The sequence below is a fragment of the Sturnira hondurensis genome, unplaced genomic scaffold (assembly GCF_014824575.4).
Source record: "Sturnira hondurensis isolate 20B ecotype Veracruz unplaced genomic scaffold, ASM1482457v3 Scaffold0002840, whole genome shotgun sequence".
NCBI lineage: Eukaryota > Metazoa > Chordata > Mammalia > Chiroptera > Phyllostomidae > Sturnira > Sturnira hondurensis.
In genome coordinates this window covers 27,898,645-27,970,733 of record NW_028075471.1, presented here as the reverse complement: position 1 = coordinate 27,970,733, position 72,089 = coordinate 27,898,645, and the positions used below count along the sequence as shown (strand labels likewise).

General features: G+C 45.1%; 3 long non-coding RNA genes across 3 annotated transcripts; 1 reads left to right on the top strand and 2 right to left on the bottom strand.

The window, feature by feature from the left end:
- Window positions 1-19,201: 19,201 nt before the first annotated feature.
- On the top strand, window positions 19,202-25,906 carry LOC118983537 (uncharacterized). The gene is made up of 3 exons (XR_005065738.1): window positions 19,202-19,355; window positions 20,274-20,373; window positions 25,844-25,906. It is a non-coding gene; the product is annotated as an uncharacterized LOC118983537 (long non-coding RNA).
- Window positions 22,626-25,922, bottom strand: LOC118983538 (uncharacterized). The gene is made up of 3 exons (XR_005065739.1): window positions 25,850-25,922; window positions 25,061-25,140; window positions 22,626-22,836 (listed from the first exon to the last, which is right to left on the bottom strand). It is a non-coding gene; the product is annotated as an uncharacterized LOC118983538 (long non-coding RNA).
- A 4,479-nt stretch (window positions 25,923-30,401) lies between these two features.
- LOC118983539 (uncharacterized) lies at window positions 30,402-36,890 on the bottom strand. Its single transcript, XR_005065740.1, has 4 exons — window positions 36,747-36,890; window positions 34,650-34,715; window positions 32,850-32,924; window positions 30,402-30,415 (listed from the first exon to the last, which is right to left on the bottom strand). It is a non-coding gene; the product is annotated as an uncharacterized LOC118983539 (long non-coding RNA).
- Window positions 36,891-72,089: the final 35,199 nt, after the last annotated feature.

Here is a 72,089-nt window from a genome sequence, read left to right as displayed (position 1 = left end):
TACAGGATATTTCAGTAAGCTTTCAGGAAACCATTCCCCCCCCTCCCCCCCGATTTCCCTGTTTTTCAATGTGTCCACATGTGTGGTGGCACTAGCGTTTTCTCCAGACCCACTGAGCAGCTGTGTTTGGGATACAAGAGGGATGCTCTGGCCTGGCCATCCAGCCCCCCATCCATCCATGGACCCAGACTCACATCACCTCTCTTACCTTTCCTTGTTCCTGTCAGGAATGCCTGGGTTTCAGTGTAGCTACTTCAAAACACCCCACCAGAGCAGAGCACAGGGAGAACATCCCACCATTCTGCATGATTTTTTTTTTTTGGCACACTTGTTTCAGTTCACCCACATACATCCTGATGCGATTTATACATCCTCACTAAGGTTTAGTGAAGTCTCGGCCCCATTCAGTGCTGGCCACTTTACAAATAGAACCATCTAAAAGTTCACACAGCCAGCAGACATGAAATACAACATATGGGTTAGGCGTCTGAGAGATTGTTACCGGGGGAGCCATCTATTTGAATTTTCTGACTTGACTTAAAAAACCTAACCACCCCAATGTCTGCTTAAACTTGAATTCAGCTCCATTAAGATGTGAGGTTCCTGTTGTCTCACTTATAGGCTAACAGAGTTTTGTACATTTGAGACTATATTTTCATAACAGTCGGAGGCTCTTGGACCTCTGCTTTATTTCACAGCTGTCTACACTATGCTTTTGGACATCAACTTTTGATTTTTCTGCCTTCTGCCTCTTTGGAGCCAATTCAAGTTTTCCTCCAAAGCTGTATGAGGGCCCACTTGGCGGACACAGTCCATATTTCCAAGGAAGAATAAGGACTTTTGAAAAACTAGTGAAATTACATTATGGAAATCTCATGTTCCGATTCTGTTCTCACTCGTTAATCCTCTGTGTGACGCCTCGGTGCTGCTGATCATCGACGTGCCTTCGAACAGGCTTCGCTTTCTCGAGTTGAATTTGGTTCCTCGGTACGTTTCCTCTGCTGTCTGGAGGGGTTTCCTCAGTCCTTGGACTTGGACACAAAGTAAGTTCATGTTCAACTTCTGCTGTTGTTTCCCCCCCTCACTCGGGGGGAAGCTGCATGGATCCTGCACAATTTATCTTATGCCTGTTGCAGCTGTCAGCCACTTGGCTCCAAAAATCTTTTCCTCGTATCCGGTTACTCCTTCACTCAGATTCTTGTTAGGCTGATACATCATTCACTCCCGTGTCTCGTTAACATTCCCACGCACTCACAAAACAGCACACGCGCTCCGTGTCGGTGTGGTAGTCCTGTGGGGGGGAAACAAGGGTTATTTGCCAATCTGTCACTTTAATTGAACACTTTGCAAATCGAGCGTACCATCACTTCATTTCTGTTCATTCCGTTTCCAAAGCAAAGAATGCTATCTTTCTGGGGACTGGTACAATTCTTTTATGTAGTGATAGATATTCCTGAAAGAAAAAAGTTCATGTGTCTCTGTTTTCTTTCTTTTACCTCCCTGGCTTGTTTTGGAAGGCTTTTTGGGCTGCTGACAGCCATGCGCCATGAAATTTGTCAGGACTTATTTTTAAATGTATTTAACCAGAAGGCTTTAATCTCTGCCCTCTGAGAAAAATTCCGTATTCCATTGAGCTCTTAGTAAGGGAAACTGTGTCTCCCAACCACCCTTAACTTACACTCTCCTACTTCCGTTCTGTCATTTCAGGTTAGAAACTGGAGGAACTTCACTTTGTTCTGAGAGCAACTGTTACAAAGCTGGTCTTAGCAGAACTGGAATGAGAGCTCAGGTTTTCAGGCTCCCAGCCGAGGTCTTTTAACTCCCATGATGTCTGAGAACACTGAGTATTTCCACTTTTTTTTCTAGGTTCTATGAATTTTCCCCTTAGAATATGTCCCTTGGCTGTACCTCAGGCTCCAGCAGCCCTGGGTGGTATAACTCCCCTTTTAGTGATAGGACATTTAGATAAATGAAGACGGAGAGGGGTGTTCATTCATTCATTCACATCTTGAAACCAGAAACAGCATTATCTTCATCTCGGTTAGTTCTAAACTGAGTACCATTCCTGGTGCATAGAAGGTTCTTCATAAATTCACTGAAGAAATGAATGAATGAAAGTCATCCACTGTCGTGTAACTCCGTGTGAACTATGAGGCGTATAAAAAAGGGGGAAAGATTTCCTGCCATCAGAGAAAATGTCATATCCAAGCCCTGGGGGGAAGTAACAATGTGAAGAACCATATTTAATCACCAGGATGAGAGGGCTATAAAAGTTCAGAGATGACAAATGACCAGCGCTGGTCTATAAAAATATGAGGCGTGTTGACAGAGTATACAACGGTATATGTTGTGAAAAACAGAGCTATGCCTTCCGTTTGAAGGGCATCTCTTCCTGACAAACACAGGAAGGTAAGAGAAAGGAAACAGTTCCTTTCCGGAGAGGACATAGAGAAACATGCCTGTAACGTAGGGACGAGAGAGAGAAAGGGAGGGCAGAAACCACTCGATTCATATAACTGAATTTCTAAATAATAGATTCATAGTTTTTATTTCTTCTCCTTTTAATTTTGTATTGAATTTATTGGGTGACTGGTTAATAAAACGACATAGGTTCTGGGTGTACAATTCTATATCATAGTTTTAAATTCAGTTTTAAAATGTAAGTCCTTTTATTACGCGGGTCTTCAGAAATCTCCTGAATGCACCCCGGAGCCTTCGTCTTGCTGCTCAGCCTCCTACTAAGTGGGACAAAATTAACGTCCCCAATGAGTGCATTAGTCCTAAGCCAGGTTCTCACGAGTTCTTAGGATTGAATTGGGAGGAGCCAGTGTATTTCTTTGCTATTGAGTCAAAACAAGGTAACCACTTCACTCAGTGCAAGGTTTAGGGTTCTTGGTCACCGATGGAGTGCCTCCCTAGAGAAGACCTCGGTGTTGAGGTTTGCCCACCCTTGGGGTCTGGGACTTTAGGTTATTCCTGGAGATGGTTACCTGCCCTCCTCTGTGGACTTTGACTGCATTAACTGCATCTGAAAAATAAATATTCTACCCGAAGGCCTACTTCTCGTTTGGAATAAGGAAAGGCACTGGACTGAAAGCCAGGAAGCCTGGGCTTTCATTCTGGCTATGTACCCGGACCAATGAACTTATACTTCCTGAGGCCTCAGTTTCCCCATGTGCTAAATTAGAACTATATTCTGAGGCTACTTTCTCTCAATATTTTTGTATGAGTTAGGGCTCTATGGGTGGCAAGCACCAAAGGAATTCATTGAAAGGAAAAATTGGAATCTATAAAGAAGTCACATAACCAGATTTTGGAAAGAAGAGCAAGGAGGGGTGAGGTTTGGAGAGGCAGGAGGCAGCAGCCCGCCCCTTCAGGAGGTTTCCATGAGGATACATGTGGCTCCATGTCACATCGTTTACAGTTCAGCTTCCCAGGACCAAGCATTTGATTGTACAGTACTCATTCCTGAGCCAGAATGGGCATCCAGCCCTGGCTAGGCTTAGCCCATGCTCTCTTCCTAGAAGTTGAATTTCAGGAAAAGTAACTGAGATATGCTCCTGGGGAAGTCAGTGCTGCAGATTTTGAGGGCCAAGTTCAAGTCTCATCTCCCGATGACTCTGACATATTTTTTCTTCCCCCAGATACACATACTTTTCCTAGAAAGAGCAATCAGATTTTGCTTTTAGAAAATGTTCTTCCCTGATATGATACAAGATTTTGGAGATGTTTGGTGATCTATTACTGCCACAAAGCCACCTCAAATCTTCATGGCTGGCTGCAGACAAAAACCATGGCATGGCCCATGAGTCTTTGGGTCAGGACTTTGGGCAGGGCTCAGCAGGGATGGCTTTCTCGGCTCCACATGGTGTTAGCTGGGGAGGCTCAACCTTCACTGAGGCATCCACCATAGCTTCACTCCCATGCTTGGCAGCTGGTGCTGGCTGGGAGCTGGGGAGCCCCAAAATACATTAGGCTTAGCTCCTCTTCCTCCCAGGCCTGTGTACTTCCTCACACAAATTCCCATCTGAGTGCCTGCTTCTTGGGAACTCGGTCTAAGTCCCCGGGCCTCCATGTCCTCACCTGCACATGAGAGGCATGCGTCTAAATTGTATGTCAAGGCCACTCAGGCTGGGATGGGGCATATGACTCCCTCCTGCTGTCCTCTCTCTTCCTCCCTGAGTTGAGGGGGGAGTCTCCCCAAGACCCTGAAATCCATGACACTGATGGGCAATAGGATGTTTATAGTCTCTCATACCACAGGCATCAAAATTTACCTCTGGCCATGGACCTGCTTCTTAATTTCCCTGAGCCTCAGTCTCTTCCTCAGGAAAATGAGGACATCCCTATCTGTCTCAGAGGATTATTAGAAGAATGAATTTCAATAAACACGTGAAGCACTAAGAAAAAGGCCTAGTGCATGAAAAGTGCTTGGCAAATACTGTTTCCTTTTTCTTCTTTTGCTCAAAGGCTCCATCCTTCTGGGACCTGTTACATTCCCTTGGGGCTATACCAGGTCAAAAATCCAAGCAGTGTCTTTTCTCATAAGGTGGCTTGATGAGTAATAGCACTTAAAGGTGTCCTTGGGGAGGACAGTGACTTGGAGTGAGGTGTCAGCAGTTGTGATTTGATCCTGCCTCCTGCCTCCTGACTCAGGGGTCTGGGCCCTGAGACCCATAATGTCCACATGTTGAAAAGCACACAAATTACATTCTCTCAGGTATTTTATTTTAAGGTCACAGAATTCAATATAGAAAAACAGATGAGAATGGGATTTTTTTTTGCCTTTTTCACAACCCTTAAAAGAAACGCACCCCCACCCCCACTCCTGCTCCCATTGAGGCTGTGTGGGATTAAAATCAGACTCCAAGACTGCATACTACCCAGACGCCAAGTTAGAACCTCATTGAATGATTTACCTTTTTGCTCCAGAGTCAATAAAAGCTGAAGACTAAACTTTGAAAATGAAAACCGCAAATTCACTTATTTTACAACCAGCCTCTCGGGTTTTATGTCCGCTTACTGATAAGCCCTGTCTGAATTCCTACGTCCTTAATGTTTCGCCAATAAAAGCGCTCTTCCTTCAGGCAGCAAGCCACAGTCATGTGTCAGTGATGGTTTAGGCTGCACTGCTCCGCAGCAGAATGCACCAGGTCCTGGGAGCCCTGAAGGACTCAGCCCTGGCCTTCGAGGGCTGCATTCCAGAGTCTGACCCTTGGAGACGTTGCTGCCTCGATTACCTGGCTTGGCTTGCCTGACAATTGAGTTCCCTCCCTTTATTAGAGAGCCACAAAACCTGATTGTTCAATTAATTTTTAACACTTTTTTTATGATAGGAAAAGAGACGAAAGGGAAGAGTGAGAAAGAGGAGATGTTGATTTGTTGTTCCACTTATGGATGCATTCATTGCTCAATTCATATATAGACAAGGGTTCAATGCATTGAACAATGCATTCATATGTTCAATCCCTGACTGAGGATTGAACCTGCAACCTTGGTGTATTGAGATGACACTCTAACCAATTGAACTACCCAGCCAGGGATTTTCAATTAATTTTACAGTGAGATCAGCATGGGATTTGCAAAAGGGTTCCAGAATCATTTGTGAAGCACCGCATTTCACACACCCAATAGCAACAAGAACCAACTTGCAAAGTGTTTACTTTTCTTCACCTGCATTGCTGACTTGCTCAGCGAGGTAGACAGTGTGCAGTGATGGAGATTTTATAGAGACCTAAGAAATCATGAACCACAGAGAATTTACTGATGTGGGAAGGTTTTTCTATATGATTTACATTCTTCTATCCATAATGTAAGGAGCCTTCATGCTCTTAACTCTCTGTTTTAATCTAAAGACAATGCCTAGAAAATAAATAAAAGGGACACGATGCATATTTAGTCTTGCTAATAATCAAAAATACTGATTAAAATAACTGCAATATTTGTCTATTAACTTGGCCAATTAAAATGTTCAGGGAGGACTTTGTGGCACTGGGCACCCTGCTGTGTTTCTGGCGCAGGTATCAATGAGGACGAGCAGGGCCACTGCTGGGCTGTAGCGCAGCCTTTAAAAAGGAGACCCTTGACCCAGTTCTACATCAGATAATTAACCTTAAAGAAAAATCAGGTATATGTTCAACAAGCTCTTGGCAAAGATGTTATCTTAAGTGTCATTTTTAACAATAAAGACTGGAAAGAAGAGACCAACACCAAAGAAATAGTCCGGTAAGCTGTGACTCATCTGTTCAGTGAGATTGTGTCTGAAAAAAGTAGTTTTTCAGAAGTACAGATGAGAAAAATTGTGGTTACAAGAAAAATCACCTAAGGGCGCAGTATGGCGGCCATTTTATTTAAACAGAAACACACTTATACATAAATGTTTCTGTGTGGTTATGTATATATAGGTACATATATATAATACACACACACACACACACACACACACNAGAGAATTTACTGATGTGGGAAGGTTTTTCTATATGATTTACATTCTTCTATCCATAATGTAAGGAGCCTTCATGCTCTTAACTCTCTGTTTTAATCTAAAGACAATGCCTAGAAAATAAATAAAAGGGACACGATGCATATTTAGTCTTGCTAATAATCAAAAATACTGATTAAAATAACTGCAATATTTGTCTATTAACTTGGCCAATTAAAATGTTCAGGGAGGACTTTGTGGCACTGGGCACCCTGCTGTGCTTCTGGCGCAGGTATCAATGAGGACGAGCAGGGCCACTGCTGGGCTGTAGCGCAGCCTTTAAAAAGGAGACCCTTGACCCAGTTCTACATCAAATAATTAGCCTTAAAGAAAAATTAGGTATATGTTCGACAAGCTCTTGGCAAAGATGTTATCTTAAGTGTCATTTTTAACAATAAAGACTGGAAAGAAGAGACCAACACCGAAGAAATAGTCCGGTAAGCTGTGACGCATCCATTCAGTGAGATTGTGTCTGAAAAAAGCAGTTTTTCAGAAGTACAGATGAGAAAAATTGTGGTTACAAGAAAAATCACCTAAGGGCGCAGTATGGCGGCCATTTTATTTAAACAGAAACACAGTTATACATAAATGTTTCTGTGTGGTTATGTATATATAGGTACATATATATAATACACACACACACACACACACACACACACATATATATATATATGTATGTATGAGGTCTCTCCAGAAAAATTCTAGCCATTGTTAATATAACAAGAATGGTTTGCGTGGCATCAGTGTAACCTGGCAGCCAAAGGAGCGTGGACTGGAATGTGCATGTGTGAACAGTGATGGCTTCACTGTGCTCGTCAGTGGGGGTAGGAGACACTGTTGAGTGAGTGTGTGTACTGTGTGGCGGTCGCATTCAAAATGACTGAGCGAGTAGAGCAATGAATCTGCATCAAATTTTGCATTATGCTTAAACATTCCTCCATGGAAACTATTCGGATGATTCAGAAGGCTGCAGCTAAGGGCTACTGGTGATTGGCAGCTTCATCATTACAACACGCCCATCCATGTGTCACGTCTCATGCAGAGTTTTCTGGTGAAATATCAAAACCCACGTGACTCAGCACCCCTACGGCCCAGATTTGGCTCCTTGCAACTCCTGGCTTTTCCCAAAACTAAAATCATCTTTGAAAGGGAGGAGATTTCAGACCATCAATGAGATTCAGGAAAATATGACAGGAAAATATGATGGGGACCGGGAGAACTGTGTGAGGTCCCAAGCTGCCTCCTTTGAAGGGAACTGAGGTGTCATTGTCCTATGTGCACTGTTTCTTATACCTTCTTCAATAAATGTCTCTACTTTTATACTACATGGCTGGACACTTTGTGGACACACTTCATAGTATATACAGATCTGTGCATGCATGTATGTGAGTATAACGCATTGTCTCTCTCCTAGGCTACTGTCGCCAAACTGGTTCTCCTGCTTCCACTCTGCGTCACCCCAGTTGAAGCAGTAAGAGCGGCCTTCTTAACCAGATCATGGCCCTGCTTTGCTCTAAACCTCTGTCTTCTGTCTATATTTAGAAGAGGGCTAACCTCTTTGCTAATTCCTTCAAGGCCACGGTGAGACTTCTTCCTCTATGTCTGGCCGCATCTCTTCATCTCACTAGTTCTCTCCATTCCTACCATACAGGAGAAACAGATAAATTCCCTGCGAAACGTGAAGCTTCAAGCTGAGAGTCCAGGGCTCTCGGGTGTGTGGAGTCAGAGATGAGTAAGAATGTTAGACAACTAGGCTGAGGACTCACTCAGGTCCTCCCCTCTGCCGCCACCTGCAGGGGGACTGAGCTGCAGGTGGAGGAAGAATGGTAGAGACTCAACAGCTCACAATCTCGCTTCTCAACTTACGTCTCCGGTGCAGCAGGAGATCTCAGTGGGTTCTGAAAGTCGGGTTTGTAAAACATATATTAATTAGTTATTTTAGAGAGAGGGAAGGGCAAGGGAGAGAGAGAGAGAAACATCAAGTGGCTGCCCCTTGCTCCTTGTGCACACCCCGACCTGGCCCACAACCCCGGCATGTGCCCCGACTGGGAATTGAACCGGCCACCCTTGGCCTTACAGGCCAATATCCAGCCAATTGAACCACGCTGGCCAGGGCTTACAACCTGGTTTTAAAGATTTCATGGGCCTGCTCTGAAAATGCGGCCTGGAGAGAACTCGTGACTGTGAGTGACCTTTCTGCCATGGGTAGAATCCTAGTTGGCTGAGGTTACTTCCATTTCCACAGTTTCCTGACATTTTCAAGCCAACCATTCAAATGAGCAAGTTGCCATTTTGGTTTTGTTTCCTAATGCTCGTTTGTTTCCTATGAGACCTTCTTGTCCAAACAAGACCACTGTGCTGAATATTTGCTAAGTAAGGAAAGTGAAAAGAAGAAAAAATTAGGAGATATAGATCTTTAATTTTCTTTTTTATTGAAAATTTTAGTTGTTATTTTCTTTATCATAAAAGCAATGCTTGTTTGGTGCAGAAGTCACAGAAAATAGAAAAAAATTGATTTCCTATCAACTTACCAACTAGAGATAAATACATAAGCATACATAATTCCAGTCACATATTTGTATCTATATATATAGACACATATAGGTACAAATAAGCATACATATTCATGCAAATGCATACATCATACATGTGCACATAAATAGAAAAATAGATGAAGAGATAGGATTGTGTATACACACCAAAATAAAACCCTGTGGACACATTATAGTAATAGCTCATTTACCAGGATACAACAGTCTCCATAGAGAAAACCCAGCCTGTCCCCATGGTTCTACATCACGGGACTGATTTTTCAGCCTCTCTTCACCTTCCTGACATTTTCCCGCTGGTCTCCAGCTATGATGGCTGAGACACGTGAAGGACAAGGGCCAACAGACATGAATAACCAAAGCCGACGTTTCCTTTGATCCTTAGAAATTTAGCTCTTGTTGAACCTAACTGACTACGCCGCACGATTTCCCCCATCTGACAGTTAGCTCTTGCTTCACTTTCTGCCTTCCTGGCCCATTTTTTACATGCTAAAATCCTACCTATCTTTCTAAGTCCAGCTCCAGTGACCCCTCCCTGGCTCCCTTTTCAGGTCTGAATCCCATGCCTTTCCTTGGCCTTCAAGGACTCACTGTCATCTGACTGGTGTAGATGGTTTTCTCCCTTCACCTGGCCTTCCCCTCCACGGCAAGGTGAGACCACCTCCACTCTGCTCACCTCGCTGGAGGGAGCTGAGCCACCATACTGCAGAGTTTAACTCTGTTTTTTTTTTTTAAGATTTTATTTCTTTATCTTTAGAGGGGAAGGGAAAGAGAGAGGGAGAGAAATATCAATGTATGGTTGCCTCTCCTGGGTCCCCTGCCCGGAACTGGCCTGCAACCCAGGCATGTGCCCTGACTGGGAATCGAACCATGATCGTCTGATTCGCAGGCCCGCGCTCAATCCACTGAGCTACACCAGCCAGGTTAACTTTTTTTTAAGCGTATAAGCATTACACGTTGTGTTGTGCCCTAAGATGGAAGGAACCTTAAGATTTACCCTGCTGGAGCAAGTTGGGGGAAGACCAGCCCCCACCGAAGAAAGAACTAGAGAGCACCAAACTTTTAAATTCCTGGCCTGAGGATATGTGTGTTGATTTTAGAAGGAGAGGAAGAGAGAGAAACATCCATCGGTTGCCCCTTGCACTTGCCTGACCAGTGATTGAACCTGCAACCTTTTGTGGAATGAGATGACGCTCCAACCAGTGGAGCCACCTGGCCAGGGCAACAAGTTTTTAAATATATACATTGGTAGAAAACACAAGGGAAACATAGCAGAGAGACCACTAATGGAAACAGATAAAGAAAGAACGTCATTGGCTTCCCAACCTCTCAGTAACTGGGAAAGGAAGACATCAGTGCAAGTACCAGTTTGCCAGGCACTTACGGTGTCTCAGCCCTAGTCCTAAGTATAAAACACATGTCACTTTGTATGATCTTTAACAAACCACATAGATAATCATCAATCCCTTTTCAAAGATGAAGTAACTGAGGCTCAGACAGGTTAAGTAACGTTGTCATGGTCACTTAGCTAAAAAAGCAGCAAGTTGGGATTTGAACTCAATTGTATGTGCTCCTAGGCCCGTGATGTTAACCGTTTTTGCTGCACTGGCTCCCAATGGAGACAACAAGGTGGAGGTTTGGCAATACTTGCTCGGCAGAGGCAGGAGCCTGGAGCTCCAGTCAGCCTGGAGCAGGATGCCCCTCCTTGGTGTAGTGTGTGTGTCTGTGTGTGTCTGTGTGTGTCGACAGAGGATGAGCTGGAAGCTCTGCCCTGACACTTCACCAAAGTGCACACTCAGCTGTTCCCAGTCCAGTGACAGCGGCTTTCGGGCATTTGGCCACCTCACCAGGAAGAGGAGCCCTGGCCATGAAGACAGGAAACTGGAGCGTTGCCAGCACAGTGAGGCGCTAGCCCATGCTTGAGCCAGGAACCAAGGATGGTGTGGAGAACTGAGGCAGGAGGGGGGCACAGTCCCGGGAAGCTTCCTGGAGAGGAGACTGGGGGTGACAAGGGTCTCTGGTGTTGTCTGCCAAGTTCATAAGAGGTTGGGCTCAAGTAGCTGGTTTTGTGGTATTCCCCCCATTTAAACTGTGCTTCTCAATCCTTGATACTCAGCCCTCTTTCGTTGATAGGGTCTATGGAAAATCTTCATTAAAGTGGGGGAAACCCCTTCACTTCTCTGGGGTTCACTTTGGAACATAAGAGAATGAGCATCCCAGTGTGGGCCCTCCACCCTTCACCACCCTGTGCATCTAGTCACAGTTGGGAGGACAAATGCCCTTCTTCTTTGACCTTGAGCCCAGCCTCAAATTTTGGTTGGAGGTTTGGGACATTGTTGAAGGAAAGCTAACGTGGAGAACCAGGAGGCAACAGATTCAGTTCAGGAAAACTTATGAGTAATTCTTTCACTGTGAGACAGAGAAGGTAGAAGAAGCCTAAACGCAGGGGCAGAGTTGCTCTACCGAGTAAGTTAGGTTTTGGATGTTTCCTCTGTCAGCTGACATGGCAGGGATTGGTGGCCTCGGGGCATCAGTGAAAAGGAAGATGGAGAAAGATATGAGCAGAGAGAGTGACGGGGGTCCCCCAACTGTGAAGAGGGACAGCTGGGGTTTAGGAAGGAAGAAGCCCCCGCGAGGGTCTCTCTCTAACTGTGGAAGCTGGTTGTCTGGGGTCATACTGAAGTTGTGTCTTCGTAATGTGTTTTTGCTGCAAGTGTGAATTTCAGAAGCTATGAAGTCAAATGAGCAAAAAAAATTCTTTTAGTATTTTTTCTACAATACAAATTTTTTTTTCTTGAGCCTCTATCTCACCGAAGGCCAGAAAAGTAATCTAATTGCATTGTGTGATCAGGAGAGAAAACCGGGGTTGCACCACCCTTCTCCTCTCCGGGGTTGGCATCTAAGTTTCAGGAGCCCAGTGGCAATGTAACCGCTCAGGTGAGCAGGAATACTGCCCCCACGGGGGCTGCGTTTGGTGGCAAGCGTGCGAAAGCACCGTTAGTTAGTGACTAATAATAATAGGGATGTGACTTTTCTTCTACGACAAGAAGACTGGAGTCTGGGAGGAAGGGCTGGGATGGTGGCCCATGAGGCCACCAGGGGTCCAAGCGTGTTCTTTCCTTCTGTTCAGCTTCATTGGCCTGTGACTTCTGTCCTGGTGCACGTCTCCCAGTGGACACCACTTTAGGCACCTGGCCTCCACTCCAGGAAGAAAGAAAGCACAACATGGATGGACGTAGAGTGTATTATGCTAAGTGAAATAAGCCAGTCAGAAAAAGACAAATGCTATGTGATGATCTCACTTATATGTGGAATCTAACACAATAAACTAACAAATAAAATAGAGAGGCATAGAAACATGGAACAGATTGACAGCTGTCAGAGGGGTGGGGGAGGAGGGACAGGGTTAGCCAGAGAACATATATGCATGACCCATGAACACAGATAAGTGTAGTGGTGGCCAGAGGGAAGGCGGAGCTGGGGCTGGGGGGAGGAGGAAAAGGAGGGAAAATGGGGGCATCTGCAATAGTGTCAACAATAAAAATAAAGAAAAAAGGAAAAAAGCAAAGGCCAAAAGGCACATTAGCTGACTTGCACCTTTTGGGAAAATTATCCCAACTTCTGCTTACATCCCAGTGGCCTGAAATGGGTCACATTATCAGTCATTCCTAGCTTGGACAAAGTCAGTGAATGTATTTGTTTCCTTTAAAATTTCCAAACCCAATTGTTTCCAGTAGTAAAGAAGCAGAGATGTGGCGGCTGGCAGGCAACCAGCTGTGTCTCATGGCATCAGCCATCCACGCCAGCATCCTCTGAGACGTGGCTTCTCCTCGGGTGCCCAGGTAACAGCCTCTGTTTTCAATGTTTCCTTCCCTTGAGACCTAGTGGTCCAAGATCATAATGAACTTCATGCTGGAGACTGGATGCATGAAAGGGTGATGCTGCTGGTCTGAGCATCTAAGAAGAGAACATCTTTCTCATCTGGGTAAGACAACCTCAGTTGTGTTTGGACCAGGCGCTCCCACGCTTACTCCTGGGAGCTGGGCACTGCAGTAACATCTGCACCAACATCTGCACCTTACTGTCAACTAGAATAGACCTAGGTCACTCGAAAAATACATCCCTGCTTGCTACACTCAGATAACATTTAGTGTTTAATTAACCCCAGGAGCTGAAACAACACCCCATAAATTCTCTGTGCACCGTTCTTTTGTTCTGGGGTGTGTGTGTCTTTGGTCAAAAAGACAAACATGTTGTTCCTTTTTTTTCAGCGTTTGAAAAGCAGGTCTCCAGATAATTTAAAGGTTGAACCAGGCAAGTTGCCTCTGCCCTCCGTCAAAACCAAAGCCTGTTTTGAAAAGTAATGAACTGCACTCTTTCCTAATGATGATCGGTCAGCACATTACTCCAAACTTCCCTTAAGCTACTGTGTCTCTTGTTTTGTCAAAGGAACACTTCAGAGTCATCAAGTTTGCATTGTGCTTCTTGGGTTTCTCTCAGGTTAGTGAAATATCTCTGCTTCTTTAGGCAAGTCTGGCTTTTCAGAAGTCTAGCATCTTCTTCTGAAATAGCATCTTCTTCTGAAAGCACGGAGTTTTCAGCAACTTCAGGGACTTCCCCCTAAGGGATTGATGTCTGCAGCCTGTGGTCCGTGGCTCAAGGAAGAACTGTCCAGGGAAAGAATTCAAAAGCATCCTCACTCTCAGAACTCAGGGCAGGGATCTGTGCAGACTCGGGAGACTGGGGAGCAGCACCACGTGCCTCTTTTTGGTCACGGATCCCTCAGAGAACTTCACGAGACCTGTGGATCCTTTAGCCAGACAGACGAAGGCTCCAGGCCCCCCTTTTCTCTATATTCTTTCAGAGGAGTCAAATAACGATCTAACCCAGGTGAAAAGGCCTTGCTCCATCTAGATTATTGTTGCTAAGGCAGAAAGTATGACCACATCTCTCCCATCATAAGATGATCTGAGGTGCCTTAAAGAGGAAAGATGACACTGGGGAGTCTGGGACCCCACCTGACTCTAAGGCATCTAATTTTCAAAGCCAGGGATTCCAGCCCTTCCTTCAGGTCCAATGTCAGATGTGCAGACCAAGCCTGGCACTTGTCTGCTCTGTTGTTTCATTTGGGGTTTGGAGGCAGGTCTGTGCTAAAGGTAGGAACCAGGTCTAGGAAGCAAGCATTTGCCATGTTCTTGGGAACTAGTCGCTGACATAGATTCTATTTTCAGGCTTGAATCTCATCTTTTGTCCTTTTGAAGTTTTAGTGTCCTGTCCCCGGCATGTGAGCGGGTCCTGGATTCTTTTTTTACACCCCACCTCTGAGCTTTTCTGTGCAGGCGGCCCTGATTAAAAGCTGAGCATGCTTCTCACAGCTTCCTCACAACTCCAGGAGAGTGTCAGCAATGAGCAATGGACTTTTCTTAGGTCCTCTGGAGGTTTTCAGGTTCAAGTTCATCAGTGAAATAGATGCCCTTCCAACCCCTTCTATCTTTCAATCCTTCCCTTCATGAAACATTATTTTGTCAGGTTCTATTAGAAGAAGGTCGTGTCTCCTGTCTTCAAGAAGTTTATACTGTAATGGGACAAAAAGAGAATTACAATGTAATATGGATTATAAGCCCAAGACGGACAGATAGGTGACTGTGACATGTGAAATTCTTAGAGGGAAAAGAAAAGCCGGCTTTGAGCCGCAGGGCCCAGGAAGCCAGGGACCTGGCAGCCCAATGGACAGAGGTGTTCCCCATGGAACAGCCATTCCCCACCTTCTCTGTTGTCAGTATTTGAGAATAGGATGGACCAGGAGGGAAAGTGGCTCGAGGGTCTCCGTGAGCTGTGGCGAAGTCCGCGCAGACTTGAACAGGGTCATTGTAGCGGCTGCAACATTGGTGTGACCCAGATAAGTCATCGTTCATAACCCACCTTGATTATTTTGTCATCACTGATATTTAAAACATCAGTGAAGAAAATGTGCCTGGATAAAAATTCAGGTCTCTACTTGCTTTAAAATGATATAATTTTGTGATCTCGTGCATCACCCTGCATAGAGCTGTACTTGGGTTATTTTAAAGAAGTTACATATTTTCCTACCAAAAGGAAAAATAAGCTTTCTATCCCGCCCTAAAATTGTAACATTGTTGGAAAATGCAGGAATGCAGAAATGCGGAATGTTGCAGAGCCTGACATTTTGCACACCTGAGGGAGTTTAGCATAATGACAAAGGACGACCTTTACTGAGCAATTAATGTATCCAGTACGTTGCTCAGTGCATGGCACACATACATCATTTAATCTTTGTGTTAATTCAATGAATGAACCACTATTGTTACTATTCCCATTTCACAGATGAAGAAACTAAGGCTTGGAGTAGTAAATTCCTTTCCTAAGGACCCCCAGCTGGGTGTGAATTCAGGCATCTGACTCCGCAGCCCATCACAGCTGCAGCTTGTTTCTGCAGCTGAGTGAGATTCTTCCTCAGTGGTTTATAATGTTTCCTAGGTCACAGGTACTTTGAAAATCCAATGAATTGGTCTATAACAGAGGTGGCAAACACAAGGCCCGTGGACCGAATCCGGCCCTCCACCCTGTTTCATCCCACCCAGCACCTTGTTTCTACCCAGCAGCAATGTCGAGCTCCTTGCCCCTAGTTAAGGAACAGTTACAATTACACAGTCCCAAAATCGCATTCAGCCCTTTGAAGGCAACCCCGAGGCTGATGTGGCCCCTGGTGAAAATGAGTTTGACACCCCTGGTCTATAAGCTTTCATCCAGAAAACCACACACTAACACACTCATGCACATGCACACAGGCACCTACAAGTGAGCAAATACAGATATATTTCTGCTCATTTTAGAATCCTGGAACTTTTCTGAGTTCTATTCCATAGACTTTAGGTCAAGCGTTCTTACTAAAAGCCAAGTACAGCGGGAGAAGGTGGTGGGAGGACTAATTAGGATCGGTCAAGGGCATAGATGACTCTGTCTCTTTTCAGAAGAGTAGGGTGTGGCTGCTGGCTTGAACAAGGTAGGGTTGGCAGGGCACGCTGACACAAGGCTGCCCATGAGATCCTGTCTGCCTGCGAAGCGACTGGCATGCCCCTGTTCAAGGGACAAGGATATCGGGACTCATTTTGTACATGAAAACAGGCTCATCTTTTTCAGTCACTATTTGCCACAGGTACCCTGGCTTGTCCCCAAATACAGTGCCTCCTCAGAAGGGACTTTAGGTCTTTCCAATGAGTCCCCAAAAGGGTGTTTTATCTGCTTATTCTTCCTTCTACTGAGACTTGGAGTCGTGTTCCACTGATAAATAACAAACACTGGAAGGGTATTTTCAAATGCTTTCTCACTACAAACCAACCCCTTAGAGAAAGAATTCGAGAAGAAACTTTGTGACACAGCAACAAACTTACCTTCTCTCCTCCGTTTTGTCCTGTTGGGGCCCTTTGCTATGATTTCTTTTTAATTGTTAAACCCGCAGAAGGCAGTCTTTGTGAGTGCAAGGTGAGGCCATCTGTCCACTAGGGGGAGACTTGCCCACACCTATAGCCCTGCGTCAGGTGGCCTGGCCTCCCTGGAGATCAAGAATCGCTACAGCCGCTCCTCTGCCCCATTTCTTTTGCTAGGCAAGGCATTTTTGATTGATGAACAAAACTCTCTGCTTAAATATTCAAGTTTTATTTTAGGAAGCCAGGGAGTGATGAGGACAGGGAGTGATGACTGCTATGCTAATGAGGAGTGACTTCTCTCCATGTTTCCCAGTGACCTCTGAGATGAGTGGCTAGCAGCCTGTGCCTCATGAGAGAGTAAGCGCAGCTGCAGAATCGGGAGCTGGGACGTGGGTGGCGCAGCGGACCAAAATACGCAGCTGGCCCTGCCCCGCCTGCCTGCTACAGCTAAGGCTGCAAGATGCCCCTGAAGCCATTGCTGATGCTATTCAAACATCCTGCTTTCTGTTTCTATTTTTCTCTCATGTACTCTGCTGGACTTCCATGCCTTCCATCACCTCTGCCAACTGGAGCCTTAGGCCTCTGCATGGACCTTGGCAATGGCCAGTCTGGTGATTTGTTCTCAGTGTAAAAGGAGCTGCTGACTCTGACCTTGTCTGAAGGTTACTCCCCAGTTCCTGAATTTTTTGAGCCATGTATATTCTAGTTGTTTGGGAAATTGCATCGTTTCTATCGAAATTGGCAACACACACACACACACACACACACTTTGTTCAGTTTTATTTTTCTAACTTCAGAAATGGTTTGAATTGGAAGCATTTCCCTTGCCGCCCTGGAAGATGGGGGCTGTGACTGTCACACAGTGTCCCTCCATTTGTGCTCCCTGCGTTCAGGCGTGCAGTGGGCGCATGCACTCAGAGAACAGCAGGGAGCCACGCTATACATTTCCATTTCCTTTTATTACCCTGAAAACACAACATCGGATTCAGAAAAGGGAAGATGATCCTGACAGGTGCCTACCCTCCAGATCCGGAGACACATTCCGAATTTAGTATCTACCCAAAGCACTCAACTGTCATTTTTTTTGCAGTTGCATCAAACTCAAAACAAGTTGTGAGCATTTTTGCCTTCTGAGAGAACAACGGGGCAGGGGTGTCAAGCTCATTTTCACTGGGGGCCACATCAGTCTCTCGGTTGCCTTCAAAGGGCCAAATGTCATGTTAGGACTATGTAAATGTAACTACTCCTTAACCAGGGGCAAGGAGCTGGGCGCTGCTGCTGGGTAGAAATAAGCTGCCAGGCCGGATAAAACCAGGTGGAGGCCGGATTCGGCCCTCGGGCCTCGTATTCCCCACCTGTGCAACAGGGGCAGTAAACCCATAGCAAAGATGTGGGGATGGGGGTCGGGAGGAGGGAGTCTATGGAGGGAGAGCAGAATGTGGGTAAGTGTGCGGAGGCACCGAGGGCAGCCCCGGGCCCAGTGTGGGTGGATGGTCTCAAGAAGAAACTGCTGGTCCCAGGGATGGATTTGGGCAGGTGTGCTTTAAAGGGAAGTGGCATGGGGGCTGAGAGGGGCCAAGGTGAAGACTCTGAAAACCTTCCAGTAGCTATTGAGTCTGAGACGTCAACTTCCCCCACCTCCTCAAACCATCCGCAAATTTGCGCAGCCCAGAGGAATTCTGTTGATACTGTGTCTTCGTGAACACGAAGGAAAAGTGGCTACGTTTCGTTTTCCTGTGCGCTCGCTCAACAGGCATTTATCGCACACCTGTGAAGCAGGGCGCTTTCCAGGTGCCGCCGCTTCGCAGCTGAACGGCGCAGAAGAGGGTTCCCGCTCCCACTGCTGTCTTCGAGCATGTCATTTTAATCCAGATTTTTTCATTTCTAAATAATAAAAGCTTACCAGAATTTTAAGATAGCAGACTAAACCACCATTTTAAAAAATGACAAAGAAACAATGCTTGATTATATGAATAAATTTACATTTTTAGGTTTTTACTCAGTCATTATGTTATCTTTTTTTATGTTTTATTTTTCAACCACAGTTGACATTCAACACCATTTTGTGTTAGTTTCAGACATACAGCGTAGTGGCCAATCGTATACTAGACACAGTGCTCCCCCCGGTATTTCCAGTACCCACTGTAGTTTCTACAGTGCCATTGGGCAGATGTCCCACGCTGTGCTCCACATCCCCTTGCCTTTGGATGGGGAAGAGAGACTGTAGACAAGGAGCAACAGTAAACACGGCGTTATCTGGGGCTAACACAGTGAAGTCACTGGAGCGGGGGAGGAGTGTGTCAATATCCAGTCAGGAAAACAGAAACTCCTGCAGGACATTCAAACAAAGGAACCTGCGTAGGGGACAGGCTGAAGGAATAAAGGGAAGGTTCTGATCCTGGGAGGCAAGCAGGAGGTAGGAAGGTTGGGCGAAGAGCGAAGGCATGTCTTCTGCTGTAAGTGGTGGAGACCAGGCAGCCAACAGCTCCAAAGACGGCAGTCCTGGCTCTGGCTCCGGTTTCGAAGTTCCAAAGGGCAGCAGCAGAGGCCTAGTAGCTTTGCTTCTCCAGTCCGATGGCTGGGAACAGCAGCTCGTGTTTGCGATCTGCATACCTCCACCCAGAGCCCTGGGCCTTGCTTGATTCAGTTCGGAGGGCAGTTGAGCTCAGGGCCCAGGTCTCTTCCCCTCTTCTACAGGGCCATACAGACAGAAAGGTCAGGTGCTAACCTGGATGAGCTTGGGGGAGGCTTGCACAGTGGGCTTCCAGACTCACAGGCCCAGAGTGACCAGGGAGGATGGTCTGAACGTAAAGGCTCCTGACTGACAGCAGTCACGGCGGCCATCACGTCCTGGGCCCCGCAGCGTCCCTGACAAAGGTAAGTCTTTACTGTGAGTGAGCCTGTCGGGTTTTTTGCATCCGAGATAACATGCCTTTGAAAGAGCAGTGATATTCTTTTCCAGACCCCTCAGGGCATAATCTCCCACCAGACACCAGACTTCTCATTGTTATCTTGTCTCCCCTGAAACCACAGACAGGGTATCCGTGCTGTAAAGGCTAACTATCGGGTATCCGCCCCCGTGAAAGTGCCTCTCTCGTTTCACCTTCTCTCCAGCCCTGGTGATTTCCCCACTTGGCTTTCTCCTGCCCCCTTATCTACCACTAATGGATTTCACGTAATACCCTCCCACCCCCCTACATTCTTCCTTTGATCCTAATGTATAGAATAAGCTGCAGAGTCACCACTCTCTGGGGCATTTTCTGAATCTGCTGTGATTTTTCCTCCTGGCAATTGTCATTGTTTGGCTCAAATATTCCTTTAAGACTTCTTCTCAGGCTGCATGTTCTTTCCAACAGCCAGACGACAATTCCAGCGTCCCGAACACACCCACCCTGTGGGAGAGGGAAGGACTTTTGTTTGTAAAGGGGACCGGGACTGAGTGGAAAGCAGCCTGGGCCCAGTTCTGGAGGAGAGGGGGAGGGCTGGCCAGAGGAGTGCACCAGCAGCAAGGGCCGCTGTGGGAAGGAGGACTCGAGGGCAGGGAAGTGGGAGGCAGAGGGAGGAGGCCGAAGCCCCCAGAGGAGGACGTTAGTCATCTAACAGGGTGTGCAGTGATCGCTCCTGTAAATATTCAGGAGCTCTTACAGGGCAGGGTGACGTTTCACATGTGCGTCCATTCATTTCTCAAAGGGAACATTTTAAAGCTGTTTCTAATTACAACTTTGTCTTCCTGGCGTTTTCATCTTTGCCTTTCCTTTTTCAGTTGTGTCTTTTCCTCTCTCACATAAACCTTAGGTTCTGGTCAAGTTGACCCAAAGGAAGAACTCGACACACCTACAAAATAACTTAATGACGCCCCTAGATTGGTGTTTAATTGAATACCTGGGCAATACAGGTAAGCCAAGTCGACATGAAACTTAACCACAGCAGGCCTCCTAGCTGTGTAGCTACTACCACAATGAAGACACACAACAGTCCCATCATTCCAGAGAATTCTCTCCTGCCCCTTCTTGTGGTCAGTCTTCCCTGCCACCACCCACCCTCCCAACACTGTCAACTCCTGATCTGTTTTCTGTCCCTACAGGTGCGGCTGTTCCAGGATATCATTCAAATGCAATCATACAACGTGTGACCTTTAAATCTGGCTTCATTTGCTTGTGCATATGAAGCTTATAAGATTCACCTAAGTTGTTTCTTTTTATGGTTGAGAATATCCCTTTCTTTATCAGTTCATTCAGGGAAGAGGTATGATCTCCTATGGTTCTCTAGCTCCGGCACATTACATTAAGTTTGAAAATTTATAGGCATGTACATTGAATTAAAAAAATCGAGAAAACTCTCCTAGACATAACCCAATGAGAAATTACGTATGAAGCACAGCCCCTCTTCCCCACACAGATACTTGGCCTTGGAAAACATGCATGATTTCATGGGCCACATAGAGTCAAAGCCCAGGTGGGGGTTTTAAAGGCATCAGTCATCACAATCTTCCTTTGGCCATATGGCACAGCAAAGCATTTCAGGACAGACTCAGCTGCCCCTGCTTGTCATGATGGTCAAAGGCTAAACCACATACACACAGATCAGGGAAGGGTTGGATTCCTGAACTAGTCGTGAAGATGCTGAAAAGCATAACACTCTTGATCAGACATGAGCAGATGGGCAGAAATGGCAGACCTTCATGTTTTGGCATTGGTGTCAAGCGCTCTACAGAAAATGGAAGTGCGCCTGTGCTAGTCTGGTGCGGTGCAGTCAGGCCAGCCCCTCTGTACCTGACGGACCCTCAGTCTGCTATGACTAACCCCCCTCCCTGCCTACGGCACTCTTCTTTTCTTTTTTATTTATTTAATTCTTGTTCAAGTACAGTTTTCTGTCTTATATTCCCAGCCCTGCCCCGCCGTGCTCCCCACCTCCCTCCCATTTCCGCCCCCCACCTTAGTTATTGTCCATGTGTCCTTTATACTTGTTCATGTGAGTCCTTCCCCTTTTTCCCTGTGATTCTCTCCCCTCTCCCCTCTGGACTCTGTCAGCATGTTCTGTATTTCAGTGTCTCTGGTCACATTTTGCTTGCTTGTTTTGTTGTTTAGATTCCTGTTAACGGTGATATCATATGGTATTTGTCTTTCACCGCCTGGCTTATTTTGCTCAGCATAAAGCTTTCTAGTTCCATCCATGATGTTGCAAAGGGTAGGAGCTTCTTCTTCCTTTCTGCAGCATAGAATTCCATTGTGTAAATGTACCATAGCTTTTTGATCCAGTCATTTACCGATGGGCATCTAGGTTGCTTCCAACTCTTGGCTATCGTAAATTGTGCTGCTATGAACATCAGGTGCATAGCTTCTTTTGGATTGGTGCTTCAGGGTTCTTAGGATATACTCCTAACAGTGGAATTGCTGGGTCAAAAGGCACGTTCATTTTTAGTTTTCTTAGAAAATTCCATAGTGTTTTCCATAGTGGTTGTACCAGTCTGCAATCCCACCAACAGTGAACTAGAGTCCCCTTTTCCCCACAACCTCTCCCACACTTGTTGTTTGTTGCTTTGTTTATGATAGCCATTCTGACTGGTGTTAAGTGGTATCTCATTGTGGTTTTAATTTGCATCTCTCTGATAGCTAGTGATACTGAGCATCTTTTCATGTGTCTCTGGATCCTCTGTATGTCCTCCTTGGCGAAGTGTCTGTTCAAGTCCTTTGCCCATTTTTTAATTGGGTTGCTCGTCTTCTTTGAGTGGAGTTGTGTGAGTTCTTTGTATATTTTGGAGATTAAACCTTTGTCTGAGGTATCATTGGCAAATATGTTTTCCCAAACAGTTGCTTCTCTTTTTATCTTGATACTGTTTTCCTTGGCCATGCAGAAGCTTTTAATTTTGATGAGATCCCATTTGTTTATTCTTTCCTTTATGTCTCTTGTTCTAGGGGATATATCAGTAAAAATACTGCTGTGTGGAATATCTGAGATTTTCTTGCCAATGCTGTCCTCTAGGGCTTTAATGGTTTCCCGGCTTATGTTTAAGTCTTTTATCCACCTTGAATTTATTTTGGTGTATGGTGTAAGTTGGTGCTCGAGTTTCATTTTTTTGCACGTAGCTGTCCGGTTCTCCCAACACCATTTGTTGAAGAGGCTATCTTTACTCCGTTTTAGGGCACTCTTCTTTAGGGCGGGGACGGAATCCGGAGCCGGATCTGAGTGTCCTGTCAGCACAGCATGGACATGGACCCACTGCTGGTCTCCTGAGTCCTCCTCTCTCAGTCAACACAGATCCATCCCGCAGTTTCCAGGCGTCTCCGTCAATGCTCAGCACCAGGGATACAGGAACCAGCAAGGCTGGCCTGACCCTTGTTGTCACAGAGCAGGTGTTCTGCTGGGAAAATGGGTTCAGTCAAGTAACAGAGCAAAGAACTGAAAAATCATAAACTGTGACATGCCCAAAGAAGAAAACAAATAAGGAGTAGAGGTTCAGAATATTCTAGATAGGTGGCAAGGAAGTCCTCTCTGGGACTTTTGAAATGAGACACCCAGAGGATGGGTTTGGAGAAGTCACCCATGGAAAGAACAACCCGTGTAGAGGCCCCAGTGGGATGCAGAGTGATGGGCGTTACAGGGACGCAGGGGAGAGAGGGACCGGCACAGGTCGGAGGTTGTGAAGGTTCTCTAGCAGTTCGCGGGCCGTGATAAGGAGTTTGGGTGTCCTTCAGTGAAGGAGGAAGCCGTGCAAGGAAGGGTTCAGAACCCAGGGGTCACATGATCTGATGTGTGTTTTAAAAGGATCAGTTTTGCTGCTTTGGGATAGTGTTTGCGGTTGTGAGAGTCCAGATGAGAGACAACAGTGGTAATGGAGATAAGAAGACAGAGCTGCGATGTTAGAGGCACAGACGGGCCCCATTAATGGATTGATTGGAGGGGCGGAGTGGGCTGATTTGCAGATGTCTGGCTTGAACCATGTGGTAAAAGGCAGTGACATTTAATTAAATGGGAAAGGTCGGTTCCACAGCAGTCCCTGGAGCCCGACAAAGCTGAGCCCCTATTTCAGGATTCAAATGTACTCAGTAACCACTAAAATTTAAAGTTATGGGGATTGATAAGATTGACTCTGAAGAATGTGGAGGAAAAGCAGCACTTTCTTCAGGGGAAAAAAGCAGCAGGATCCCAAGCAGCCCAAGGCCAGAGAGGAGCAAGGAGGAGGCGGGGGCAGGAGCCAGGGAGCCCTGCGCAGGAACGAGGGTGGCGTTGTTGGGTTGAATTCTGCAGAAGGAGCGAAGAAAATTGGGAAAAGTAACTGGGCACCAGCTTTGGCAACATGCAAGGAGTTGCTGGCCTTGACAAGCTTTGATGGAAGGGCAGTGGGTGGCATTTCAGAGAGAATGACAGGTAGGAAAGTGGGGATGTTGTGTCTGCAGGCAGCTTGACAGGAGCCACGGATGTTCTCTGAGGGTGGAAGGAGCTGGGAGGAAGAAGACAGGGTTTGTCGAGATGGCAGATACCTAAGGATAATTACATGTGAAAAGAATGATTCCGTGCAGACAGAAATGATGGTGCAGGAGGAGACAGAGGGGACCTGGAACGTGGACCTTCTGTCCACTGGGACGGGAGGAAGGACGGAGAAAATAGAGGCAGGTGCATTTGGTGCGGACCTGGTAAGACGAGCTAAGAGGCCCTTCTCTGAGAAAGGGCCCCAGGGGACCTGGAACACCTCAGGCTCGAGGAGAGTTAAGAAATCATTGTTTTAGGGAATCGAAAGACTGGAGAAGTACAGTGTTTAATCAGCATGTCTGAGGGCTCACGTGAGGTTAAGGGTCAGGGATCCGCAGTGAAACCAGTCAGCTGGGCGGGGAGATTGCACGTAGCTGTGTCTAATTCTGCTCAGCTGTTCTGGTGCAGGCCTGGAAAAGGAGGAGGTGGAGCTCACTCAGGGTTGGTGCTGCGGAGGATAAGCAAGAAGAAAGGGGGATGAAGGAGGGGGTTAAAGTTAAAATGGTGTGCCACGGATTCTAGGTTGGAAATGTAGGAAATAAAGCCAAGGGGCGGTTGATAGATAGTGAGAAACTGATGGCATTCAACATTCTACCTGGATGATATCTTCACCCTGGGAGTGAAATTAAAGCTGAAGGTTTGGGGTTAAGAGGTTCCGTGGCCATTCTAGGAGAGTGGGACCACTTCCTATCACAAGCTCAGGTGAGCTGCCTCTTTCCCGATAGGTGAGTCAAACCCCTGGAAAACAGGGCCCTGTGTTTGCACCTGGGGCAGCAAGGAAGGGGAGGCCTGGGGAGAACACCCCACTGCAGAGCCGTGGTGGGACCCGAAAGGATGGAGCAGAGGGCGGGGGCAGCTTCTCCAGAGAAGGGAAGAATGCCAGGGCCTGAGAAGAAGTTGGGTGGAAAATTCCGAGTGAGGACCTTGAGACTCTGTGATCCAAGGTTTGATTTTTTTAGTCTTACATATGGCCTAAACGAGCAATCTAGTTACACTTTAAAAACTCCAGTCACCTCCTCCATAGTAGCTAATGAATGGTATTCACTTTCTTACTAGAAACCCAGCACGACATACGGAAAACAGTATGAAATTGAGGGGCAGGTGCATCTGACCTTGATTCCTGACGCTGCCACTAGTCGGCTGTATGTTCTTAGGCAAATTGTTCGAATTCTCTGAATCCCAATTCTGTCATCTGTAAAGCAAGGGCAAGAATTATGTTTATCCATATAGTTGTTTTAAGGCCTAAATTAATTGAGGTAAGGAAATAATTCAATTTGAAAACTGCTATTTTCAACGTCAGTGTAGTAGGAGTGAATCCTGGTCCACAAACACAGGTGTGTAAGAAAAACTGTGTTTCATGACTTTCCTTCAGATTATTTTAACTCCGGATCTGAGTCCCACCCACCTCCAAAAGGGCTGACGATTCAGCTTCAGATGCAGTTTGGCTGCCCTCTGCCCCAACTCCAACCGTTGGTAAACAGGCCTGGCATTCTCTTTGGTTTCCTTTTATTTTTTCTTTATTTTTTAATTTTTCAATTAGAGTCAACATTCAATATTATATTAGTTTCAGGTGTACAGCAGAGTAGACAGTTATGTAAGCTGCTAAGTATCCCCCTGATAATTCTAGTCCCCACCCGGCACCACACACAGTCATCACAACATTATGACCGTTCCCTACGCTGTACTTTGCATCCCCGGGACTGTTCCGTAACCACCAATGTGTACTTCTTAATCCCGTCCCTGTTTTCACCCAGCCCACCAATCCCCCTCCCTCTGGCAACCGCCAGTCTGTTTGTTCTCTGTGTCCATCAGTCTCTTTCTGTTTTGTTTGCTTATTTTTTTCTTTAGATTCCACATATCAGTGAAATCATATGATATTTGTCTTTCTCTGTCAGACTTACTGCACTTGGGATTTTCCGTGACGCCGCAGGTTGGCTTTGGGAGCCACAGACCCTGCTAGTTACTATGGAGACACCATACAATCCCTCCAGGCCCAGCATCTTCGGGGGCGCACCTGGGGAGGTGCCCCCTCCCCAGAGGAACTGCGCCGTCACCCCTGCAGAGCGCCTCCTACGAGGGACAAAGCCAGGGCCTACTTGAGGGACTGGAGGACCCCCTTTCCTCCTCAGCACAGGGCACTCCTTCTTTTTCCTTGTCCTCAAAAGCTGTCAGTCACCATGCGATCCTTCTGAAACACTTCGAGTTACCTTCTTCAAGGACTTGGGCGTTTGTAAGCTCAGGAAAAATTGCTCCTTGAGAGTCTTTGTGTTGAGCTCTCCCCAGTTCCTAAGATAAGGAAGCCCCAAAGGACCTGGACACCTCTGTGAGGAGGAGGGAAGTGGGAGACAGGACACTAAAGCTACTGAGAAATTATTTTCTCTGGTGGTTACTCTTTTCATGGATCATTCGGTGGTCATGGATCGAGTGCTTCGTAAAGGGACTGGTATATGTGAGCATTTCAATTCTTTAAAGGAAGGAGCTGTGTAAACCCCGAGCACTGAGAGCCCATATTGGCCCATTTGCTGAGGCAGACACTGCCTGCTCTCCATTGGAAAAATGCCAAGGGGGTGGGCACCAAGCTGGGGATCAATACATTGTAACTGAACACAGAAATGGCTACTTACAAGCCAACTTCTCCCAAGAATGGCTGGGGAGCAGTGAAGCCAGTTTCCGTTGAGGGCCAGGTTGTCATGTTCAGCTGACCGAGGAAATGAGCATCTGTCAGACTAATAGCTGGAGTCGGTCCTCCTTGACTAGACAGGGCTCCGAATGGCTGAGCAGACCGTTTTCCTACCACCCACATTCCCATGTCCCAAACAGCAACAATGAGGACTTCATTTAAAACACCTGCCTTGTGAGTTCAGAGCAGTGACAAATTGAGTGTCACTAGCGGATGTGTGCAATACATCAACATAAAGGTTCTCAGGAGATGCCAGGCACTGGCAGCAAATGCTTCTTCCAGAATCACTGTATGATAATGAAAGTTCTTGCTCATTATTCAAAGATCGAAACAAGAAACCTTGAGAAAATATCTAGTTTTATTTCCCGCCTCCACGCTGCCTGAGCCCACCACACCCTTAACAATGCTTACCCCAAATCTCTGAACAAAAGAAGCCTGCTGAGATGCACCCCAGCTTTGCCTCTGAGCCTTGCCTGTCGCCTCCTATAGTTGTCCAATTCCTGTAATTTGTAATGCAAAGTTTTATGAAATATTTGGGTTATAGTTGTTTCAAAATGGCAGACCAAACCACTGTGGCAGATTAGTATGGAGAAAACCAATTTTGTACCATTTGGAGTTTTGAAAAAAAAATGGCCCATTTTTTACAGCTAGAAGTTCATTGCCTTTTGTTACACTGTGAGGCAGATGGGCAGACAGACAAATGTAAAATATGAAACGGTGGAGGAGTATAGTCTTATGTAATTACAATCCCTGCTTAGTTGTCTGTATTCCTCCTTATGCTCTAAGTTTCTTAAAAATAAAAGTTTTGTTTTTTCACTATTATATTCCTAGCATTTAGCACGGCTCCTGGTATAAATATGCAGGAAATATTTGTTATCCAAATGACTGGTTTATTAAAAATTAAATGTAAGACCCTCTTGGCCAGTGTGGCTCAGATGGTTGGAGCATCGTTCCATGCACCAAAAAAGTCAAGGATTTGATCCCTAGTCAGGGCGCACACCTAGGGTGCAGGTTCAGTCCCGCGCTAAAGGCACAATACAGGAACAAATAACCAATGTTTCTGTTTCTTGCTCTCGCTCTCTCCTTTCTCTAAAATCAATAAACATATCCTCAGCTAAGAATTAAAAAAATAATTATAAGACATTATATTAAAATTTTTCCTTAGAACTCAGTGAAAAATTAGGAGCTCAGAGAAGGAAAGACACCAAAGACAAATGTATTTTGCCTCTATAGGCTTGTGGCAATGTCAGCTGGTTGGTACCCTCTACTTCCCCCATCTTCCTGCCTCCTATCTGCTCTCCTTGCCCCTGGTTGCTTCTCTGGGCACTGTATCAGGCTGTCCCAAGACCATCTGCTGCTCTACCTAAACTATTTCTCGGGGCCCCACCCCAACCCGCCCTAGCTAGAGGTCTCCTGCCCTGGTTGCCATTTCTCTCCGCTATGCCGTCTCCTTAAGGGACACTGGGGAATGTTGATGGCTCATCTCTGGGTGATGTTCCCATTTTCCTGACAGAATGAGTGCCTCTAAAGGTGCTGTGACAGGTAGCTAAGGGTTATTTTGAGACACACAGTCCTTTCTCCCTGTTTTGTAAGCCTCCTCAATTTCATCCCAGGAAGCCACTTAAATATATAAGCTCCATGTTCATGTTCATCTGAAGGAGACATATTAGGCAATCATCAATTCCAATCAAAACATTCCTTCTCAGTAATCCTAGCTGTTCTGTTGTTTTCAGCTAAACACTCAGATAGCTTCTAGAAGTCATTTAAGCCTGTCAAAGGAGAATGTACTAAACTAGATGAAAGAGGATCTCTTGGACATATTAATTTCTAAAGCCTTCTGAATCTGTGCTACTCGATCCCAGTCGTACTTCTCGCAGCCTCAGGTTACAAGGATGGTGACTAATGAGTTACAGAGGAAGGTAATTAGCTTCCCACGCTCCCTAAGAGCTTGCTTGCTTGGTGTTAACCTCGCTGACACTCACGTGGAGCAGACTGTAAATTCTGAGTACATGGTTAGAAAAACTGCCCACATCGTTTCTAATTCCAGACCCTTTTCAGCCTGGGGGTGTGGCTGTAGCAAGCCATGGAAACCTTGAAGTGGATCAGGAAAGGACGTGGGGCACGTCAGAAGGCTTTTTGCTGTTAACCAGCGGCGGTGCTGGGGGCAGATCTTTTTAATGCCCTCTGACGCACGTTCCCTTACGGGTAAAGTGAGGGGGTGAGACACGTGAGTTTCCTTCCACACCCTACGTTCGGCGGTCCAAGCTTTCTCGTCCAAAGGCTCATGAAATGTTGCAGGATGTTCTGCGGTTCCTGAGGGTTTCAATAACACTTAAAATAAAAATCCAACATGAGCAAACTTTCTGACCTGGACAACTTCTTTTTATGCCTGGGTCACTAAGACAGAATGCCCAATTTTCCTTTTGCAGCTGAAAATCTTGAACAAGCTCAATGTGTGGATTAGAGTCTAACGCAATTCGATTTTTATCTTCCACCATCCTTTAAACGTTATCCATGGTGGTTTTGCCCGTGGTAATCTTTTTCTTGCAGACTCATGATTTTACTTTCACTCAGGAAATTGTTCAACATTCACGTTAAGTAGTAAACACTCTCAAATCAGAACATGTGAAGTCCAGTTCCTTCCAATCACCAAAATGCCCAAATCAGTCTGTGTAATTCTACCTTTCCTCTACCAACCTGGACTCGCTTCTCTGAACAGCAGGCGCGGCCCCACTGACTTCTAACACTTTCACTGTTACCCTCAGGTGTGGGCCTTGAGGGGCAGGCAGACCTAGGGGGGTAAGAAGAGAACAATTATCTCCCAGTTCTGTGTCTTTGTGCTTTGTGATGTCCAGTTGGCGAACGCTATTTCCTGTTTCTCCCCCAAAAGTGCTTATGGGGACCCCTTAGAGGTTTTCTGTTGGGACCCTCTCTTGCAGTTCCCTTAATTCAAGCAGAAACATACTTAATCTGAGCTGGAAACCGAGACTCCTTTCTCAGCCCTTAGTCACCTGGTACTATGTCCCCAACCCTGTCTCTTCTGGCTTCTCTCTGCTGAAGCCTCCTTACCCTCCCACTGACCATACTGGACAGGACCTAGACAATCCCTTTCCAGCTAAATGTCCCCCCCTTCCCTCTCTCACTGTGGAGAAGAAACTCATAGATCCCTTGTCCCTGCAAACCCTGGGAGACCAAACTAATCTCCGCAAAGTAATTATTTAGGCCTTCTCTCTTCCTGAAGATTTCTGGACCTGGCTCAGTCTACATTCCAAGGTTAGCTTTGCTTTCTCAGCTGAAAACCAGGGACCAGTCTTCTGTGCCTCCTAATGTCGGGACATACTTTTCTAAACCGATACCTCAGAGACCACCCACTTTCGACACCAAGGGTTGGTTACTCTCTTGCCGGCCTCTAGGCAGGTGGCCTGTTGTTGCCGGCTGACGTTCTACCTGCTCCCTGAAGGAGGGCGGTGAGAAAGCAGAGCAAAGGAACAGATCTCTCCAGAAAAAAACAAAACAAAAAACTAATCTTGTCACTGAACTCCTCCCCAAAGCTTCTCTTGCTGCTTTATATATCTTTGATCTAGTGGCATTTTCTAAAATTTTAGGGATTTCTATTAACTATAAATTCTGCATCTGAAAGCGATGGACAGCTTTGTCTTTTTGTCACTGCAATCTGGTATTTACTCTATTGGGGCTTCAGCTGAAACTAAGCACAGGAACAGCCTCATTCTGACAACCAGGGGAGTTACATTAGGCCCAGCGGGGACGCTGTATGGGGAAAAAGTATCTGAAAAAACAATGAAACAATGAAAAATATTTTAGTTGTCCTAACATAAACATATTTTATCTTTGAGTTTATAAAACCAGACTTCTTTTAAAAATTTGTTTATTTTTATATTTATTTGTTTATTTCTAGAGAGAGGGGAAGTGGGGGAGGTAGAAAGGGAGAGAAACATTGATTGGTTGTGTTTCATATGCGTCCCAATCAGGACTGAACCCACAACCCAGGCACGTGCCCTGATCAGGAAGCAAACGGGTGACCTTTTGCTTTGCCGGGGGATACCCAGCTCACTGAGCCACACTGATCGAGGCTCCTTCCTTCTTCCTTTATAGCTGTAATCTGATTGTTCAGACGCATTTGCAATCTGTTTTTTCTTTAAATTTATTCCTCACTAGTATTTTGTTCATCATACTTGGAATTTTAATGTGCATATATTATTCTGAATATTGATGTCTGTCCCTGCAGCAGACAGAGCCTTGGTGAAAGCCTGTTCTGTGGCCGATAGGGGTTTAGGTGCTGGGCTTGCACGAGTTGAAAGAACCGGGCAAACATTCCGTTCAGGGGAGCGCAGACTATCATGCAGAGCAGGGCGAAAGTAGGTTTATGATTGTTTGTATGGAAAATAATACAGTAATTGATAAATAATACAAAAACAAACCCTGTGTTTTGCATACTCACCACTGTAGAGCTTGCCTTTGCCCCACCCCACATTAGTGCGATACTGTGTCTACCACAGAGAGTCACCCCAAAGAGGTGGGAGTAGAGAACAAGACACGTCTGTGTTTTTCAGAGGAAATTGGGAGGGAGAAACAAGAAAACGCGGATGTGGGTGGGAGCTTGCTCTGCACATGGGTGGGAGAAGGGCCCCCCTCCCAGCTACCCCATGCCCACCCAGCTCAGTGGATAGAACAGCTTCAACCAAACCACAGGGTTTATTTTGGTCTTGTAAAGGTGTGAATGTTTTCTTTTTTCCAAATTGTTATCGAATTGTTCTAAAATTACTCCCTAAATTGTCTCTTCTCCTCAAGTATAGAGTTATATACTGAAAAGCTAGCTTTATCATATAATGTTTGCTGGGTTGTTTGGTCTACAGGCAGTGAATGTATCCTTGCAATACCAAAGATTTATCACCTTCGGGAGGGTCAGGACCACACTTCTTCAATTATTATTGCTTTCTAATTGTTCTAAATACCTAAGAAGCTAATCTACTCTTACAGCTTCTTTGAAAGCAATTCTCTCCCAAATTGTTCTAACATCTTCTTCAAGGAACCAATTCTCTCTTGATATTCTAAAATGTCAGAAGTTTTTTGATATTTAAAATACTTTCAGAAAAAACTGCTTCAAATTTTTAGCTGAATTAATCATCAGTTTCACTACAGTATGCCTTTGTCTTCAGGTAAAAATCTTCCACAAAAGGATGGAAGCTAAATCCTACAGATTGTTTGAAAATGTTTTGTTCTTATTGCCGGTGTTTTGTTTCTTCACGCAAGACTAAGTTAAATGCATGTACTCTGATAATCTCCTAAATGATTTCAAAATATCTGTCTCTTTAATAGCATGGGGTTTAGTCTGAGCCTTCCAGACTGTGTAATTTTATCTATTGAGCAAAATCACTGGATTACTCTACTTTACATACGGAGGCATTCTTACAAGCATTGGAAGACCGGCTCCTCATTTTATTCTCAGTGTTAGGTTTACGTAAATTTAGTTCCCCATAAATTTAGTTCCCCATATTTCTTTCTTTTCTTGCTCCTAAAGCTCATAAGAAAATATACACAAAAGTAACATAGTAGAGAACATCCTCTACTATACATAGTAGAGAACCCACTCGGAACCAAAGTTCAGGTTCAAAGGACCTGATGAACCTGTGGGATGCAAGTCATTGGCTTGCATGAGGACTCTAGGCAAACTGGGTGATGGTGAGTGTCACCTAGGAAGGATGGCCCAGGCAGCCTGGAGCCTTTCCTTGAGTGTGGATGGTAGACAGGATAACAATTTCAACAAGTGTGTAACATATGGGCCCAAGCAACACTGCTACAACAACAGAATGGCTTTGGAACTTCGACCTGGCCGCTCGGCAGTGATTCTAGAAATAGCAGCCGCAGTATAGACAAAGGCATTCCTGTGAGGCGTAAGTGATCTTGGGCACATCTGACGTGGATGTGGAGCAATGGAAAAAAGAGCATGACGTATGCCACGTGGTGGCAGAGAGCACCCCCAAAAAACTCCGTGAGACCAATAGGTACTCCCTAGTTTAACTGGATGATGCCCAAAGGGTGTTCAGTGTCCTGGGAATCCTTGGAAGTTAACATCCAGGATGAAGGAGCTGTGAAAGCTCCTATCCGAGCTACTGTGGAAGAAGGTTGACATGTTTATACGCAGAGGCTGACGTGATCTGACAGAAGATGAGTTCTGTGGAAACACTATGCAAAAAACTCACCGTTGACAAATGTCAGCCGGACTCCACTGGACACTCTTCTCAAGTGCTGCACTTCTAAAAGATTCTGGAATTTTCCTAATACCAAGACAAACAAACAAATCAACCCTGAGCACCTGGCAATACCACCTAGTAGGAAAGACTTGGATTTGGAGTCAGAAGCATTATTTCTGATACAAGTTCTTTCACTAATTTGAGACAAACATCTTCCCTCTCTGACCTCATATTCTTTTCTTTTCCTTTGGCAAAATAAAAGGAGTTATAAAATATACCATAAAACTTTGAAAATTGTATGTCAGTCTCATGTATAACAATGAATGTGAAAATCTTCAGTGACACACTCCCAAATGGAGCCTTGCAGCGTATTGAAGATAATGCAACCGGGCCATGGAGGGTGCTAGGGTCTGAATGTTTGTGTTCCCCCTTATTCACGTGTTGAAGTCTTCACCCCCCAAAATGATAGTTTAGGGAGGTGGAGCCTCTGGGAAGTGCTTTGGTCATAAGCGGGGAGCTCTCATATCTGGGCTTAGTGTCCTCAAAAGAGACTCCACAGACCAACATAGCTTCTTCCATCACACAAGGGCACAGGGAGGAGGCGCCATCTATGAACCGGAAATGAGGCCCCCGCTAGACACCTAATCTGCCAGAACCTGGATCTTGAACTTCCCAGTCTCCAGAAGAGTGAGAAATAAATTTCTGTTGTTTATAAGCTACCCAGTCTCTGGTATTTTGTTATGGCAACCTCAACAGACTAACACAGGGGGTCTATAAAAACGGAAGAAAAGCCCTGGCTGGGGTGGCTCAGTGGACTGAATCATGTCAGCCTGAGAACCAAAGGGTTGCTGGTTTGATTTCCAATCAGGGCACATGCCTGGGTTGCAGGCCAGGTCCCCAGTAGAGGGCGCACAAGAAGCAACCACACATTTATGTTTCCCTCTTTCCTTCCTTTTCCTTCTCTTTAAAAATAAATAAATAAAATCTTAAAAAAAAAAAAACATGGGAGAAAGGTTGAAGGGTAGAAATTCTGTTAATATCATTCATTCCATATATAATTACAAAGAGAAAACCCCAGGATCATCTTTATAAATTTCAAATTATATTTGACACTATTCAACACCCATTCTGATAAACAACACAAACAAAAAAAATAGTCTAGTTCCCCTTACCTGGATAAAAGCTAGCAACCAACACAAACACCAATGAAGGACCTGAGGCATCCCTATTACAGACAGGACCGAGACAAGGGTATCCAATGAGGTAGGTAGCGAATCTGCAAAGGTGCCGCCCACTGGCCACATCTCCCGGTATTCTCACTCTTGTGCCATCACTCCCACACTGAGTCTGACCAGCCTGTGACTTGCTTGACAAATAGCACACAGCAGAAGTGATGTGGGGCTGGTAAGAGAGCTAAAAGACCTAACAGCACACACTTTTGTGTGCTTGGATGCCACCACCAGGACAGACATCCAACTACCCTTCCGGAGACCACCCTTCATGCCCCCAGGAGAGGACCTGGAGGTGAGATGCCACATGGAGAGACAAACGTGGAACAGCACCAGGCTGTGAGCAAAGAAGCTAAAATACCAGGAAAAACCACCATTGTGGGATTTACCTTCCTGTTTCTGCACTGGGGGCTAATCAGCCACAGTGATTAAATCTTCACGACGTAGGTGCAAGACTGGATATATAAATAAGTGAAATGTAACAAGGAACCCAGACACACACACACACACACACACACACACACAGGTATCTCAGAGAATCTAAACATTTACATGCATAGATATGTAAATGTATGCATACCTCTGCAAATAGCAGTCAGTGGGTGCAGAAAACTCATGTCTGCAATACAGCTCATTACTTGGACAACTGGCATTCAGAAGGACAAAATGGAAAAGAAAATATAGTTGATTTTGTCCATCATACATAAAAATGACTTTCAGACAGATAAAATATTTAAATGTTAAAAAATAAAACTCAAAATACTTGAGAAAAACATAGCCAAATTTTTTATACTCTGGAATGGTATAGCTATCATGAGCAAGTAATAAAGCTCAGGAACCCGTATGAAATGATATAATGAAATATACAATTGGCTAAATAAAAATAAAAATGAAAACTCTGGAATGGTAAAATTATACTATAAACAAAATTAAATGACAAAGTGAGGAAAATATTTGTGACCCAATCGACAAATAGATGAAAAATATCTTTACTATAAATATAGGTGGATAATACTTTGACTGTATATCATTCTCATAAGTCATTACAAAAATGAATTGTACCCCATAAAAATAAAAAAAGGTTTTCAATAAGTATTTCACAGGAGAAGAAAAATACTTAGTAAGATCATTACTAACTAAAAACATAAATAATAAGATTTTACTTATTTGTGCCAATGTTAGCTGACAACTTAAAGAATGAGAGCATTTGCTTAGGAGATGGTCACTTTTTCATTGTTTCTCAAATTCAAGATCTCTTTCTTAAAAATATTTTTTATTGAAAAATAACAGTGAAAAGTATTCAACCTAAATGTAACTTTTGGTAAAGTATCATGAAATAACATCTGTATAATTGGCATCGGGTCAAGAACTAAAACCATTCCCGCATCTCAAAAGCCCACTTCACAGGCCCCCAAATGACCACACTTTCCCTCATATGCCCAGGTAACTCCTATTCTGATGTCTAATACTCTAGGTCAGATTTACCCATCTGTGAACTTTATATAAGTAGAACCATTGTCCATGTCTGCCTTGTTTGCTCAATATTTGTCAAATTTATTCTTGGTATTATATGTAGTTACAATTTGAATATGTTACATGTTGAATAAAATGTCATGGTATGAATAGACACAATTTACCAATCTACTCTTGACATTCAGAGTGTTTCTAGTTTGGGGCCATTGTGAATGATGATTCTGTGGACATTCTCGTATGTATCCTTTTGCATGTATGTTCAAACATTTCTGTCCAGTTTATACCTAATATTGGAGATGCTTACTCACCAGGGACGTACATATTCAACTTTAATAGATAATGCTGTAATATTTTTCAAAGTTTGCCAATTTACCTTTGTACCAGCAATGTATAATGGGTTTAAGTTGCTCCAAGTCCTTGTCCACACTTGATAATGTCAGTCTAACTTTAGCCATTCTACTGTGTGTGTAGCTTTAATTTTTATTTTCCTGATGACTATTAAAGTATGTCCTCTTTTCATATGTTTATTAACCATTTGAATAACTTTAATTCACATATAGGCAAGCACCAATAGTTCTAGTACCTTTGTCTGTGTTTTTCTTACTGAGTTACAGGAATTTTTTGTCCATTGTCTTAAAGGTGTTACAAATATCTTCTTCCATTCAGTGGTTTCTTTTCTATTCTTTTTGTCTCATAAAAAATGTCTTTAATTTTAATATAATACAAATTATCCATTTTTTATGCCCCATACTTTTGATGTCCTATTTAAGAACTCTTTTCTTGCCCAAGGTGATAAAGGTAGTCTTCTCTACTACCTTTTACGATTGAGCTGACCTCCCAGTGACAATTTACCACACATGGTCATTTGAAGTTAAATTAACTAAAATTAACACGAAGAGTTTAGTTCCTTGTTCACATGAGCCATGTTTTAAAGGGCTTGATGGCCACAGACAGAGAACATTTGCATTACGGCAGAAAGTTCTATTGGTCAAATATATTCTAAAAGGTCATTTTGTTCTGCTTTCTGTGGCTCTAGAATAGTGTTGCTTTGTTTTGTTTTGTTTTGTTTTATTATTTTTTGATGTGTGTGGTACTAGAATAATATTATTAAGATGAGATGATAATTAAGTATAACATTTTAGACAAAGGCAAAAAATAACAATAATAAATTGAAGAATCTCTACTTTAAAAATCTCAACTTTACCTCATTATTAGATGAATTAAAGTTAAAAGCTGTAACACAGAGCACTCATGAAAGAAACCATGACACTGAGACTTAAACCCATCTGCACGTGGACCGGAGATGAGCGACCGTGAGACTTCCGGACACAAGTAACAGCAATCAGAATGTGAGCAGCGAGGCTGTGGGAGGAAATGTAAAAAAATGTTAATTTTCTCATCTTTAGCAGGAATGCAATCAATTTTTTTAAATGAATACAAGTCAAAAATTTGGTTTTATGACTTCTTGGCACCTTCTAAAATTATGGATTCCCTGAGCCGTAGGAGGAATCATTTGGGAAATAGTTCTGTTGTAAAGAAACATGGACAGAAATGTTTATTTATTGTTTCCATTTGGTTCACTTCCTTTTCTTCTTTCAAATTCAGGTAAAATTAAATTTAATAGCCAAGTAATTCAGGATGACCTCTGTAAATAAATGACAATGGACCTGGTTTTCCCAGCTTTGACTGTGGTCTCCTTTTCCGCCCGCTGTTCCTGCTGTTTCCCTTCCTCGCCCTCCCCTGAACCTTGACAAACCAAAAAGCTCACATAAACAGCTCCTGGCAGAATTGTTCTGACAGTTGCTCATATGTGAATGTATCAATAATCCTGAGAGCCCTGGCTGGCGTAGCTCAGTGGGGGCCACATGAGAGGCTACCACACACTGATGTTTCTCTCTCTCTCTCCCTCCCTCCTTTCCCCTCTTTAAAAATAAATAAATAAATATCTTAAAGAATAATCCTAAGAAGCCTGAGAATCCAGAACATTCTCTACTTCTTGCAGCCACCAATTTTGCGGCAGTTGGGAGAGTGGAAAAAAGACAAAAAACAAAAGATGCCATGCGGGCCGGGTCATAGCCGCCCTTGCCCTGTAGACCTCTAGCCCTGCTCTGAGCTGGGGAAGCGCCTGCTTTGCAGGTTCTCCCTGATGCGCATCAAGCAAGGAAGACCGAGCCCTTTGTTTCAACCACTGGAGCTGTTTTTCCCCTTGACATCTCATTCTTTAACAAGTGGCTCCAGTTTCAATGTCCCCATTTGCATATCTGCAAAGAGAGACTACTGACGGGTTTTCCAAGTAGTTCAAGTTTGGGTGTAATTGGTATTTTTTGCATTTTAAAATTTGTTATAATAATCCTAAGTGATTAAAAGTTAGCATTATTTAAGAATTAAGAGATTTAAATCTACATGCTCTGATTCTGCACAAAACCCATAGTATATTGTTAAGTAAGAATATAATAATTTTCACAGCAATCTGTAGCCTGTTATTCTGTTTTAAGAAAATACCACCAAAGCCACACTGTATCACCCAAATTGCACATGCGTGTGACACGTCTGAACACAGGCAGGTCAGACACTGACTAACAGCAAAGTGGGATGTCTAAGTGGTCATGAAAAGCAAATAATAAAAGATGTCATGATAGCATCCTGTGTGAAGGTTAATCATTTAGGTATCTATGTTGATGAGAAATAAATCAGAAGTGTTTTTGATGGAAAAATCCCAAAATGCTCTAATTAGAAATGTTTTATGCTCTAATTAGAAATGTTTGAGTTTGCATGGTGGTTGTACACACAGCTCCCTGATCGCCCCTCCCTCCGCACCCCCGTGCATTGCCCAGGCCCACGGGAGCCACAGACCACATATAACAGAAAAACACGTGCCTAGGAAGAAGTGCCTCTTCTGTTCTCCAAAAGTGGCCTAGAAGCAGGTACTGTCTTGCCCCCAGGACTCGTGTGGAAGGGGCTGGGACCAGATTTGCTCTGTAATGTTATTTGCTATGAATCATAATCCTTGGACAGTGGCTAACTCCATGCCTTGGGGCATGAAAAAAAATGGGCTTGTGAGTAGAACTTATTGTTTATACGGAGTCCAGAGCTGCTCTCGGCAAACCCCTGGGTGTAGCTCACAAGGGCAGAAACGCTGAAAGCAGGTATGGTCTCATGAAACACTAAAAGATCACTGTGATAACATATGGTTATTTTTGTTCACTGTGATGCCTATGGGAGACTTGGCTTCAGTGGGCGAGTTGTTTCTATGAATTTTTACCTGTGTAGGCAGGACCACGTGCATGTGTGGAATGGTGGGCAAACAAACTATTTCTGGCAGAAGAAAGGATCTGAGTGAAAACAGGAAGGACGGCGGGACTCGGTACTCACATGATAACCAGGTGGAATGAGGATTTCAGGAAGCACTCGATGACCTACATTAGCCAGAGGACCCACGGTGAGGTGGGATTCACAGACAAGAAACTCCCATCTCCGGAACTGCAAAACCTTGGATAAACCTTCTAACCATAAGATGAGAATAAAATACACCCATATTTCCAAAAATGCTAAAATGATGATGACTAATACATTTGAGAACAATAATGAGTTTTGCAATGTAGGCGAGGTGTTTAAAAAAAGGCACACTTTTCTTTTGGGGGGATTTTGTTTTGCTTGAAGGTCTGAGCTTGAAAAGTTCCATCTGCAAGTGGGACTGGGTTGTAAACAGAGGGCCCAGACGGCACTCACCTGGGTTTGAAAGACCCTTCACATCAGGTCTCTTTCCATGACCGGGAATTGGCTGAGTACTAGTTCAGAACCCACCGCCCTCTCAGATCTGTGTTTGAATTCGATGGCATTTTCTTTTGAGTCTGGAAAGACTCCTATCATGCGCGACAGGTATACTGCAGGTGCAGAAAAAAGTAAAGAAATGAGTCCAAATCACAGCATCATGACTTTTGCATTAGACTAAGCGAAAAGTATAAAAAAAGCCTTGAAGTCACCCTGATACAGTGTGAATGTTGTCTGTGCTCGCTGTGACTGAATCCATTAAAAAGCTGACAAATGTGTCTTGATTTTATGAGAATGTTCTGGATTTGGTTAATTAGCTCTTAAATCAAGGTTTAAATATTTTAGTGAATTCATTAAATGTGCAAATGTTTATGTGTTCGTGACGTTCAAAGGGTTAGAGGCATCGTATGGGGTCGACTGACAGATTTTAATGAACCGAATGCTGGCGCAGTACGGTGGGAGTGCCCCTCGTGCCCAGGCTGGTGTGTTATGAGACACATGCAGAGGGTAGAACAACAGGCTCACAGCAGGGTGTCTCTTTGTGGCCAGGAGATGGTCTGTACCAGGCGACGGTGATGGCTATTCGGGTCTACGTATGGGGTGAAATTTCATGATATGGCCCCAAAATAATGCGAGGAGAGATCATGTGAAAACAGAAGAAATCCACGAGGTCTGCACCTAAGTGAGTGGTATCTTCTTCACATCCAAATCCTGGTTGGGGCATTGTGCCCTGTGGTTACATAAGATATTTTGGTGGGAAGGAAACTCTGCACTCTTTTGGAAACTTCTTATGAGTCTTACACTATTTGAAAAAAATGTTATCAAGGAAATACACAACTATTAGAGATTGCAGAAAAGAACAGGCATGCGCTGTCCTCACAGCATGGGCAGGAGGGGCTGCCGTGCAGCTGGTCAGCTCCCCAGTGTCCTTCTGCCTCCTGTGGACACTGCCCATGCACTAAGGTGCTGGCAGACATGTGCGGTACCTCTTGCTGAGTCTGCTAGGCCAGTTTATTTTTTTATTGCTATTTATACCCTCCTGGGATTTAATGCAACAGGAAATCGTTATAAGCATGAATGCAACAAAAACAATCATACACAGTGATTCTTCCCTCTGGAGGGTGCCGTTCTTGAGAATTAATCTTCAGCCAGTGCATTAGCTCATTCTCCCCACGCAAAAGCTTTCTGGCTATTAAAGCTGCCAGTCTCCCATTTAAAACCGCCCAATTGTTACTCCTGGCATTTGAAAAGAAACAAATTTCCCGACGTTGCCTCAAAGGAACTATAAAATCTGCCTGTTGTTGACATTTCCAATCTCACCTTGCACGCTCTCCCTCTTCCTCAGAGCATTCAGCTGCACTGGCCCTTTGGCTGTTCCTGGCACACACCCAACACAGTCCTGCTGGCAGGGCCTGTGTTTCCCTTGTCACATGGTCACATTCTAGCTGAAAAGACCTCATTTGTCAACTGTATCTTGTCACTGTGCTTTAGTTTTCTTGATAGCACTTATTGCTAACTGAAGTCAATTTTTCTTTCCTTCCTTCCTCCCTCTCTTACGCCCTTCTTCCTTCTTCCCTCCCTCCCTCCTTCCTCCCTGCTTCCTCCCTGCCTTGCCTCTGTCTTAATCCACCCAGCCTAGCACATAGTGGGTACTTGACAATATTGTTTGAATGAATGAATGAATGAATGAATGAAAGCTCCTATTAATGGTGCTTATTCCAGGAAGTATGAGTAGGGGTGAGAGAGCTTACATTCTACTTTTACACATCAGGGCACTCCAATATGCTTATATCAAGCAGAAGTTAATTCTGCCACTGAGCTTTAAAAAGCAAATGCCCACATTATCCACATTGCCACTCAGAGGAAGTGATTTCAGAGGTCTTTTTTTGGCTCTAGGATTCTATGATCCTGGATTTTTCAAATTATCCTCTCGAAGTATAAGGAAGGGTGCCGGGCATAGCTGAGCTCCACATGGCCAGGAGTCAAGACACGACCGATGGATTCACTGTTGCATTACGAATTAACGTAAAAGCCTACGAGCCCACACAGGTGTTTCTTAATGCACAGGTTAATATGTGTGCCTGCGTCCTCGCCCGCCATTCCTACTAAAAGTAGGTCAACAGCATCAATTCCCTCTGGACATCAGCCATGCTTGGGAGAAAACAGAGGTGATATATTTTGGAGGCTGGAGGTGGGGGTTGAGGAAGCGTGAGACTGTTGTAGATTGGTTCTCCCTTCTCCAGCTGGCCTCCGCATGGGAGGATGCCAGGCACGGGCTCCTAGATCCCAGTCCTCACTGACGATCTGACTTGGCTGCCTTGGGGAAGGCAGGTGAACCCACACAGAGCCACAGTTACGTTTTTCATGCGCCCTTCCTTTTTCCGTAACATATCTAGGCAGCCTGCAAAGACAGAGAACACACCCCAAGACAATATCAAAGCAGAAGTCTAAGGAAGGGCCAGAGGGGTGCGAATATGAAATGGAGCCTGAAGTGAGGGTTCAGCACAGCTGTGTCTTCCAGTGACCTAAACTGGTGCAAATGGGGCACAGACATGGGCTGCAACCTTCTCCAATCCGGCACAGACCCCCTCGGTGATGTTTCTAATGGAAGTGCCATCCGATCAGTCACTTTGTGGGTCCACAGCTATTCCCCACAGTGGAGCAGAAAGGGAGTTCGGAAAGTTTCTGCACAGGGGCTGTTATTCTTAATCTCTCCTTGCAGCACTGTTCAACAGTATTTCTTGCAACGTAGGGTGATGGCCTGACTTCAAGATGCAATTAGGGTAGAGCAATCCCATGGCCATGGGGTTGGCAGCAGAGTGTGAAGTGGGGGAGGGGTGTGGCTTGTACGTGACACGTTCATATAAATACACGGGCCATTAAAATGATGGCAAACGTTTTCTTTCTTCCGTTATCTCAGGATGGAGATCGACAGTTATACTTTATTGTTATTGGTTTGGTTTTTTTTTTGGTACCAAATTAGAATCTGCCCCGAGGAAAGGGAGGCAGAGCCACAGAGACAGAGTTAAAAGCCGGTACGAATCATTATTCCTGCCTCACTGGTCAGGCATATTTTGGGCAGATGACTCATCGCAGTGAGAGGGATGTTGGGGCTAGATGTTATCTAAAGTTACATAAAATTTCCAGAGTGCCTGAAGCTGTCCTGGGTGGTTATTTAAGGCTTGGTGTAGGAGCAGGATTGGGGGGGGGGGGGGCAGGTGGGGGAGGGGCACTACATTTACTGTGTGGCCAGGACAATGCTGATCAAGCAGCTTCTGTTCTCTCTCTGAAATGCCCTCTTTTCTGGGGCTGGTGATACCACGGCCTTAGGTAGAAGGTGCTCCACTTCTCCAGAACCCAGGGGTTCTCAGCTCTGAAATCTCTCCCAAGGGGTCCTGCCAGTCTAACCATGCTTCCATTTCGGAGGGGTGGCTCGGGGGTATTTGCTATGTGCGGGGGCAAAGCAGGGATGGGTGCAGAGGAGGGCTGTCTGGTTGATACTTTCTGACTCCTCTGCATCAACTCAGCACATTCTACACAGTTAGTATGTATAAGGTTCCTGAGGAGGAGATGGCAAGGATGAAACGTATCTTATGTCTTCAGGAAGCTCACAATCTCAAGGCAAAGACAGCCACGGACATTGCTCAGAGCAGAATGTGCTCCGAGAAGAACCAGCGTGGGTTCTGGAGCCTTCAAGAGAAGGGGGTGGGTTTTCAGGAAAGGCTCTGTGCCTCTCTTCCTCTGAGGGGTCTGGCGTTTAGCAGACACTCACTGTCGGGCAGGCATTCAAAATTTGCTTGGATCAACAAGAAAGAGTTGGGTGTGAAGAGGTGGAGACAGAAAAGGCATTTGAGGTGAGAAAGCTACAGGAAGGCACGGCAATGCATGCTGGGTAACAGAGCTGGGTGATTTGGGGTTAAGAATAACCCGGAACATTGTCAAAACCCAAAGGAATGTGTTAATTTTTACAGAAACACTCGCCTGTGTTTTAATAGTCTAAAAAATGAGTGTTGGAACACAAATAAGCCCTCAGGAAATAAAAGCAGACAAATGCTGTTATAAGATCAAGTTCAGTCAATATAAGCAATATAAATATCAACATAACGTTGTAGCATGCTATGATATGCTATATGATGAGATATAAAGCCAAGGTCTTCTAAGGAAGTCTCTGCTACAATTACTAATTCTACCTTTTCCCTGACACCCACCTTTCACAGTCGAAGAAGGGTCTGTGGATATGGTGTTACAGCATCCAGATTTCAGCACACTAACACGAGGTAGGGTTAGAGGGGGCCAAGAGGGACAGTGAGGCCCCTGGGGCCATGGATACATGGGAGCTGTTGCTACTCCAACAGCTGACCAGGCCCGGGGTTCAGTGGTTGTTGAAATGCAAGAAGAGCCAAGGCTGCAGGGGCGAGAAGACTGAGTCAACAACAGGGGCGTGGCCTTCCGTGCAGGAACACGCCTGACTCTGGATCCAGGGGGAAGCGGAGGGTTTAAACCCCTCAGTCCCCAGTGCCCCCAGTTTCCTGCTGGCGTTTCCCCCTGTGCACATGTGCCCTAACCAGAACCCAGAGTGCGACGTGGTTCTTAGAGCTCGGCCTAAGAAAAATGGGCAAAGACTCTGGGGGAGACCAAAGCGCCTCTTCTCACAGCCCTGTGGGGAGAGTTCGTTTTATTTACTCCATGACATCCTGATTTGCATGGCATCGTGGTGGGGAGGGGGAGCAGTTTAGGGACACGTCTGTAGAGCCTAAAGGAATGCAGTGCCCTGCATTCCAACAGGCCCGGCTTTCCACACTAGAAGACTGTCCACAGCACTAGCCAACTCATTCCCCGTCATCCCAGGCCCTCCTGCCCCACGGACAGTCAGAGCTGCCATGGTTTCCTCAAGTGTTGGGGACCCTGGAGATACCATGTCATTAAATGGGTGGTGGATTTACAGAAACTAGTATAAAAGACACATGGACAACAACTAAGGGGGATGGAAATGGGAGGGAGGTGGGGAGCACTGTGGGGGTGGGGTAGACTGGGGTGGGAGTAAAAGACAGAAAACTGTACTTGAACAATAATTAAATAAAAAATAGGTGGTGGAAATACAATACCAGATACCTTGGAGGCTGCCCAAGACAGGCGCTTCTCTGTCAGGATGCTGCAAATCTGCTTGTCTTCATCCAAAACAGCACTCAGCCATCAAAACCCTAAATCCCACGTTAGCAGGCCACAAGGGAAGAAAGAGTTACCAATCTTTAATTATACAGCAGGCTGTAAGCAAACCCCTAAGTAATACATTAAGCCCCGTGCTCCCAAGGTCAGTTTATTAAAAAAATGCTTCGCTAGGAGAACAAAGGGAGTGGAGGAGGGCAGTGAAGGACTTGAGAAAGTGTAAGTCATCCCGGAAGCCTCCAGCCAGCATGTGAAGACAGAGTCAGGGACTTAAAGAGATAGCCTCCCCCTCCACGTTCACTGTAGTTTTGTCGGAGTGTTTGCATTATAAGGCAGAATTCTCAATCACAAACTCTCTTATATGTGTTACACTATTATTCTCAAAATAAGTAAAATCCGACCTTGCACTTCTAAGATGTAACTGATCGACACTTGGTGCCAGGCACCCCCCAACCCAGGAGTTCCCATCTGGGTTTTAAGTCTTCCTCAGACACCATGCCAGCCCTGTCCCCTTCTGCCTGCCAGGGACTGAGCCATGGGCTCCGGGGTCCAGGATTTGGGGAAACTGGCTTCCAGTCTCTTCCATGTACTGGGTAGGGTTTGGAGGCATTCCCTGTCCCCCACTCCTTCCCAGCATAACCTCAGAGAGTTTAGATTTTCTTTAACAGTAGGGGAAAAAGCCGCTCTCCAGAAACTTAAGAGTCCTGCTAAATGGACCAGATGCTGGTGACAATAAACATAGTGTAGTAAACAAGATCAAAATACTTCTCACTCTTTCCAAATCTTTCAAGGCAGAAAGGCAAATCCCAATGAATAATCTGCAAAAGTCATCTTGCTGCGGCAAGCTTCCGCCAAGCCCTCTGTGCCCAGTGAGCACTGGGTGGCGCTGTTCTCTCCAGCTCCAGGGAGCACCAAGCTGGCAGGTGTGGCACTCAGCCCCGGGTGGCAGAGAAGACTCAGAGCTGCTGTCAGTGGGTATATGGTACTATGAAGAGGCAGCAGCTATAGCCACAACTGTAATGGCTGGGATGAAGGCTGCGATGGGGAAGAGGCATGTGTGAGGAGACTGCAGGGTGGGGCCACCCATCAGAGAACCAGCCAAGATGGAGGACATACCATTTGAGCTACGGGTGACGTCAATGACCCATATGTTTGGCTCATCAGGCTTGGGAGGGCAGAATTGTTCAGAGCAGGAAGGACAGAACAGGTAAAGTTAGCAAACAGCAGAGAGCCCAGTATGTAATGAGAAGAGATGTCACTGGTTGGGTTCTGTAGGAAACAGACTGAGTCAGAGATCTGTATGCAAGAAGGTTACTGGGCAGCAACCAACCAGTAACATGCATAAGGGAACAGGGAACAGGACTGAGCAGAGTTGAGCTGCATGGCAGTTATGACAGAGGCTTCAGCCACCCCCAGGGGGAGCTCTAGAGCTGGGGTGGCTCTGCATAGGGGTCTCAGTCAAGGTAAGGAAACAGGCCTTTGTAGGCACCCAACCATCACTCATCAAATACGACTGTTCTCGGCCAGGGGGGTTAGCCTTGGGAGAGGCACTTTCCCTCAGCTGGGGACTTTCACTCGGCTGTGAGCCCTGGCAACCCTGCTGGAAGCTGGGCACAGGTGCATCCAGCCTAGCATTGCTGCCTCATGTCTGATGGGCAAGAAATGACAGAGTACTAGTCAGGATGTGCTGGACTGTGCTGCAATGACAAAAAAAAAATTCATGTCATAATAAAGACTCCTTTCATTCCCACAACACTCTCCTTTGAGTCACTTGTGGTCACTTAAGGACTCAGGCTCCTTCTGTCTCTCTGGACTTGCAGTAAAAGAAAAGGAAAAAGAAAGGAGAACCACACAAGGGGCTCGATGGCCTGGCTGCAAGTTGTGTGTCTGGCTTCCTCCTGAATTCCCCTGGTGAGACCCAGTCACAGGGGCACAACTTAATTGCAAGAGAATTTGGGAATTACACTCTCCTCCAGGCCCCCCAAAAGGAAATGGGGTTCCTAGCATTTAGCCAATCTCTGGCTCAGGTTTGCTAGGTGTCCAGAACAGAACAGGATTACTGGGTAGCAAACACTGACATTCAACTCATGACCTTTTTCTTTGCTTATAAAAAATTAATCTTTAAAAATCTCTCAAATCTGTGTCCTGTTTAGCAATACTAAGAACGGCTCTGAAGTTATAAAGTTTCCCTAAACATTGAAAATGTGCATCAAGCACAAAGTGCAACGTATTTACGAAAATGAGCAAAACAGTATTTTTTAAGCTAGGCCCAATGCCCCCTTCTGGCTGGTATTTTGATATTTTTGTGCAGAATGTCTCTCAACCTAGCAGGTCAGAGGTTACGGAAGGATCTGGGGGAGGGAGAAGTTTACATGCAGATTCCCCAGCCTCTCCGAGGGGGTTGGACATGATGCTGAGGGCCGTGGAGAGTCCAAAGGGTTGAGCAGGATGGTGACTGGACACGTCCTGTCTGGAATATACAGCGATTGTCTGATCAATCAGGGAATCGGGATGTGTCTCGGCCAGAAATGCACTTGTGGTCTAAATCAAAACATCAGGTGTGTCACTGTTTCAAACAATTCAATTTAACCCAAAGGAAAATTCCTTTTGCATAATCCTCTTTCCAGAATTAAATCTGATCCAACAAAGCCACCTCCTTTTGAGAGAAGTTTTCAAAAATATCTGCCTCACACGCCATCTTCCTAACAACCTTCTCTCTCCATCAGTGGAGGGCGCTGCTGTTTCTCCCACCTCCAGACCCCCTTTAGGAACCTCTCACTCCACTGTGAACCCAGGACTCCGGCGCTCTTCTGACAGAGACCGGGTGGCAAAGGAGAGGCCAGGCGCACTGTGCCGAGGCAGGAGGCAGCAGTGATTCCTGAGTCATGACAGAGGCCAAGTCCCCAGGGACCCACTTCCTCCCACTCACAGATTCACTGCAGCTGAACATCTAACAGGAAGCCTTTTCTTAACACCTCCCTCTTTCCTCCGCCTCTGAAGCATTCTACTGGGGACAGCACTTCATTGCCCTTGGTCCTTGATTTTTCTACCAGCAATGACAGCCTAAGGGCAGGAGGCCCCCCTTCTCCCCGGGACTTGCACCACACTATCTGGCAGGGCTCCTGGCCCTCTGCAAGGAAGCCTAACTCGTCAGGGTGCAGGAGTGGGACCCAGGCTCACCCAGTGGCTGTTTGTGGGGGCCCAGTAAGTAGCTCGCTTTCTCATCTAAAAGTCAAAGAGGCTGGCTGTTCCCCAGACACCTTCCTGGGCCCAGCAATTCAGTTTTGGGGAGACTCAGTAGCACACCACCTCTGGAGTCAGCATCCCCGCCCCACCGCCAGCTGGGGGACCTAGGCAAGTCGCTGGATCTCCCCGAGGAAAACATTTCCTTCCAATTTCGCAACTTCCTGAGACATAATCCCAGGCTAATGCCAGACGCCTCCAAGGTTAGAAGTTGTAAGTGCAAATAATGAGCTTGGTAAAAGGACCTTCTGGTTTTAGCCACCTATTTGGCCAGCCTCTGGGGCTGACGCTGGGGACAGAGCGTGCTCAAGTTTTTCTGAGAAACCAGACAAACAGATGGGCCTGATCAATTTTGATGAAAATGCAACAGATTGCTTTCTCGTTGGCCTGCCTTCTTCAGAAAGCCAATGCCATAAGGCAACAGAGAAAACAGTCCCAGGACTATTTTGTGGAGAGAAAAGCCAGGAAAAAAATACACTTTTAAATATTTGAATGAGACTTGATAAGGTCAGTCCTGACTGGGACTTTCACTAATCAGTGATGCTGTGTGTGCTGGTGTGTGTGTGAGGTGGTGTGTACGGGAGACTCTCTTTGTGTGCTTGTATGTGTATGATTCTGTGTGTATAACTGTGTGTGCATGGCTGGGTCTGAGTGACACTATATGACTGTGTGAGTGTGACTGGGTCTGTGTGACACTATATGACTGTGTGAGTGTGACTGGCTGGCTGTGTGATTGTGTCTCTAGGTGTGTTGCACTTGTCCCTTTCCAGCAAACACTCGGCTCTCTACAGACATGGTCACACACTCAGGTGGCAAGAGTGTCACCAGCATGTCATCTTTCCACACTGACAGCAGCCAAGCCCATCGACACCAGGGGAACACCCATCTCTGTCAGCTCGGGGTGAGGGGCAGCTGCCGACAACTGTGCTTCTGAAGCTGGGAACACTGTCTGCATCTTCCCAAGGAAGCTGGTAAAGGCTTGCTTGCCCATAAACACAGGGACTCAGCTGGTGTACAGGATGGGTTTCCCAGCACGGGCCCTATGGCAGTGCCTGCCAACAACAGTGCTGCGTTAATGCAGCTGCTCTTTGCACCCCCTGGGCCCCTGGTCAGGTCCAGCCCTGGAGTGTAAACGTGGGCTGGGGGCAGCAGGTTTAAAGGGAGGGTCTGCACAGAAGGTCTGGGATTGCACCACATCCCTCTTTGGGGGATGAGCTGGTACTGATGACCTGGGGGAGGGTGAACATCCACCATGAACCTCCAGCTCTGGGGACTTGGTGTGACTGGGTAGTGCTTTGGAATGTGAATTCTCTATTTCCTTTGTCTTCACTATCTCTCATTTTCCCTTTTCTCTCCACCCCCATTCTTGTAGGCTGTCTCCTTTGAGCTTCCTTGGCACCGATCTGGGATGTGATGGAGCAGAGAGCAGGAGTCACCTGCAACAGTACCTGGGCTGCGCTCTATAAGCACTTACACAGAATCTAGGCATTTGCAGAAAAGTGAAGGGCTGAACAGTATTGAATGACAGAGGCAGAGTGACCTGGAAAGGAGGGGTCCAGGGTGGCTTGCCCATGTTCTCCCCATGTCCCACAGAGACCTGGGCTGCAGGAAGACAAGGTGCAGGACAGGCACCCTGGCACAGGGGGGTCAGTAGCATCCTGATGAGGGGCTAAGAGCCGAGGAAGGAATGCTCTGTGTAGAGAGGCCCAAGGGTCTGAGCAGACAGGAGTGACTGTTACCCAAGGGTCCGAGCAGACAGGGGTGGCTGGCATCTCCAGTGTAAATCAGGTGTGCCCAGCACCCAAGGCCAGATGCTGCTACTTGTCACCCACGAATCCATCAGGTTTAACCCTAAGGATGACTCAGGTCACATTTCACAACAGGCCTGGGACAAAAGAGATGCTAGATTAAAAATAGGGCTGGCTTCTAGAAAATAAAGAAGTGCAGGATATTGTTTGCACACCTGAGCTTCTGAGCTAGCACTCCTACCTACTACATGGGGGTGACTCACGCTTTCCAGTTCAGTCACGGGCCTTTCTTCTCCGTTCTGAGGCTGCTCTAGGAAGCTCCGAGGTTGCCCCTTCAGACCAGAAGAGGAAGTCCCACAGGAAATCCAAAAGTTGGCCTGGTGCTATGAGAGCTACGTGAGCTCCACTCTGGTGCAGGAGGGGCTGTTTCTTCCCTTGCTGAGGTATTTGCTTCTGTTAGTCAGTTAGGACTGTGCATCCTGAGGGCACAATAACACTCCAATGGGCCTCACCTTGCTCAGTTTACAGTGCTCTCAGCTCTGACCTAATATCTTGGGTCCCTAGGGTATCCGGGCAGTGCCAGTTTGCAAGGTCAGGTGGGTGCCATTCCTGAGAACTGCTGTCACCAGAAGACAGGGCTTAACAGCCTTCCTTCCTTCCTCCGTCCCTCCCTCTATTCCTCCTTCATCCCCTTTCTTCATGCTTTTCATTTTTCCTCTCTTCACATTCTCCGAGCGCCTGCAAGAGATGACCTTGTAAGCCCCATGCTGGCAGCACAATGATGAGCAAGGTGGGCCTAATTTGGGAAGCGCCATTCGCAAGAGTTGACAAGGCTTTTACAGAGGCAGGGAACTTGGGGCTGGCCCTTGAAAGAGAAGTGAAGGCAGCAGAAACATGTTAAGTTGTGGAAGTACCTCAGGGAGGTAACCGGTTACAGAATGCTTAGAAACCGGGTGGCTTGCGTATCACCCAGGAAATTCAGGAAGCCGTCCTCAGCCCGGCCAGGTTGTTTCAGACAGTCCTTCCTAAGCGTCTCCACAGAGCACCAAGAGCACATGTCTAACGCTTATGCACACTGCCCCGGGCTCACTATGCGCACTGCGCCCTTCCTGAGCCTGTAAGCCTTCGTGCAGCCTCTTCCAACACACTGTTTGAGTAACTATGAAATGTTTATGGAGTCAATAAATAAGTGAGCAGGGACTTTTTTGCTGACTACCACATTTGACCCCTACTTTTTTTTTTATCCTCACCTGAGGACATGCTCACTGATCTTAGAAAGAGAGGAAGTGACGGGGAGAGAAACATCAATGGGAGAGACTCATCGATCGGTTGCCAGTTTTAAGCACCCCTGTTGAGGATCAAACCCTCCACCTAGGTATGTCCCCTGAGTGGGAATCGAAACCCAACTGACTTTTCCATTTACAGAATGACACTCCAACCAATCGAGCCATACTGGCCAGGACTTGACCCCTACTTTTAAAATTCTAGGCAAATCTGCCCACTGGAGGGACCACTATCTAGTGACAGTTTTATAAAGCTCAACACTTGACACATCCCGATCAGAAATCACAAAACTGAAGGTAGAGACAGGATTCTGTAGAGAACTCGCCCCTCAGTCTTTTGGCCCCTGCACTGACGATTCCCGGCTTGAAATCAGAGTGAGCTGACTAGAATGAATTGTGTCGTGTGCTGCCGGCTCTCAGTTGTAGTTCAATTATAATTTATGGATCCCTTTGGTCGTCAGGGGCCATTATCATAACCAAATGCCGTGGCCTTATTACAGCACCTGTGCTCATCCATCTCGCAGAAACAGCCAGCCAGGCACGGGGCACCTGCTGTGGAGGCCGTTCCCAAGCTGCGCCAGTTAATGCTCTTCCCTGATGAGTCGCTGATTATGTCTCTGGACTGACATTATAATTTCCTTTTTCTATGTCAGGGAAAGGTGACAACACAACCTGTTACAGAGTTGGCATAATTTTTTTAAACCTTCCTGGTTTCTTTCAACACCTTTCTCCCTTTCGGTTAAGATGGGGACCATTTTTTCCTCTTTTAACCACACTGCATTTTCTTCTTTTAAAAATGTCTGGCTTTAGTTGTGTGCCAATCCCTACTGTGCCTAAATTTAGACGTCATTAAAAAAGGAAATTATCTGTGGTTTGTTTCTCCTTTTAACAAATCTACAACAGTAACACTGAGATTTTTCTAAGCACCTTATTGGGGTGCGACATGATAAATTTGGGAGTCTGTAAGCACCCGTGAAACCATCACTATTGCTGGGCCCTACACAGCCTCACTGCCTTCCGAGGTCTCCTCCTGCCACAAAAGGTGAGATTTATGGATTACCTAAGAACATGCATAGATGTTACACTTATCTAAAATACCACTTCTGTATTCACAGAGGAAAAAAATTATTTCATTAAGAAATAGGTCGCCCTGACTGGTGTGGTTCAGTGGGTTGGGAGCCATCCCACAAACCGAAACGTTACCAGTTCAGTTCCTGGTCACAGCACATGCGTGGGTTACAGGTTCCGTCCCTGGTTAAGGTGCATACCAGAAGCAACTGACTGATGTGTCTCACTCAGATCAATGTTTCTCTCCCTCCTCCTCCCCTTTCCCTCTAATAATAAATAATCTTTTTTAAAAAAGAAAAAGAAGCAGGGTCTCTGAGAATCGTTTGTCCTCTAAACATTAACAGATGACTTGGAATTTACAATTTGAAGTGTGCCCCTACTAAGAAGTGTTGCCACCTCAAAAGTGTTTCTCATTCAGTGTTCAGTTAAAATGTCCCAGACAGACTTGCCTGTCTGATTGCACAGAATGGAGGTGAACCCCAGACCAACTTGGGGAGCGGAACCTTCTCGGTGCCCAGTGGGGAGCTCGGCATCACTGCAGCACCTGAGGACGGGGTGGGAACCCACCCAGCCGTGCAGCCTGCAGTGCTCTCCCAGCACCTGTTCTCACGGCATGTCTGCTACATGGGTCTCTACCAACTGATGTCTTCCTCCCTGCTCTTCTTCCTTATGTGTTAGACGCATACATTTGATCTCTTAAATTATTTTATTTTTAGTCCTAACCAGAGGATATGCTTGTTGATTTTAGAGAGAGAGGGAAAGGGTGAGAGAGAGACACTGTTGTGAGAACACATCCGTTGGTTGCCTCCTGTGTGTGTCCCGACCAGGGATCGACCTGGGACCTAGTTATGTACTCTGACCGGGAATCGAACCGAAACCTTCTGGTACACAGAACCATACTCTGATCAGCTGAGCCATGCGGCCAGGGCTACTCATACATTTTAAATTGCCATGTCCTCAACTCAACATCATGAGTCTGACTTACCATCTGCCCCTACTTCTAACTCAGGGTCCTGGGAGTCTGCCTCTAAGTCTCCAAGAATGGACGCTGAGCAGCCCGCCCCTCTTTCTGAACCAGACCCCACAAATGGTTGGCTGCCGGCATCTCTTTGGGTGGGATGTCCTGCCTTGCTCCAACCAGCTGTGACAGCAGTAGGTCATAAGATACAAACCTGACCTCTTTAGGCAGAGGGGCTGAAGGTACCAAAGGGCATTACAAGAGGGTAGGGCTGAAGTCTGCATTTACCTTCAGCATTTGCTTACCCACCAAAACAACGCATGCCTGGGCCCGTATATTTTACCCACATGGGAAATCAGGACAGGTGTGGTTATCACGCCCTGTGACCTCCAAAGATGCATGATCCTCACACCAAATGGTATCAGAGACTCACTGAAAAAAAAAAAAAACCCATAATTGAAACTCCGGCACTGGCTTTCTGCCAATCCTGAAAACTTGCTAAAAGTGACAGAACCACATTTCAAATTAGCTTAAGCCAGAAGGTTTGACACCCACACAAACCGGTGACAGGAAGCAAGTGCTGTGGCTGCCCTCCAGCTGACCTGGAGCATAGCTTGGGGCTCCCTGCATCTCCGACAGGGGCTCCCGCGCTCCCCCACCTGCTGACCCCTTCGGGGCGGTGGCTCAGGGCTCTCCCACATCCTCGAGGATTCTCAGTCAGAAATGAAATTTCTTATATCCCGAGAAAAGATTCTGAGTGATTCCGCTTAATCAAACACTGTATCAGCCAGGGTTCTTCAGAGAAACAGAGCAAGTAGGATACATACATATGTGTGTATACGAAGAGTGCTATTTCAGGGAACTGGCTCACCCAGTTGTGGGAACTGGCAAGTCTGAAATTTGTAGGGTAGGCTGGCAGGCTGGGAACTCAAGCAGGAGTTAAGACTGCAATCTTGGGGCAGGATTTCTTCTTCGGAAATTCTCAGGTTTTGCTCTGAAGGCCTCCCATGTTACCAAGGGTAACCTTGTTTAAGTCAACTGATTTTAGATGTTAACCACATCTACAAAACACCTTCACAGCAACACAAAGAGTAGTGTTTTATTAAATAACTGGGCACCATGAGCTAGCCAAGTTGAAACATAAAACTAATTATCACACATGCTCACCTGTTGGTCCAGTTAATAAGGCAACAGGGGAACTGGGCATTAGGACTGGAATTGCTTGAGCCATTAGCCCACCCAAGGTCTTAGATAGGGACTCATTGAATAGAAATGAGATTAGGGTAGATATGAACACCTGTGAGCCCATAAACTGCCTCATTGGTCTGCCTGTGGGTACATGCAACGGTCTAGACATTGAGCCAGGAGATGGCTGGAACTCTTCTCTTGGCAATTCCTGAGCATGGCCTCAACTGGGCCATGCGGATGGGAAGCGAGAACAAGGGAATGTCTGCTTTACTCAAGTTATAATGGCAGTGTAACCTCAACATGCACGTGTTTTTCTTTTCATCTTGCCTTTTGGACAGTCCTTTGCTTCTCGTGGTCCCCAAGGATTAATGAAATGAACAGGAGGGAAAAACTAAATAAATTCATAATACAGGTAGCACATTAATAACCAAACACAGACTGAACACTGCTGTAATTTCCAGTGTGTGTGATTCACGCTCCCTCCTCTACCCCACAGAGTTATACATTATTCATTCATTCAAAGGATGATGTGAGTGCCGCTGGCACATAAAGTGCACAGTGGGCAACGCCCCACAGCGCCATTCTCAACACAAAAGCTCCTTGACCTTGTCCCAGTGCCTTCTTTACATATTTCTGCCCTAGCCCCTCTTCCCTTTACTGCTTATTTATCTACGTTATCTATCTCATTCTTCTTGAAACTGGAACAGATAGAATTTACGTGAACTGTCTAAAGTCAGCATCTTCTAACTTCTGGCCCAAAGCTGGTTAAAGGGTGGTGCACAAACCCCCAGCATCAGCATCGCGGCGGGGCGGGGTGGGGGGCGCTGTGAGAGATGCAGGTTCTTAGACTGACTTACTAAATCTGCTTCCTCAGGGTGTCAGACTGACTGAACTAGGTGCGCTGGGGGTGGGATCCGGGAATCTGTTCTAACAGGCACCCTGGGAAACTCGGATGTGTCACTCCAGTTCAAGAACCACTGTTTCAGGCAGCTCATCTCAGCCTACTCAACACAGGCTGGGTATTCAGCCTAGGCCCTCGCAGAAGAACCTCACTGTGAGACCTTGAACCCTTCTGTTGCGTATTGTAAGGGAACCCATCTCACCTCTCAATCAGCATGGGCATTGCCCTAAGGGAGTGATTCTCCACGGGGCTGGGGGGGGGATTTTGTTCCACAGAGGACATGTGCCAATGTCCATAGACGTTTCTGGTTGTCGTGATTTGGGTGTGGACAATACGACTGGCATCTTGTTGGCCAAGGTCAAGGATGCTGCTAAAGCGCCTTACAATGCACAGGACAGCTCCTCACAACAGAAGTTGTCCAGCCAATAATAAATGTGGGTAGTGCTTAAGCTGAGCAACCCTGCTCCAGGGAGTCCTAACAATTGATGACCAAGATGCCTCAAGGTGACATTCTGACCCACTCTTCCCCTTCTCTACTGCCCACATTATTAATAGCCACTTGGAAATGGCAATGTTGGCTTGCTAGGCAGAGAACTATTCGGATTTTGAACTTGAATCAGCAAAACAAACTGCCATTTGACAGTGGAATCTCAATATATCATTCCATAGTCATCCATCATCTTCCTCATTTAAAAAAATGGAATAAGTCAACATCACCCCCATTAATATTTCACATAGCTACATTATACATTTAATAAAATGCCTGCCCTTTAAAAGTCATAATGTGCCCACCAAGACTTGTATATGATAATATATAATTTTTCTTGAGACTGGGATCTGGTTTGGAGAATGACTTCAATTTGTTTTCCAGACACATGAGCCATAAATCATTATTTTACCAGCTCTGATCACCAGACCAGCACTGGCCAGCAATACATGCTTCTCAGCCTGCAAACCTTTTACCCCAGAAAGTTCTTATTTTTTAAAAAGCTATCAACTAAAACGGTGACCTCTGACAGGCAATGCAATGTATGACATTATGATCAAAGTCCTAATTTTTATTAAATTTTAGCAATAAAGTAAATCACTGAGTAGAGAAAATACAAGTTGAATCATGCCTGTCTTAGCCTGGTGTCCCTCAAAGAGAAATCTGAGGTGACGGTTTATATACCGAGTAGTTTATTTGAGAACGTGGTTGCAGGGAGAAGTTAGGGGTGAGGGAATGAAACAGTAAAGGAGGAAGACCCAACACCAGCCTGCACCAGAAGGTGGCCGTCCCAGGGACAACTGGTCACCCCGTCCCAGGAGCCTTTGGGAAACCTTAGGAAATGTATCTCGGAACGATTCGTCTGAGTCAGAAAGGGGGAAGCCCTTGTCTGCTGGCTGCCAGTCTTGCAGGTCAGGGCATTGCACAGGGTGTCTGCCTGCCCAGGTTTCATTTGTGAGTGCCAATTGCTCCCGAGACACCCACGGATGGGGCACGAGAGAGACCTAGAAAATATTAGGTTGCACCTGCAAAAAGCTTGTGGAAGCTTTTAAGAACTTGTCCTTGGGGAGGTAGCTACAATGAGAGGTCAGGACAAGGGAAGAGGTAACAACAGTTGTTTGCAAGAGTACCCTTTAGTGACATATTTAAACTAGGTTGAGTTATACCACTCACACATCCGTTGAGTTATATCACTCACACATCATATTCATCCTATAATGATGAACATGTAGATGTCTGAGGCTTGTCCTATATACCACGCACATATATATTTATCAATATATGCCCCTTTAAGTACAGGTACATAATACATACATTAATATATGTATGTACATACACAAATCATGATTTGTAAGTATATAATTCAAATAAATACTTATCCACATATTAAATACTAATCTAATATTTGATAATGATAATAGATATTTTCAATATTTTTCTTATCTATAGCTTTGTGTTGCCTAAGTACAGTTTCTCTTATTTTGGCTTTATTTGAACGGAATGACCAGCTGGCATTGAGACATGCAGCTAAACCTCCTAAAAGAAGGATGTGACAAGGTCTGCCTTTCTAGTGGGTGTTGGTGCCTCATGTTCTTCAGACACAGCATTCAATGTTGGCTCTTCCTGGAGTGTAGACTTAGAAGCTGACCACTTCTGTTTCAATCCTGCCTACACAATGGAGTAGTTGTGTGACCTTGAGCAGGTCATCTAACCTTTCTGTCCTCCGATTTCCTACCAGTAACACAGAGACAATAAGAGCACCTGCCACATAAGGTTACTACTGGACAAATGAGTTAAATGCTAGTTTGGGGACTGGTACATAGTAGGAGCTCCTGGTATCTCAGCTACTCATAGCTAATAGGTGTTAGCTATTATCATGATTTTTACACACACCTAATCAAACCGTGTGGAAGGTGCTGGAAAAAGAGAGAGCATGGAATCAGCTGACCTAATTTTTCTTGAGACATTTCCTACCAGCAAGTGATCTCCAATGAATTTGTAAGCTGAGCAAACACTTTTAACCACACATCTTTTGTCTGGTTTTTAAGCACTTTGCTTAGCCTAAGTTTTATTCCTCGATAAACTTTTAATGTTTTTCTGAGAGCACTTAGTAAGCCACTGCAGAACTGCTGAGTCAGACTAGGGAGTTACTGAACAGCAGTCATTAAAGTAAAAATTCAAGAAATTGAAAGCAAAACACGAATTCCGTGACTCTGGCTGAGTGGTGTCAGAGCACCCATTTGCAGCCATGTGGCCAGGGGACTGGAAAATCCTCAGATGAGACAAATCAGCCACGCTGTCTTCACGCCTGCCTTGTGCAAGGTACTGTGCTTCGACCAGAAGGACCAGGCTGGGCAGGAGAGTCTCTCACTCAAGGAACTCGTAACCCAGCAACCCTGCTCCTTAGTCTTTACACCGAAACTATAAGCCAAGTATGTGGACCACGACCCACATTCCGTCTGAGGAGAGGAATATCAGATGACCATGGATCGACCACGCACCAGTTTGCAGCCTCCTCACAAGAAATGTACTATCATTTCCATTTTACGTTTCCAAAGTTAGATCTCCAGCATTGTGGAAGGTAAGCCAGCAATCTCTAGAAGATCACAAAGACAATAAGCCAAAGCAGATTTGGAAGCCCTGCCTGTCCAACCTTCAGGTCAGCCGACTGCCTTCTCCTGTGTGTACGAGTGAACCCCAGCTTGTCGGGTACACGAATGGCTTCTCAGATCTAGCGGGTCAGTGACAATGGGAGGTCACTGGCAGTGACCTGGTGGCAGCCATTTCTGAGCCCTGGCAGTGTCAGAGCCATGGGTTTGGCAAGGCAGACAAAACAGCTGATACCAATTAGAAATACAAATTAAAATGTTCCAGCCAACATTAAAATAAGCCAACATTTGCATAGCTCCACAAGTTGGAGTGGAAACCATCTATTAAAGCAATTAATTTCCCCTCAGTGTCTACAGCAGGTGAACTACCTAAGGCCAAGGAGACCAAATGCCCTCAGGAGAATTGTGTCTGTCTATCCCGTGAAGCAGACTTTTAATTGTGGCATGTCCTTCCACCTCACCACCAGACTTTAAAGGCTGGTGGTTGATTCTATACTTATGATTCATGTTGCAATAAATAATACACAATAAGGGACTGATCTTCTGCCTAATAGTAAGCTATGGGCAGGAAATAGAACGGTGTGGACCGGGCTCTCTGTGTTGTCTCTGTTCCCTGCTGTATAACGTCAGGCAGGGCCACACGGTGCCTGCTCTCGGAGGTGCTGGAGATGGAGCCAGGATCCTGCCTCAGAGCCCCAGGTCTGTCGCTGCTCTGCGGCCTTGGGGGGCTCCTGACCTTCTCTGCTCCAAGTGCCTTCATGCAGATGGAACAGGTATTCATGTGTACACTTTGTAAATACTTAAACTGTGGTTTTATACAGGGTCCCAAAGACGTAAGGCCTGCTTGAGCATGGTGGGTAGGGGAATAATATAGGTGTAGTCATTTATAGTTTTAATTTGAACATTCTGCCTAAAATGTCACAGGTTGTGCTTGAGTGTGAAATTGTTATGTCACAGTATTATATGCTTATGATTTTGCAATGAAAGGTTTTGTACTAAAAAGGGGCGTTACTTGTGCCGGATCCCATGTAACAGTCCTTACCTCTCCCCATTCATTCCTATATTCAGCGAAGATGTCTGAGCACCTCGGTCTGCTGCCGTCATGAGTCTGATCACCCCATGAGGTTTCCTGGGATCCAGGTCACTGGCTCCCCTGTAACACGCGGCCCTAGCCTTGCCGGGTACCTGGCACCTGGGAGTTTCCATCCCCTATTTCCATAGTCACCACACTTACTTTAACTATAATAACAGGTATCAATTGTTCCACCTAACTCAAGGTGTAAGTAATGTCACTTTTTAAAAAGATCTGCATAATTGAACTAAGAATTGGCTTGATCCCCACCTCCACCTTCCCTGGCTTCTCAAACAAGCAAAAACAAACCAAAAAAACAAAACAGAACCAAAAGCTGTATGCAGTCCTGGGTACCAGTGGAGGAGGCTGCAGAGACGAGGGAAGGGCTGGCAGGCTGACTCACACCTCCAAGGGGTAAAGGTTCCTGTTTAAACGGGGTCTAACAGGTCCCTGTTGCCACCATTTAATGCCACCACCCCTCTCTGATTGTCCACTGTTTCTGAGTGGCTCCAGCTCTAGTGGCATCTTGGCTACAAAGGCTTGGGAGGTCCCCCAAGGAGGTAATGTTCGTGAAGGAGATTCTCTCCCCTCTCCACCAGGTTCCCGAGCCCCAGACACCGAGTGCCCAGTCCTTGAGGAACCCACCACCCATTTAGTCTGAAGTCACACCCATTTAGGCTACCCTGGGTGTGCTACACTCAAGTCCATTGGGGTGTTCTCGGGGGGAAAAACCTGCACCCCCCCCGCCTTTGAAAGCTGGGAGATACTTTCCTTTGAAATCCTTAAAAACACAAATCTCTCCACCTCCCACCCTTAAAAAATAAATCTGAATCCTTCCAAGGAGCTTAAGAGTCCTCGAAGACCCATGGAAATGTCTATATTTAATCATGATCAATTCTTTCTGTGTCTTAGGGGAAATGAACCCAAGAAGGATATTAATGTTACTGATATGCCTGGAAATACTGTTTTATCAGTGATCCCAGCAGGCCACAGCTGCCACAGTCAAATTAGAATATTTGAAGAAGGCAACGAAAGAAATATTTACAAAGTGGTAGCCAGTGTGTTGGAAAAACACAAGGTGTATTAGTTTTCCATCACTGCATAACAAACTGCCCTAAAACTTAGAAGCCTAAAACAACAAACACTTGTTTCCTCACAGTTTCTCTGGGTCAGGAATTCAGGCACAGCTTAGCTAGTTATAGTGGAGGTATTTAGTCAGGACTGACATCACACCTGAAGATGACTCCACCCCCAGTCATACCTGGCTGGGGATGAAAGCAGTTTTCCCAAGTTCACTCACAGAGTTGTGGCCAGGCCAGAGCCCAGGCTGGGAGGGTCTCTCCACAGGGCTGTGCTAGGGCATGACCACAGGGCAGGCAAGCCAAGGGAGAAGACACAGCCCTTTCATAACCTTATTTCACAGATGACATTCTTTCTCTTCTGCTGTACCTTATGTGTTCGAAGTGAGCCAGTAAGTCTAGCCTGCATTCAAGAGGAGATTAGCTAGGCCCCTGGCAGGGAGAAGTGAGCTGTGTGGAAAAGGCTTATAAATCCACTCATCCATCTTTTCTTAAAATTAGTCCCAGTTTCTTCACACTCCTGCAAGTGCAACTGTTGAGTCAGAGTTTGCATGCTTTTAGGACTGTCGATACAGAGTACCAGATCCCTTTTAAAAGTGCATTCGCATGACCTTGGGTACCAGTAGTACCCGCGGTGCCCACATGGGCACACAGGTTTTCCGCACAAATGAAGCACCTCCGTAACAACGCTCGAAGAGGTCCTTTAAGGGACACTCCCTCTCCTGCCCCCAGTCCCATTCTGGTTCCAGTAAGAATCACAAGGATCACATTCAGGAATCTGCTTGTAAATCCTTGCAGTGAATTCTGCTCTCCCTTTTTGCTTTTTGGTACTGGCTCCTTTTTCTTTGTTATTAAATGGGAGCTTATCTTGTCTTGGAGCTTATTGCAGAGAGGGTGACTATTCTAAGCCCCAACATCTGCATTCCCGGGCACTACCCACATACTCCCCTCAGTTCTCAGGCAGATTGGTGACCCAGGGTCTAGTCTAATTTCTGGCATCCAGCTAGCTATCTTTTGTATTTTATGGCATTTCTTTTTATTATTTTAAAATGCATATAACCTTGCTACATATTTTATCTTTAATATGGTTTAAAAGCTATGATTTTTAAAAATAATGTTTATTTTATTTATTAGTACCATTTAGTCCCCCTAGTCCCCCTTCCGCCTGCAATCCCCACACTGTTGTCCATGCCCATGGGTCCTTTCACCTTTCTGCCCAATCCCTCCACCCCACCTTAGCTCTCATCTGCTCTCCATCTATGAGTCTGTGTCTACTTTGCTCACTAGCTCGGTTTGTTCCTTTGATTCTGCATATGAGTGAAATCATACAGTATTTGTCTTTCTCTGACTGGCTTATTTCACTTAGCACAATGTTCTCTAGGTCCATCCATGTTGTCACAAAGGGTAAAACTTTCTTCCTTTTTACAGCCGAGTAGAATTCCATTGAGCAAATGCCCCGTAGTTGTTTTATCCACTCATCTTCTGATGGACACTGGGGCTGCTTCCGTATCTTGGCAGTTGTAAAGAATGTTGCAATGAACATAGGGGTGCTTATGTTCTTTTTAATTAATTTTGGGTTCCTTCGGATATATTCCTAGAAGGGAGATCACTGTGTCAAAAGGCAGATGCATTTTTAATTTTTTGAGGAAGCTCCATACTACTTTCCACAGGGGCTGCACCAGTCTGCCTTCCCATGGGCAGTGCAGAAGGGTCCCCCTTTCTCCACATCCTCGCCAGCACTTGCTGTTTGTTGATTCACTGATGACGGCCATTACGGCATTTCTAAATGGAGATAAAAAATTCTTCCAGACCACAGGTTATAAACAGTTCCACCACAGGCTACACAGGTTATTTGACTAGCACAGTATTTTTGGTATGTTCTCTTTTTAGGTATCTGGTGTCTTAAATTTGCTTTATTGTGGCACATTATGCAAAATGGGGACACATTTTAAAGTCATGGCTCTCTGGACTTTGACATTCATGTCTAACTGTTCCACCGCCGTCCAGATTAAGATATAGACATGGTGCACCTTCCTGGTCAATGCCTCTCTCCCTAGTGGTAACCTCTGCTCTGAGTCTTCCACTGTCAGTCAGTGAGCTTGTCCTTGAACTTGGTGACACTGGACTCACACAGTATGCACTCTTTCGTGTTTCACTCCTTTAACTCATTATCATATGTAGGAGATTCACCCATGTAGGAGTACACATAAATTGTTTGTTCTTTTTTATTGTTGTGTAATATTTTATGTGCATATATCAGCATTTATTTGTCTCTTCTTCAGCAGATAGGATCTGGGCATTTCCAAACGGTGCTCTTTTGAAAAGAGACACTATGAACACTCTCGTGGGTGCCTCATGTTGCATTGTCCCTTTCATTTCTCTCAAGTACATGCCTGGGGACAGAATCGCCAGATGGAGGGTAGGTGAGCACAGTAAACTGTTTTTTAACAGAACTTTTTATTTTAAGGTCATTATAGATTTACACGCAGCTATAAGAAATAGTGAGAAACCCCAAGTACCCTTTTACCCAGTTTTCCTGGATGGTAACACACTCAAAACCGTAGTACAATGCCACTCCCAGAATGTTGTCACTGACACGGTCATGTTTTGTCGCCACAGGGATTCCTCCTGCTGCCTTGTGCCATGTAGCTGGTAGTCACACCCACTCACTCACCACTAACCTGTTCCGTGTTTCTATGATTTTGTCATTTTGAGAGCTTTACATTAATGAGTATGTAACTTCTTAGGACTGGCATTTTGTAACTCAGCAGAATTCTCTAGAGATTAATCCAAGTTGTTATGCTTATGAATAATTTGTTGTTTTTTATTGCTGAGAAGCATTCCTTGGTATGCAGCACCATAGTTTGTTAACCAGTTGCTCACTGAAGAATTTCTGGGTTGTTTTCAGTACTTACCCATTAAGACTAAAGCTGTTAAGAACATTTGTGTATGGGTTCTGGAGTGAATGTAAGATTTTATCTCTCCGGGATGAATACCCAATGGTATAATCACTGGGTCATATGGTCACGATATGTTTAATTTTTTAAAAAGAAACTGACAAACTCTGGTCCAAAGCAGTTGCATTGTTCAACAGTCTCATCAGCAATGTATGAGTCATCTAATTTCTGTCCATCCTCACCAGGACTGATGCTGCCATTTATTTATTTGATCCATTCTGAAAGATGGTTAGTGACAGCTCATGGTGATTTTAATTTGAATTTCCCTAATGGCTAATGATGTTGAACATCTTTTTATGCTTATCTGCCATCTGTGTATTCTCTTCAGTGATGTCCTTTCGTGTCTTTTACACACTTCCCTTTTTAAGTTTTTATTGTTGTTCAATTACAGTTGTCCCCATTTTTCCCCCATCACTCTCCCCACCCTACCCACCCCTCACCTCCCAGATTCAATCCCCGCCCCCACTGTCCTTGTCCATAGGTCCTTTATACATGTTCCTTGACTTGACCGTTCCCCTTCTTTCCCCTGTTAACCCCTCTTTCCTCTGGTCACTGTGTAATGGGACTGATTTTGTAGGGTTTTGGGGTTTTTTTAGAATGCTAGGTATTAGCCTTTTCTTGTGTATGTAGTTTGCAAATATTTGCTTCCATTCTGGGACTTATCTCTTCTCCTCCTAACAGGGCCTTTGACAGAATAAGAATTGCTCATGTGGATGAAGTCCAGTTTATACACATTTCTTTCTCCTTATGGACCAACGTGTTTGCTGGCAAGTCTAAGAATTCTTTGCCTAGCACCATATCAGGGCAATTTTTTCTGGTTTCTTAATGAAAGTTGTATGGTTTTACATTTAAACCAGTGGTCCATTTTGAGTTAATTTCTTACACTGTGTATGGGGTGTAGAGAGAAGTTCAGTTTGTCACCGATGGATATCCAGTTGCCCCAGCACATTTGCGTACGAAACTATCCTTCCGCCATTGACTTGCTCTTGCCACTTTGTGTGGAAACATCTGTGTGGGTCTATTTCTGAGGTCTTTATTCTGTCCTGTCAGTCTCTGTGTCTGTCCTTCGGTTCAAACTGCACAGTCTTGACTATTTTAGCTATATATTAAGTCTGAAATTGGGTAACTGATTCCTCCTACATTCTTCTTCTGCAAAATTATTTTTTGCCCTCTATTCCTTTTGTATTTCCATATAAATTTTAGAATAGTCTTATTTATAGCCACAAAAAATCTTAATGAAGTCTGGGTAGGAACTGCATCAAACCTGTATATCAGCTTAAGGATAGTATCTTTACTATGTTGTCTTCTAAGAAACAGACATTTCCATCTCTCTGTTTCTTTAGATTCAAATTTTTTTCATCAACATTTTGTGATTTTTAGCATGTATGTTCTGCGCATACTCTGTTAGACTTATAGCCTAAGTATTTCTCTTTTTCTGATTCAAAATTGTGGTAAATCGTATTTATTTTAAATTTCAGTGTTTAGCATATCTGCTGGTTTGTTTTCCCTCCTTTTTTTCATGTTTATTGAGATATAATTGATAAATGTCCCTGGATTACTTGATGACTTGATATATGCACATATTGTGAAATGATTACCACAATAAGTCAGTTTACATTTAGCACCTCAAATGATCACAAATCTTTCTGTGATGGGAATTTTCAAGATCTGCTCTCTTAGCAACTTTTATACACACAGTGCTGCTTGTTAACTGGAGTCCTGGTGCTGGACACTGAGATCCCCAGAATTCACTTACCTGACTTACGGCTGGAGGTTTGTGCTTTCTGACCCCCTCCCATTATCTGGAAGTGACTGACCTGACCTCGGTTTCCATGTGTTTACTTACTTATTTATTTAGTTTTCCACTAAATAAATAAGTAATTTTTATTTTAGTTGCCCACCATATGCAGGGTGGGCAACAGCAGGTTTGCAGTTATTTTATGGAGCAAGACCTATAGTTATGATGATTCCAAATGCTTTATTAACTCTATGTTTCACATACTCACAACTATAAACCTGCTTTTGCCAACCCCTGTGTAAATGAGATAAGTGGCATTTGTCTTTCTCTGACTTACTGTATTGAACAGGACGCCTTCAAAGTCCATCCCTGTTGTCGCAAATGACAGGGTTTTCTTTTCTATGACTGAACAGTATTTCACCATCTAGATGGATCACAGCTTATTTGTCTGTTCACCTTGGAAGAACATCATGGCCGCTCCCTCGTTTTGGCATTATAAATAAAGCCGCTATAAACACCAATGTGCGCATTTTCGTGTGGACATAAGTTTTCTCCAGTTCTGAATTAATGCCAAGGAGCACAACTGCTGAACCGTATGGCAGGAGCATGTTTAGTTCTCTGAAAAACGCGCACGCTGCCTGCCGGAGTGGCTATCCCGCTGGGCAGCCCCCAGGGAACGAGAGTGCCACGGTCTCATCAGCACGTGGCAGGTCAGGGCGCTCGCTTCCGGCCCTTCCAGTAGGTGTGCGGTGGGACCTCACTGTTTCAATGTGCGTTTTCGGATGCACTGTGATGTGAGAAATCCGTTCCTATGATTATTTGCCATCTGTGTATCCTCTCTGGAAAGATGTCTGTTAGGCTCTTTGGCCTATTCTGGACCTGGGTTGCTTGTTTCCTTATTCCTGAGTTTTAAGAGATCTCTGTATATTTTGGATGGCCGTCCCTTATCAGTAATGTCTGTGACAGACATTTTCTCCCAGTCTGTGGCTTATTTTTTTATTCTCTTGGCAGTGTCTTTTGCAGGGAAGAGATTTAATTTTAAAAATCGGTTGTTAGTTTTTAGATAAATCTTTTTGTTTTTCAAAGAATTAATGCATAAAACTGTTGGTTGAACATGAGTTGCTGTTTGGATGTAGCATTTTAAACATTTAAATGGATGAGTCCATCTATGCTTTACAAGTAATTAACCAGCATTTCATACCCTCGTTTTCACCCTTCCAATCACCTCAATAATTTTACTTCTCCGCAAAATAACCAGAGTCAGTTAAACAATTGTGACAGCTTTTCTAAATGCTCTCTGCACTGATCAAAGTGAAAATAAAGTGTTCTGACATCTTGGAAGGGCGATATGTATTATACAGTGTCCATTACTTACAGGAAATAATGATGCTGATTTTAATCCCCCCTAATGACTGTCTAAGGGTTCATACACTATAAATAGGTAAAAATTGCACACTGGAATTTAAGTGACATTATTTGATATTTCAGGAAACTGATGATTTTTTTAAAAAATTTTAATTTTATTTATTTATCTTTAGAGGGGAAGGGAAAGAGAGAGGGAGAGAAATATCAATGTATGGTTGCCTCTTGTGAGTCCCCTGCTGGGAACTGGCCTGCAACTCAGGCATGTGCCCTGACTGGGAATCGAACCTCAATCGTGTTGTTCACAAGTCCACGCTCAATCCACTGAGCTACACCAGCCAGGGCTTGATGATTTTTTTAAAAGTACAGTGGCAAGGTAACTGATTTCCCAACCACTCGCTCCCCTCATTACCTCATGTCAACATTCTTATCTCTTTAAAGCTATTTTGACCAACTATGGTCATGTTCTGAAACACAGTGACCTCCCCTCCACTTTGCCTGCAGTTCCAGTTACCTGGGGTCAAATGCAGTCCAAAATATTAAATGAAAAGCTCCAGAAATAAGCCATTCATACATTTTAAATTGCACGCTGTTTCGCACAGTGTGATGAAATCTCATGCTGTCCCGCTGCATCCCGCCCAGGATGTGAATCAGCCCTCTGTCCAATGTACCCACACTGTATGTGCCCCGCCCCGTAGTCAGTTGGTGGCCAGCAGCTGTGGCAATCAGTGACTATGGCAGTGTCACTGTGCTTATGTTCAAGTAACCCTGTTTCACTTCATAACGGCCCCAAAGCCATTCACATAACTTTTATTACAGCATATTGCTATAATTATTTTTTTATTATGAGCTATCATTATTACTCTCTTACTGTGCCTAATTTATAAATTAAAGTCTCTCACAGGTCTGTGTATAGGAAAGAACAGTACATACAGGGTTCCTTACTATCTGCAGTTTCAGGCATCCACTGGGGGTCTTGGAACGTATATGCCATGGATAAGGGGGGGGTTTACTATACTGGGTATTAGGGATGTCAACACAAGATTTTTTGTGGAGGTGGGGTAGTATAATTTAGCTGACAGCACCTGGATGGAGAGACTGCCACTTAGTGATAAGGTCAGGGAGTCTCTGTGACTAAGAGTGGAAGGGACAGATTCAGGGTTAACAAAAGAAATTCTGCTCAAATGAGGTAGAATTCGAAGGAGCATCGTTCCAGTTGGTCAGGCAAGAACTCTGGTCTGCTTTAGGATGGGCTTGCTGGACTCTGGTCCACACGGTCCAGTCCCACCCAGGGGCGGGTCTGGGAGGTGAGCTGGGGGGAGCGGGGCTCTGAGGTTCTGAGGGGCGTGGCTCAGGCACTCTCATGATCACGCACCTGAGACTTGGCAGGTGTTTCTCTTTAGCACATGGACATAAAGTTTTATGATTTTCTAATGCTTGAAAATCTCTCACTGAAACAAGCTATCAAGATCACTTAGGCAAACAAGTAAATAATCCCCCTGCTTTTCCCCATGGCTAAATCATTTCCAAGGATGGGACAACCAGTTTCAAGACCCATCTCAGCTTCCCAGGTCAGCTCCCCGGGGCCGGTTCATTCTCTTACTTTCCTTTGATTGCGCAGTTTTTGCACTAGAGCTAGTGCGCTGGGCGGTCTTTCCAACCAGACTGACCGAGACTTTGCGGTGGGCACCCTGAGACGGTGAGAATGAAAAGAAAAGTTTTGGTGTTATAGAATTTGTTCAAATTTTCTGCCGCGGGCTTCAAAGAACTTTAATTTCACTGGGATGTCACAGGACAGACATTTTGCAAGGGAAAAACAGACCCTTTCAGCACGTTGACGAAGCATACGAGGAATGCCGTCTTCAGTCCTGAGTCTCACACGTCCTTTCCTTTCCTAAACTCGGGGGTAAATGTCGCTGTTGTACTATCTTTGCAGAATCTTTTAGTCAAAACTCTGACAAACCTTTTAGGACATTTGTAGGTGGAAAGGGTAAGATAGCAAAGCCTTGATCTTACTCATTTTTCTATCCCCAGTTACTTACTATATGAGGTCAGTCTTATGTGTAGCAAGTTATCAGCAAATATCCATTTAGTAATTAAATTCTACACTTATTGCTGATACCTGTCCAGTAGCCCCAGTGTCAGTGAAGTTTTCATCTCAAAGGAAAAATGATGGAGATGTAGAATTACAAGTGTGTGGTATTCAGAGCAGGGGAAAAAAAAGTTTCACCATTTAGCGGGTGGCTGTATCTCCTAATCAACCAATCAGCAAGCAGAACCAGGGAAAGAGCCCTACCATTATTGCTGTTTTAAATAAAGTCAGGTCTTTATTTTTCATAAAATACTTTTTTAATTAGCTAAGTTAGCACAGTCCCAAACTGAGATGTTTTGGTATACATGCAACTTAAAAGCTAAAACTTCTAAATCAAATCCGGTCTTTTTTTTCTCCTGTACAAGTACAAACCTGAAATGCCCTGCACAGGTGTTTGAAAGGTCTTAAGGAAGCCAGCCAGGGTCAGTCTGGTTCTGGATTTTAACGTGGGTGACTTGTTAGCTAAAGGGAGACCGGTGCTTTACAACTAAGAACTACAGGTCCCCCAGACAAAAGTTAACAACCTGGAGTCAAGGCCAATTTTCTTAGCTCATTAGAGTCTCAGTGCTGTTAAGGGGAAATCTGGGGGTGGGGTGAAAGAGTAAAGACAAAGCCACGACAGAAATTCACTCAGAGGTCAATCAGATTTCACTTATGCCTGCAGGCGATCATCTCTGGACTGTCCTTATTCTTGGGGACAGATTTTATTCCTTGTTTGGCACATTTTAGCCTTCTGGCCACCACTGTAGATGCTTCCAAATCTGGTTACCATGACAACTTATTGAATTTTTTTACTTGGGGGATGGAGAGAGGTGGGATCCAGCATACAACAGGCTGTCAACCACTTCATCTCAGATCCTTAGGGCCCTTGCTTTGTTTCTCCAGCCATTTGTGGCATGGGAGAAAGGTGTCACATGAGCAATCAGCACACTAATCAGAACACTGGCTCTCCACCACAGCAGCAGTGCCCTCTAAACTTTCCACTGTGAAGGCAGATTCCATGGAACTGGGAGGCAGCAACATATCCACTACCTTAATTGGAGCAATGCAATCTTCATGCGATATTTAAAGTGTTCAGCTCCATCTGGTTAAGATGGTCTTGGTGTGGTTGCATTTCACAAGTCAGGCCAGGCAGGTGGGAGACTACCTACTCCTACCCTTTTAAAACTTCCAATGTACAAAAAGAAGTGATTTTGGATCACTTGAAGGAGGTCAAGTTTTCTTCCATTTCTCAAGTAGCCATGAATTCTCAAGGGCAGAGCTGAATATTTGACTTTTCCCCCTTTTTCTGATGGTGGCTTGAAGCGTGCTGTGATGCCATCTGGCAGCCGATTTCCTTCTGGAAGCCCCAAGGTTTCAGTATGTTCATGACAGCAACTAACAGGAACACATTCGTGGGAAATACTTGTTGCTTCTTTCTTACATTTCCTTGTATTAGGGGTATTTTTCTACCTTCTCAATGTGGAAAATGCTAAAGGTAATATTTCTAAAATTTTGAGGAGCCCCTTATTAACTCATCTCCAGGGTAAGAATGACTTTTCTAATGACCCTCACATCCACTTGGCCATGTTTGCAGGAGGTTGAAAGGACCACCGAGAGCCATCCTCCTCAGGGCCCCTCCTTCTGCTGGTGCCTGAGCTTTTAGGCAAGACCGTGATCCTCAGCCTAGCCCACTGAGTAAGTGACTGTTCAGACCCAAGTCTCCGCAAGTCGGTTCCAAGTTCTCCATTTGGTCTTTGAGAGCCACCGTGGGAACTGTTGTTGAGGTTCCTGGGTCTTCTCCATTCAGACGTTTCCCAAGGAATTCTGCACAGCAGGGGTGGCTGGGTCTCTGTGAGTGATGAAGCTCTGAACGGCACTGGGCTACTCTGCTTTACTGGGTCTCCAGGGGGCAGGGCCTGCCCGGAAGGAGGTCCCAGTCGTCCATGAGAACAGAACCATTTCTGAGTCCTCAGAAATAGTGCCTCGTCCTTAAAGGCAAAATGCTTCTGAAGACAACTTTGATGGAATGGAAGGTTTGGCTGCAAGTTCCTGCTCATCAGAAATGCAGAAAAAGAATGGTTGCTCAAATTTCAAAAAAAATTTGAGAAGACAGTGTCTGGAAGCTATCATAAAGTGTGCTACTTTCTGACAGCCAGTTCTATGTTTTATTAACAGAACTTGGACGGAGATTCTGGAGGAGCCACTTAGTATTTATGAGGCGTAGTCAAACACACCTGGGTTGTTAAGGCTCCTGGTCTGGCCGGTCATCAAAGCTCCGAGAGAAGATGCTTATTGGAAAAGCACCGTGAGTGGATGCTCTGGTGAGGAGCCTTTGCATCAGCAGAAAGGCTTCTACTTTCTTCTACTTCTACTTTCTGGCATTTTTTTGTGTATAGTTTTACATGATTGCAGACTGATTTTTTCCTATTCCCACCTATATTTTGGGTAGTGTTTAGTATTTGGGATCATCCCGTTTGTCCGTTTGGCTCTGTGTGGTCTCTTTAATGGTTACACACACTCTCTCTCTCTCTCTCTCTTTGGAAATTTGGTAGTGAAAGAGGAAATATGAAAATGGGGAAAATACAGGGTCCTGGGAGACAAAGGAGAACTACAAAATGAGAAGATTCACAGCCCCTCCTCCACCACAAAAACAAATAAAAACACAGCAGCCCACCAGGGCACCAGGGCTCCACTGGGCTGCGAGAGATGGTGGATGCCAGTGAACGAGGAATCCCACCAAACACCACACGTAATAAAACTCAATGAAAGGGAAGGAAAGGGAAGAAAAGGAAAGAAAAGCACAGAGATACCTAAGACAGAAAACAAGGAAACACAATGTGTCAAGTAAGGAAAACATCCCCAAAGCAATAGCCATGGAGAACAATATCACTTTACATTTTAGTCCAAAAAGACTTAAGTACACTCAGGCTTTGAAGAAATGAAAAATCTTCATGAATCAAAAATTTTAAATCTAAACCAGAATGGGACAAAAATAGGCAAGGTAATTGAACACTGGAAAGAGGTGGAAGAAAAGATGATCAAATTTTCTTAGAGATGAAGAAATAAATTGCAAGTGTCCAGAGGGGAACAGACTAGAGTGAAAATTTAATAAGGGGCATTGAAGAAAGGTAGAAAAATAAACAAGGATATAAAAATGACAAAAAGGATGAAATTAAAAATAAAAGTCAGAGAGAAAGTAATAGGAATGAAAGACTGGCGGAGAAGCAATAATATTCATATTATTGGAACACATAAAGAAGAAAAGTAATGGCAGAGAGTTCATAATTAAAAATATAAGTCACGAAAACTTTCCAGAAATAGAAAAACATCTGAACCAACACATGAAAATAGCTCCCTGAGTACCTGGGAAGATTAAACCAGGATGGTTAACTCTGAGACACAGCCAAGCAAAGTAATGCCAAAGGTAAAAACTAAATTAGATCTCCAGAGAAAAAGATAAAATATATACATAGGAAAAGGAAGTAGACTAATTCTTTTTAAAATCATCATGTAAAAGCAAGACAACAGAATGACACTTTTAGAGAATTCAGTGAAGGAAAATATAAACTGAAGATTTTATGTCCACTCAAGCTGTCCTTCCCATGTCAACAGATAGGTAAACAGTCTGTGACCTACAAGAAGGTGGGGAAAGCTGAGCCCATCGGGCCTTCCTGAGGAAACCCACCTGGGCATGAGCTCCACCCAAGAGTGAGAACACGGGGAGAACTCAGCAGCTGAAAGCTCACCATGTTTCAAACCAAGTTAAACGAGACTTTTAAAGATGGCCAGAGCTTCAAGGATTGGCACAGATGGAGAATGGGGGAAAAGATACAGGGAATAAGA